Consider the following 72089-nt stretch of genomic DNA (forward strand, 5'->3'; position numbering starts at 1 on the left):
AAATGCTAAACCTAAAACCCAATGTGCATGTGTATTCAAGGGATGAATATACTCATGTGACTGACAAGTGGTTAGAATAGCAACTGACTTATTAAAAACTTCATATTTTTTGTGTTGGGTCAAAGCTTCATATTTTCCATACCATTTCTGTAAGTAGTCCAGTGCCTCCAAACGAGCACCAATCTCAAAAGTGATTCCAGGGCGATTTGGGGGCTTTTTACTCATCTTGAGATCCTATTCTTCAGTATTTTCTTTCCACTACCTCAAGAGGAAAAGAGAAAATTAGATTCTAATGAATGAAATACACAGGGAATATGGTTGAAAGGAAAAGACAGTATTTAAGTAACTTTCAAAATAAAACAAGGGAAGTTACAACACTTGCCAGTTTTTTAATTGAATAATTAATAATAGCTTCGGCAGCATTCAACATGAAGGCAATGTTGGTAAGGCATTAATAAAAGCAATATAGAAAGGAAAACTAGCTAAAAAGAAGAGACAAGCCATTAAGACTTACTAATGACTAAAATGCCTCAAAAAATGCCCAAGAAATTTCCACCCAAAGGCGGCTATAAATATTGTAAGTTTTAAAAATTAAGACAAATCAATCTGTTTACTGAAATCCTTGAAGGGACCAGCTTAATCAATTTTACCTTAATTACCAGAAAATCATTTAGTATGTCAAGATGTACAATTCTATGTAAAATGATGAAGACATAGAAGCAGCAGACAAGCACTATGTCAGGAATGATTCCAACCAACCTTCCTGTAAGATCAGGAGGGTTATGCCATACTATCTCAGCAGTACACCACTCAATAATTTTAACATAAAGAGTTGCAAAGGATTTTTCTTAAATTCCACATTTAATAATCAATAGTGCCAGAGTTTCACTCTGAGTATGGTTTCTATCACTAACCCAATACAGTGCCTACAATAACAATAAAAAGATGTTTCTTATTAAAAACACAAAAATACTGCAAAGAAGTCCTCTGTTCTCTGCAGCTCATTCAAATGTGAAGTATTAACTGTTCTTTAGGCCATACTGGCCATTTAGCACACTTGAGAACTTTTTTCACTAGTGAGTATTTGAGGAAAATGAATACATTCTCAAAATATCAATAAAGAAATGAAAATATAATTGGTGTACTCTGTCTCATCAAAATACAGCTGATTGATAATCAGGAATCTAAAGCTACTATTGTTGGAGAAAGATGCTTAAAAAATGTTTTACATTACTACTGACTAGGATCCCTCCAACTTAAAGAAAAATAAACCCCACATAAATGAAAAATTAATGGTTTGGCCACTGCTTAAAATAGGTAAAACATAACAGCAAACAGAATTCCAAATGTCTCTTCCTGTTTTTTTTTTTTTTTTTTTTTTTATCTGAAAAGGGAAGAAATAGCATAGATGCTTGATACAAAAATATGGGGGATCAAGTTTACAAGCTTGTGGCTAAGGGGCTATAGAATATGCTGGCATGGCATCAGTGAGGTTAAGATTCATAGGCAGGGTGCACTGAATGTAATGGGAACAAACATAAATATTTTAAAAAGAAACCTTGTAAGTGTACAACAAACAAGGCTGTTACTTAAATGTGCAGAAATAGAATCCAAAGAGGCAACTGGCCAGCTACTATAACATTTCCTAAGATCAAACTTCCAACCTCTAAATCTAATCCCCCAGTGACTCTCAGGAATGAGGTACCTCAAAAGGCACGGATGATTTCCATTTTCTTGTGGAGAGGTGGGAGAATGACAGAGGCATCCGAATTAAGAACTTTTACAAAAGACAATCTACTGGACAGATCCTTAAAGTGAAACTGTAACAAGGAGAGAGCCAGAGGATAGAGGAAACAAAAAGAAAAGAGAAGGGAAAGCGGTAAAAAGAACTGAAATGAAAAGAGAAGGGAAAGCAGTAAAAAGAACTGCGACGTTAAGGACGGTGGAAGTTAGTTGAGATGACAGTGAGAGGAAAGAGACAGAAAGCAGAGCAAGTGAGTGGTGAAAGACCACGAAGCTAAGCAGAGGTGGGGGACGAGGCAGGCCGGCAGGGTGGCAAGGGGAGCCAGGAAAGACCGTGGCTCCGCTGGCCCGGAGCCCGGGAGCTGCAGGTTGACAGCCGCGGGCCCGGCAGGGGAAGGAAGGCGGGGGAGCACGGCGGCGCGCAGACAATAGGGCCGGCGGGTGGCAGGGAGCCGGGCGCCGGTCGAGAGCGAAGCGGGCGAGAGTGCGGCCCGGGACCCGGCAGCCTCCACAGGCCCCGCCGCCGCCTCTTACCGACTCGGCCTCGTCTCCGCACAGCAGCCGGGCCGTCAGGGGCCGAGCCGGGGCGCGTCAGGGCGGCCAGCGCGGGCCTCGTCTGCGTCTGCTCGGGCGGCGGCCGGGGAGGGAGCAGAAGCCCAGAAAGCCGAGCCCGCGGCGCCGCGTCGGCCCCGAGGAGGCGCGGGAGGGAGCGGGGTCGGAGCCCTCAAGCCCGCTCGGGGGCCGCCACCATCACCGCTGCCGTAGCCACTGCCGCCGTCGCCGGCCAGCCCTGACGCGACGCCGGCCTGGGACGTCAGCTGCCCGCGACGCGCCGGAAGCGGGCTGGGCTACGTCACGTGACACGCGAGGGCTGGGCTCGCGCGGCACAGCCGATTGGAAGATGGTTCTGGGGCGGGGCTTCGGCCCGGGCTGGGCTGCTGGCGAGAGCCTTGGTGCAATGTTGGTTTTTAACAAATCCCTTTACTTGACACATTGTGCAATCTTTTAAACACACCGCACACTTTTCTCGCTATCTGTCCCAGCCCACATTAAGGACAGACACAAAGATCACTATTACAAACTCAGGAAAGTGTCTCTTGAATGAATGATACTTTATCTTGGACACTGTACCACATGACAACCACAACTGCACACTTACACTACTCTCCAATTTCAAAAGTCCTTAAAAAATAAGTAACAGAAATTCCTAAGAAGTGGAGGGTAGCTATAGAACAAGTCTACACAACTACTAGGACTACCTTTACTGAACTGCCTACCATGCCTCATAGTCTGTATTAAGGATGAGAATCCCTGTCCCAGCTTTGAAAGGATCTACAAGAGATCACACAGTCAAAGTATTACTGAAAGGAAACGTCTATTTTTTTTCTCTCCACTCTATCATCCTGCCTCCCGCATTTTGAAAGTGCATCATTGAATACAAATGGCATTTATATTTAACTTGCTTCTTCATGCAAAGTGAAAATAGCAAAGTAACTCTAAATTCCAGTGATAGTGAGATTTGGTAAGGAGCAAACATATTCGTGTTGGTCTCTTTTATTCAAGACATTCATTCAAAGATATGTTTCTAATAGATGCAAAATTACACTCAGCCTGGTGATACTACAAAGGATTTAAATAAGTCAGTCATTAGATGATGTTTGCCTTCATGTTCCTCTTTTCAATAACAGAGAAATTTCCTTCGTGGTTTTTATTAGTCCAGTGCACTAAATATTTTTGGAATCTTTCTTTTGCCACAGGCAGAATTATACTTTCTACTTTTCTTTAATATTAGGTATAGTCTTTTTAATTTGCTATGAAATTAAAATACAAGTAAGATTTATTACAAGGAACGGCAATGTATGAAGCCAGTGCAACAGTTTTTATGTGCCTAGCACTATACTTTTCAATCAATGTTTCCAGTAATTACTGTTTTAGTAGCACATGTCCTTGATAGAATAGTATGAGCTCGGGAATTAATTATCATTTACCACAAGCATGCAACTAAAAACAATATTTAAACAATGAAATGTATAATATTGACAACTAAATGGTATGTATATATGTATAAATCAGGATCATTTGTGACAAAGTCTCTGTCCTAAAACCTAAGGAATCATGAAGGAAGAGTCAACGTCTCACTAAACAGGTTGATGATACTAGAATCTAATGAGCTTTGTCTCCTTTGTGGCTAAAGGACTGGCTTTAAATACCAATCAAACAATATTGCCTTAAGTATTTGTATGCAAAGATGCTGGCAATGTTCAAAATGAGAAAAAAATTCCAAACCACATCAGTGACAATACTACTAATCAGGTTTCTGACTTTCAACCTACACCTAAATCTTCCTTAAACCTGGACTACAAGTCAGTAAATAAATAAATGTATATATTTATATAAATATATGTATATAAACATGTATGTGTATACATAATATGTAGCACACATTTCCTCAATATGTATATATATTTTACTATGTTGAGCATCTACCAACCCTTTCCATAAAATGATGACTCTTCTATTTAAACTAGAATAAACAGAGTCCCTCAAATAATAAAGTAAAGAATAAAAATGAGAACGACCTTCCATCTACATTCAGGCAAGTTATCACCAGCAAACTCAGTGAGCAACACATAAAATGGAGACATGAAAGTTGAACAGAGACTTGGTTAGAAGAAGAGTTCCAGTGAGAGAGGAGATTAAGAGGAGTGTGAATTATGATACACACACGTGTGTATATGTATGTATATGGACATATATAACTGTCAAAATAAAAAATGTATTTTTTATAAATGGGAATGATGTCTTATGTACATTAATGGCTTCAATGATTAGTGGCTCAGTGGGATGCATGTTAAAAATGGGGAGTCCTATTTAGTTGTCACTAAATTGCAATGATAAATCTCTACTATTTAACAAGGAGATACCAGGTCTGCTTGAGATGCACAATGCAGCTCTTTAGCTTGATCAATTACATTGAGCCATGCATGACTTTTGAATGTTCATCCAGATACTCATTTGAATGAAAGAGACTCATTTAAAATTGTGAGTGCCTAAAACCAAGTCTTGTGTAAAATATTTATTTGGGGATATCATATAGTTCAGAAATTTAGTTCACTACTGTCATGGTGGGAAGCATGACAGCACACAGGCAGACATGGTGTTTAAGAGGTAGCTGAGAGTTCTACATCTGTATCTGAAGGCAGCAGGAAGAGAGAGTGCCAATGTCCCAAAGGAGTTGGCTTGTGCTTCTGAAATCCCAAAGCCCACCCCCAGTGACACACATCCTATTCTCCAACAAGACTGCACCTCCCAATAGTGCTACTCCCCGACTACCTAGCCTATGGGGGCCATTTTCACCCGAAACACCTCAGTCATGTTGACAGTTGGAGGGTGTTCTGGGTATTACTTTATTTCAGGAGAGAGTGATACATAATCTACTTTAAAATGGGGGAGTTAGACATAATAAAACTAATAAAAATTTCACCTAGGTCTAGAAACATGGCTCAGTGGGTAAAGAACTTTGCATGGAAGTATAAGGACTAGGGTTTATATATCCAGAACCTATGAAAATTCTGAGTGGCATACAGACATGGTGGCACTCAGAAAGCAGAGACAGAGGATCCCTGGAGCAAGCTAGATTAGCTGTATTGTCAAACTTGGTCCAATTGAGAGACCATGCCTCGCTGAATGGTCTTACCATCAACATCAATCTTGGGTCTCTACAAGCACACACATACATGCATCCACATGCTTGCAAACATCACACACACACACATCATACAGATAGAGAAAGAAAGAAAACACACACACACTGCACTCCCTCATTGGCATGTAGAGTCTGAATTTAAGATCAGGACATTGTTAAAGGGTAGCGAAGACTCTAATGTTGTTTCTCCAGCCATGTAACTGAGGCATGCATAGCTATCTCCTCTATCTTCTCTCCCACACAGCACATCACTTCCAGATGGTGGATGTAAGCCATCAGTCACTCCAACTCCAAATATAGAAAAAAAAGACCTTACAGCTGTGTTTGGGCAGAACCAAACAAGCAGTGGGAAAATTATCTTGAAACGACACTTGTTAGGCAGAAATCATTGATCTAAATTCCTCCAACACTAGAAATATGAGTGTGGAACCATAATACTTGCTGGAATATTTAACAACTGAGTATGTAGCTTACAGAAAGAAAATACAGGCCATTCTCAGAAACACAAGACAGGCATTACATTTATTTAAGGTTTGTAGTTAGCTTCAGTTAAGACAAAATAATCAAAAGAATTCAAGTTTTTTGTTGCTATTGTTCTTAGACTAGTTTAATGGAGAACTGTGGCTGCAATAGTAAGTGCTAGCAAATCTCCCAATTCTAAGGTAGTTGAAAGTGGCACTAATGTAACTTACTTCAGCTGAATAAAAGCTCATTTGTGTTGTATCTGTTGCTATATCCAGTTACCAAGTTGTTCAGAATGTATCCATTACAAACAGACCTCCAAGCTAGTAGCAAATTTACAGACATCATCTTTCCAGATGTTATCATATGTTTCTGTTGACATAGAGAATAATTATGGATCCCTCAGGTCTCATTGTGTGTAGCATGTCAGATGATATAATACAGATGTATATGTAATGAATATGTGTGTAAGTATGTATTTACTGAATGTGCTTGTATTACTCAGAAACCAGTAGTATTTCTGTATTTTTAAAGACTTTTTGACTTGTTAGAAATAATTTCAAGATGTCACAGTTCCTGCTACTAAAAGTATATATACACATATGTGAGCATGAGCACCTGAACATGCGAGTGTATGCATGCCTCAAGAGAAACAAAGAGTCCTAGTATCCCAAGTGTTCTGAAGCAGGAATGGCCATAAAATTTATCATCCAACCTCAGACAGTTTTGAGAGTGGAAGAAAGTGCTATTTATTAATGATAATTCTAGAACAACAGATGTACCCCTGGGCAATCTCAGAAAAAGATACAGGGTCATGTCGTATACAACAGGGAAAAGTGTTAATTAGAATGTACAGATTCCTTATTCAGAATAGCATTTGACTTGGGAATCCCTCTTGCTGCCTCAAAACATGTTTCCTTTTGTCATTCCAAGAAAGAAGTTGTCTCTTTACTTTCAACTTCCATGGTGACAGATGGTGCCTCCTCAGATTTTTCTTATTCACTGGTATCACTTTAATTCAGCAGTTCAATATCTCTTACTCCCCCACTCATCTGAATTAGGCTTTCCTGGGTTGCTCACTAAAACGTAAATTCTTAGGTTTTAATTCCTCTTTTGGATATGGGGGCAATGCCACACTAAATGAGACGTATGTGCACAAACATATCAGATCTAAAGGATGTGAGGAATTGTTTGCTTGCTTATGATTAATCACAACACTGGAGAGTTTGGTTCATGAGGGCTTACTGAGCAAACATTGGGGCCTGAGGTCTAACCCCAATCACCTGTATACAAAACAATAACAAAAAGCATGCCTGTAACTCCAGGGGTGTGTGACAGATACAGCAGAATAGCTGGTGGTTCTAGCTGTTAGACTCAGTGAGATTCTACACCAATGAAATAAGGCAAAAATTCATAATACAGAACATCCAACATCTTCCTACGACCTCCAAGGGCTACACACACATGTATATGTGTACCACACATCTAACACACATACACACACACACACACACACACAGAGAGAGAGAGAGAGAGAGAGAGAGAGAGAGAGAGATTTAATAGAAATGTCCTAAGGGTAAAGAGAAAGTATTAGACACAAGAATTAATATGAGATAAGGTGATGCCATTTTTTTAAATTAGTTTGATTTAAGATCAAATCATAACATCTTTCGTTCTGCTTCTTTGAGCTGACTTGAGTCTTAGCATCTATATTTTAGTTCCCAGCAGCTTCATCCTTATCATTAAAATACTCTGGAACACAAAAATGAGTTTTAGAAGTCATCTTTCACTGACCTAAATTAAGTACAACTCTGAATTAAGAGTGGTAGCCATGAGGCTGATCTGAAAGAAACTCAACTCTCTTTTGTGTAGGTAAAAGTAGAAACTGTCCAAAACCCGCAAGTTGAGAAAGGGGCGTATCTGGGAACTTTAGAGCAAAATTGGGATGCTTCTTCTAAAAGGAAAATGAAAGCTGGCAACAAAAATGACAAATATTCAGCTCAAATGGTTTGACTGATTGTAACTCCAAATTACAGTTTACAGCCATCCTCCACAGCTGAGCATAAGCTTTCTGGTCTGCAAAATTAGAAAAGCAAGCCCAACGAAGGACAAATTCACAGAGAGACTGTTCTGAGCTAGTCCCAGGGTCTTTGGGTGTTTGTTTTTCCAGCCAGTCTCTGCAACTTAGTGATACATTGTTGGGGAGTGTTGCAACTTCAGGGAGGAGACATGAGTTGCAGAACATAGCAGCCATGCAAATTAACAACCACCAACACCCACACTTTCAACAAATGTAGTCTTTTATTTAAATTTACTGAAAATTTAACTTGGGATTTAAAGATCTGCCAGGTATAAAAATTCCTTAAGATGATGTTTTAGTCATTCAATAAAGATAATTTTGAATATCCAAAAAGAATACAAAATTGTCAGACTGAGGAAGTATCTCAGTGGCGGAAATTGAAGAGCACTTGATTAGCCTGGGTTCCACCCCTCAGACCATCAAAAATAAATAAGTAAATAAATTTGGGACAGGAAAGTGATAAGGCAGGATCTCTTGGTCATAGCTGTTGTCCTTGAAACAGGAAGGTTCTCAGGCTGGTGTTGTCTTCAAATGCAATAGACAGCCTTGATGTTTGCATTTCCTTCTTCATCATTCATTTACTAAATCACTTACAAGTTTCAGTTCATCCAGGTTGCTGTTGCAAAACTAGCATAAAGGAGGCAGATTAACATCCAAAGTGTATGTCCATGCTAGAGACTCAGGAGCTCAAGATGTAAATGCTGATGGATTTGGGTTTTGGAACTCTCTTTGCTCTGCAGTTGGCCATATTCTCATTGTTTCCTCACAGGGTAGAAAGAGATCATTTCTGGTTCTTCTTCTAAAAACACTAATCTCATTCATAAAGGCCCTATTTTCATGACCAAGAAATCCTCAATGGTCCCACCTCTAGATACCATCACATTGATTAGTGGCACTTCAATATGGGAATTTAGGCAGTATATATTTACCCCATAGCAGTCTTCAGGGGTTTTGTTTTTTTACTTGCACTTCCCCTACTTAAGGCTAAGATATGAGGGACGTAAAGTAAGAGGATAGAAAGTAAAGTAAAAGAAGGTTCCTACACTAAAGTAACTTTTTTTTTGTGATAGAAGATGGCTATGGAAACAAACTCAACGTGAAGCTATATATGAAATAGCCTGAAGTAGAGGCATTCTGCGAATCCATACATTCTTCCCAGGCAGACCAGGAAAGACTGCATGGAGAGAAGGGATGAAATTTCTAACTAGGATTTGAAGGATAAGTAACCTTCACATAACAGCTCTATGCAAACTGCACTATTTTAAAATCATTTTTAATTTCTTTTATGTATATGAGTATTTTGCCTATATGTATGTCTGGTCACCATGTGCAAGCCTAGTACCATCAAAGATCAGAAGGTGTAGGGTACCCTGGAATTGTTATTACAGACAGTTGGGAACTGTTGTGTGGGTGCTGGGACTAAAATCCAGGTCCTCTGAAAAAAAGCAAAAAGTGCTGTTGAACCATCTCTCCAGTTCAATAAACTGTAATTATTAACAATTTATAGCTCTTTACAGGTTTCAGTCAGTGGCAACAAAATTTCCATTTCTTTTGCACAGTATTCCTGAATACCTGAAATGTTCTAAGAAGAGTGCTAAGCTTAAGTGTGTGTTGAGGTAAATTCACATGACTTTGCCAGTACATGGACCTAAGCACCTTCATGTAAAGGTGAGAGCCAGAAATACTGCCCTCTACTTTCCTAACTTGAGACGGCATTACATTGAACTCAAAGCTTATTGGTTTGGCTTGGCTGGCTAGCTAGTGAGGGTTGGGAGTTCACTTGTACCCATCTTCCAGTTCTAACACCCACATCACCAGCAAGACCAAACTCGGGTCCTTATACTTGCAGATCAAGTCCTGCAGCTCATTAAGCCAGATCTCCAGCCCCAAATTCTTGGCCTTAAGGCACTTAATAGTGAAGTTAAGTAGACCAGTGAAGAGGTCATCTGCATTGAATCCAAGTGTTAGCGTGGAGGAACATACAGGATTATGTAAACCACTTGTAATTTGCTTCACTGTTTGCCCTCTTGTCCACTCTAAGACAACAATACCTACACCCACAAGGTAACTGATGGGCTTTGAGATAGAGGAGGTTCCTCTCTGTGGGCAGGGGTGGGGAGGAGGTTTGTCCATAGGGTCTTCAGCATCAACATTGCCACCCTCCTAGTTGCTAGCTTCCTCTTGTAAGATTCTGAGGCAACATCTCCTGTGGTCAGCTATTAGGACTTCCTCTCCTATGACTTAGCAAAGCAATCTACAGAAACAATTTTACCCCAATAAGGGCAAGCATCCTTTGTTCTTTCTTTTTCTGTTATTGTTTTAGGACTAACTAACCATATCTTTTTTTTCATTTTTTTCTTAATTAATTACACTTTATTCACTTTGTATCTCCCCCCATGGATCCCTCCCTCCTCCCGTCCCAATCTCTCCCTTCCATAACCCTCTACATGCATGCCCCTCCCCAAGTCCACTGATAGGGAAAGACTTCTTTTCCTTCCTTCTGATCCTAGTGAATTAGGTCTCATCACTTGTCTTCTTCTGTGGCCTGGTAATGCTGCTTCCCCCTCAGGGGAAGGTAATTAAAGAGCAGGCCAATCAGTTCATGTCAGAGACAGTTCCTGTTCCTATTACAATGGAACCCACTTGGATACTGAACTGCCATGGGCTACATCTGTTCAGGGTTCTTAGGTTATCTCCATGCATAGTCCTTGGTTGGAATAGCAGTCTCAGGAAAGATCCCTGTGCTCAGTTTTTTTGGTTCTGTTGCTCTCCTTTTGGAGTTCCTGTCCTCTCCAGAACTTACTGTTTCCCACTTCTTTCCTAAGATTCCCTGCACTCTGCCCAAAGGTTTCCCATAAGTCTCAGCATCTACATTGATAGTCTGCAGGGCAGAGCTTTTCAGAGGTCCTCTGTGTCACGCTCCTGACTTGTTCCCTCTTTTCTCCTTCTTCTGAAGTCCAGCCTCTTTGCCTTTCTGGATAGGAATTGAGCATTTTAGCAAGAGTCCTCTCTCTTGATTAGTTTCTTTCGGTGTACAGATTTTAGTAGGTTTATCCTGTATTATATGTCTGTATGAGTGAGCATATACCGTGTGCATCTTTCTGCTTCTGGGATAGCTCACTCAGGATGATCTTTTCCAGATCCCACCATTTATCTGCAAATTTCATGATTTCCTTGTTTTTTTATTGCTGAGTAATATTCCATTGTGTAGAACTACCACAATTTGTGCATCCATTCCTCCACTGAGGGGCATCTGAGCTGTTTCCAGCTTCTGGCTATTACAAATAAGGCTGCTACAAACATGGTTGAGCAAATGTCCTTATTGTGTACTTGAGACTCTTTTGGATATATGCTTAGGAGTGGTATAGCTGGATCTTGAGGAAACACTATTCCTAGTTGTCTGAGAAAGTGCCAGATTGCTTTCCAGAGTGGTTGTACAAGTTTACATTCCCACCAGCAGTGGAGGAGGGTTCCCCTTTCTCCACAACCTCTCCAGCATGTGTTGTCTCTTGAATTTTTGATCTTAGCCATTCTGATGAGTGTAAGGTGAAATCTTAGGATCGTTTTAATTTGCATTTCCCTGATGGCTAATGAGGTTGAGCATTTCTTTAAGTGTTTCTCTGCCATTCGATATTCCCCTACAGAGAATTCTATCTTAAAGATCATAGAAAACCATAACGTTAAAGGAAATAAGCCTACTGGCTTGCTCCTTGCTGTTGCTTGATTCAGTAATAACCTCAGCTGGTAAAGTGTATCAGAAGCAGGTATTTGGAATAAAATCAAAATTATATTAGACTTGACATATTGTCAGTAGTTTGAGGAACAGGTACTTCTCAGGTTGACTCTTCATGGAAACGGGTATTGCAAACCTACTTCATGGAGCCATAGTGAGAATTTAATTGGAGAGAACAAGACTCACATATCTCATAAACTGTCAGCAATGTCCATATGTAGGATGCTTCCCATTGGTCCTTTTACCTTTTTCAGTGGCCCATTTACCCGAGGGTAGCCTTTCCTGCACTCACTGTGTGTCTGCGAAAACACGCATTTTTGGAGAAATATTTAGATATTTTACATACATCCTTGTGCTTTCTGCTGAGGATTATGGGAAAAAATCAGAAACTATTACTGCATCATCGACCTAGGTGTTTACAAGGATTTATACTGGGGTTTTGCAGCTAGCTGACTGGTCTCTCTTAGAAATTCCTCATTTGTTCTCATCTATCTACCTACTTACCTATCTATTTACCTGTCTACATCTATCATCTAGCTATCTCCCTCTCTCTTCTTAAAACAAGGATACTATTCAAATATGAATCTTGAAAAAAAAAAGTCCATTTCAGGAAATAGATAAATCCCAAAAGACTCACTAGGAACAAAAGAAGCATGAGACTATCAAATACAGACAAAATCTAAAGGTACTAAATTGAGTTTAACCATGTAGAAATAGGTGGCAAACCTCAGAAGACTCCATTAGAGAAGTCTTATCATGTCACTGTCTGGACAAGAGAGCTGTTACTTTTATACAGGGTTTAAAGTTTAAATACAGTTTGAGTGTCTAACAGTCTATGCAGGTTCAATATTTCTCTGATCTATCTTTTCTTCCTATGTAGCTCACAGCTATATCACTCTCACATCTTCCCTGTACTGATGTCCATAGACCACATCCTTACTCCCATAATCCTCACAAGGCTAGATGACCTTAGGTGGTAATCAGATCCTAGAATATGGTCATAGCTTAGATAGTCACTGTGATCTAGTTTTCATAAAACTGCAAAATTTGAAATTTCTTCAAGGGTAGTGTGATGGTTTGAATAGGGATGACCCCCCACTGCCACCTCCCAGCTCATATATTTGAATGCTTAGTTGCCAAGGAATGACACTATTTGAGAGGATTTGAAGGATTAGAAGTTGTGGTCTTGTTGGAGGAAGTGTGCCACTGGAGGTGGGCTTTGGCGTTTAAAAAGCCCAAGCCAGGGCCAGTGCTATTCTCTCAGCCTGAGGACAAGGATGTAGCTCTCAACTACTTTTCCAGCACAATGTCCAAGAAGATAATGGACTAAGCCTCTGAAACTGTAAGCAAGCTTCCAATTAAATGCTTCTTTCATAAGAGTTGCCTTGGCCATGGCGTCTCTTTATAGCAAAAGAACAGTGACTAAGACAGTATCCATGAATGAGTCATGTGACACTTGGTAGAAATCGCAAAAGCAGTGATCCAGTAAGTTCAGCATTCCAGCAATTAAAACAAAGACAGAACACATCTGAAAATGAAAGATAGGTAGTGACCCAAACATAGAGAACTTGATGGAATAAAACAGAAGAAATATGCCAAGTGTATTTTTTATGTAATACATAACCAGAGAGGTACTGACATACAAGAGAACTGTGAGAAGCCAAGGACTGAGAGCCTTATTTTTATTTCCCAACTTCTGCAAGTAGCAAGTCTATTGGGGAATTTTGCAGCCCCCATGGAAAGCTCATTCTCTTAACTTTTGGGTGTAGGTAATGAATACAGTGGAAAATAAAAGCTTTTAGTTTTCAGAGCTAAAGTCAAAACCAGTGGCCTGAGTTACTGGTTGCAGGATCAGAACCATCCCTACACTGAGTGCATAGCCCACTTGCAGGTTCCAGACTCTTGCAGCCTCTGAGCCTTGGACCTTCCAGTCTCAGAGTTCCATGGTCTCACCTGGACCATCCCATGACTCCCCTTTCAAGAGTTTTGGTGGAGGTTACTCTGCCTGTTCTTTTTGGATAGAGAAGACAAGATGGTTACAAGACCTCCATATCAAGACAGAACACTGAAGAAGAGGTTAATGTGAGATCCTGGACTTGAATTCTGCTGCCATGCCTAATTTGGATCTTGAATGTCCTCTGGGGAAAAGTGAATGTACAATATTTGAAAGTCAAAGGTGGAAAATAAACTATCTCTAACCAAAATGGAAGACTATAATAAATTAGACATTATTTAAGTAATTCCTCCTCCCACAGCTATCAGCTTTTTGTCTTGTCCATTTCTCTGATTTGTGATGCTTCCCACTTGTGAAAAGAATTTTTGTACTGTGTAGACATTGAGCTTGGCCATTCAGGCTCTTTCAACTTATGCATGGAAACTTCAAGTGCGAGTTGTACAAAAGAGCTTGATAAGTCATTTGTGTGTTTCTGTAATCTCTTTTTTTTTCTCTGCATTAAAATGGGGGTATCTGAGCTAGAGAGATAGAACATCAGTTAAGAACTCTTGCTCCGCTTTCAGAAAACCTGTGTTATATTCCCAGAACCCGCATAACAGCTCACAACCATCTGTAATTCCAGTTCCAGGGGATGCAGTGTTTTCTTCTGCCCTAATTGGTCACTCCATGCACTTGATGCACTTTCATAATGCAGGCAAAACACTCACATGCGTAAAATAAAAGTAAAGAAATCTCTACAATTAGAAATTTTTTAAACTTTTTTTAATTTTTTTATAATTACAGTTTATTCATTTTGTATCCCCCCATAAGCCCCTCTCTCCTCCCCTCCCGATCCCACCCTCCCTCCCGTTTCTGCATGCATGCCCCTCCCCAAGTCCACTGATAGGGGAGGTTGTCCTCTCCTTTCTGATCTTAGTCTATCAGCTCTCGTCAAAAGTGGCTGCATTGTCCTCTTCTGTGGCCTGGTAAAGCTGCTCCCCCCTCAGGGGGAGATGATCAAAGAGCAGGCCAATCAGATTATGTCAGAGACAGTCCCTCTTCCCATTACTAGGTAGCCCACTTGGACACTGACCTGCCATGGGCTACATCTGTGCAGGGGTTCTAGAAATTTTTGAATAAAGGAAGGGTGTCTATCATGAGGCTGATTCTCTAGCCTTGATACTGAAACAATAGCGGCCTAGGGCTAGGGCTTTAGCTATAGGTAAGGTACTTGCCTAACATGCATAAGTGCTTAATTTCAACACCTGGTTACATTAAAATACAATACAGTAATGGTCTAAAGCACATTGGACTATAGCCAATGTACAACTAACCCCGTATAGGACATGTTTATTGACTTGAAGCAGAGAAGGAGAATAACTAAGAATGATGTGGGACATGAAACTGTAAAAAGATTAAACCTCACAAAAATATTCATGTTGGTTAGAGAGTCAAGTTTGGTGTTCTTATAAGTGACATAGAATGGAAACTCAAAGGACAGTTGGTCCGCTTCAGAATATGGGCATAGAGGGGAGCAGAGCAATAAAACTTGAATGCATATGAATCAGTTAGAATCAGATCTATTAGTGACAGACAAGTTGGGCAGTTCCCACCTGAGAGTCCCTATCCTTTTACCTAAGATGTTTTGACGAGAATCCTGTGGTTGTTCTCCACAGCCATACGTACTTCTGGACTAGGCTTTGCGAAGCTAATGAAGAGGACTCAGTATGGACTGAATCTTTGAGCTTAGTCCACAGAGAGATCCACATGTCCTGTGTGGATTATGCATTAATGAGATAAAAACAGACCTACACACATTGTTGTGACAAATACCTTGCCAAAAAAAGCAACATAGGGGAGGAAAGAGTTTGTGTGGATTTCAAAGCCAGGATGCAGTACATCATTTTGGGGATATCAAGGCAGGAACTGAAGCAGCTAGTCATACCACACCCACAGTTAAAAGCAATGACAAAATAGATACATTCTTGCTTGCTTGCTCGCTCTCAGGTAGCTTTCTCTACTCTTATATAGTCTGTGAAATGGTATTGTCCACAATGAGCTGGACCTTCCTACATAATACTCGTGCCCCCCCCCCCAGATATGGCCACAGGACGATCAGACCTAGGCAATTTCTCAATTATCACTACTCTCTCAGTTAATTCCTGATTGTGCCAAGCTGAGCATTGAAACTAACCAGAATATGGACCTTCTTTCTCATAAGCAGCCCAGGCTCCTGCTCCATTACCACACTTAACATTCTGCACAGGTTGCTGGGTAGAAAATGAAATAGAGTTCTGAAGAAAAGTTCAGCTTCGACATCAAAAAAAAGTTCAGCAAAGCCACCACCTGGGAAAAGCAAAGCTTATCTTTACAAACAACTAAGATCTGGATATTTGTTTTTACTGTGGAGTAATTGCTTTGATAAAATGATGGCCTTGCAACTCTTTCCAGATTATTAACTTTTCCAGGCTTTAGTCAGAAGAGCCCTGATAAAATTCTGTATTACGTGTGGCAAAAAGCCCAGACTGACTTATATGGTAGCCATGCATCTCATATATTTTTGAGTTTCTAGTATGCACTAGACCTGATACTAAACATAGAAACAATGATAGATAACATGAAAAGTGTGGGCCTTGAGATCCCAACACTCACAGTAAAGCAGCAGACAGAACATCAAGAGCCTCTTGGTTCATTAACTGTATCTACCATGCACACTCCAAAAGAAGAGTAACTTTATCTAAGAGGGTCAGGGAGAGTTAAAGAGTTATAGGAACAAGATGGAGAAACAAAGGCAGCATTTCCAAAGGCTCTCAGGTGAAAGCAAAACTGAACTCAGTGGAATGCTGAAGGTCAGCATGGTTGACTTTTAGAACAGAGAATGCATGCAGTCTGAGGCTGAAACAAAGCAATACTGGACCTCCCGGGCTTCATAGGCTGCAGCAAGGATTTTGATAAAACTTATTATGTGAATTTTATCACATCTCATCTCAAAGACATCTCATTGAAGGTTTTAATTTAAGGAATGACATAAACAGATTTTCATGATGAGATGATTCTGTATGTGGTGTGCATAATATATTGGAAAAAGGCCAAGTAGACAGTTGGAATGTTAGCATAAAATTCAGGCAGAATGAGGTGATAGCTAGAACCCCAGGGGGAGACAATGAGAGCAGAGAGAATGTTGGATTCTGTGTAGGAAATAATACTGATGTCTCCCAACATCAACAAAACCTCAGTATTGAAGGGATCCCCAAGATCTGATGATACCAACTTCTTTACCGCACAGACCAAACAGACTCTCCAAAAAGAACTCAGCTCACAAAATCCAATAAGGAATACATCTTGCACATTTTCTCAAGTACCCAACTATTTCTTTCTTCTTTCATCTCATTTAATTCTCCAAGACAACTTTGGGAGTATAGATTATTACATTTACATTTGAGGAAACTTCAACCTAAAGAGGCTAAGTCACAAGTCTAAGGTCCCAAAGTTAGCATGGTAGGCCATTTTAATCTTAGCCTGCGAGACTGTGAAACCTGTGCTCTTTCCACTTCCCAGTGTTATGTTAGTGTTCCTGGGTTAACTAGTTCTTTTATTGCTTAGAAAGCATAGATGTGTACAGACGCACAAAGTGATTTGAACTGTAATAAAATATAAATGCATAATGCTATTCATTGAGCATTTGTAAATATCAAACTTTTTTGATTCAACATACTAATACTATAAAAACTCTCGTGAAATCGCATGATCATATTCTTTTTTAGCATCCAGAACTTAATAGCATTGATACATTATCTTCCACATATTGAGGTTAATTGGACCAAGAACATAATTATATACTACTCATAATTGAATGTGATCAGAAATGACAAACAGGAAGAGTTGCTCCGTTAGAAGTTCTTCTCATGTTCATACAGAAGTTCTCATGATGTGACACAGTAGCCCTGAGAAGCACCCCTCATTGATCACAGTGTCTTCAGCTGACATGACTCTGTGTTGCCCGTGTCCTCCTGCCGGTCAAGGAGATCGGCTATCTTCACTATGTGAACACCACTGATGCAATCGGGACAGGAAGTATGACCTCATTCTGCTGCCCTGCCTCTGGTTAGGAAGGCTGATTTTGAAAGTAAACAAGGGCTGTGAGGCTGCCTCTCCCAAGAATGGCAAGCTGTTCTATTCTAGGAAACAGCTGAAAGATCCAGAGGCCCCTGAAGCATAAACTGCGCGGTGGATGCCTACTCAAGAAAAAGATGGGGGCAGCGTCCACCAGAAAGGAAGATGGGATTCCCTTTGTGAATTGACTTCGGCACCTGTTGACATTCTGACGGGACATTTCAGCTGAAGAACTGCTAGGTCCAGATTTCTGCACTGCCAGTCAAAGGGAAGCTTCGTATTTCAGTAATCATCCTGTCATTTATCAGTTGGAAGAGCCTGGGGACTCCCTGTGGAGAAATATGTATGAGCAAGTTGTATTTCAGAACAGATGCGTTGCTGGTACGAACTGGTAGACAGAGTCTGTTTCTTGAAAAGTTCTTGAGCTGTTAACGCAAGTTGTTTTCACAGTTACTAATTGACTAACTGGCGTTATACTCGCTGTACACAGCTACTTGCTTTTGTAAGATCAAACAGTGAGACCATGCTTTCTGCTGCAGAATGTCTTGGCTTAAAAGTAAGCTTACTGCTTGAGTAAAACTGGCATGCAGTCATTTGGGCTGCACATATTTTTATTGTATTGGTCAATGCTGAAGTGACAGGGGACATGGTCAGGTGTTTGCTTGTATGCAATATCATATTTTTCAAATCAGTGGTTTTCTATTAAAAATGTGTGTTTTTATTTAGAAATCTTCCACTGAATGCTAGAAATGTCTCCAGTATTCTGTAAAGTGATCATGGGCAGAGCTACTGGATCATAAAAGGCTCTAGTCTCACCTTACAAAACTACCAGGGTAATGAGATAATCATATTTATATACGTACACACTTATGTATAACTATATGATTTCAAAAATTAGAACTATGTGAAAAGACGTAACTGATCAAAGTTTACAAAAATCGCATAGTTTGATTATATGCTTAGTTTGAAAATGAAAAGTAAATTGTATGTTTTCAGGAATGGAGCTTTGCAATCTGGGTGTTGGTGTGCTATTTGTAGCTCAATGTAGCTCACACTATTTGGGAATGTTTAAATTGATAGCCATCACAAAAAGCACTGACCTTCTACATGACCACTTGTCAATGGCTCATGTTGTTGAGCAAAAAAGGCAGGCAACATTCTCCAAGCACTTACTGCAACTGGATAGTGAAGCTACCGTCTGCAAACATGAGCTTATTTCAAGGACTCTAGAACCAGTCACCTTTTTCATATTTCTAATTAAATAAGTCAAATTATTTAATCTGGGTGACAAATCAAACTTTCTTAGCATTGCTTTCCTCCAAAAATGGTGTCCTTTTTTTTACAGAATATTCACAGAATATTATGCCATGAGACAATGAAAACTAGAATTTGAAGTCTTTAAATCAGGCATCACCTCACTAAAGCCCAACAATCTGGTCTGCTGTCTCCAATCCTACATCTCTGTACTATTTCAGCAAACAAATCTGACTAGTGCAATTAGTAGACACCATCTGTTTTGGCATCATTTGTCTATTTTTAATATATAGTCCATTTTTTAAACATCTTTTGCAGAAAAAAAAATCTGTGAAGTTTGAACAAGCAGCCTTCTCAAGATGTACCGAGTCTCTCAACTGATGGCGACACCAGTAGCAAGTAAATGTGAAACTGCTCTGTGCAATTATCTTTGAACGATTAGAGTCCTCTTAGCAATTTCCTTGCTTTGATTTTGCTGATACTCAGACCATTAGCCATCTGTCAGTAGCTCGTGTTTCTTAAATGCCAGTGTGTGCTTTGGCAATGATTTCTACTTCATTTCTTTCCTTGAGAGGAATGTGACATTTTTTTTTTTTCCTTTTAGGATTAAAAAAAAAAAATCACCGTTTTTTTTTTAGATGCCTATGCATAAATGTGAAAGGAGGCTCTTTATTGGCTACTATTAAAATGCAAAGCTGTCTACAAAAAAAAAAAAGGCTGAAAATTGATAGCTACTTGCAGAAAACAAGGGCGTTGTTAAAACGGTAGTGGCTTTGAGTTTCTTCCTTCCTCTTATTTTTCTCCCCCAACCCCCTTTCTAACCTTCTTTTATACGCCCACAGGTTTTCTTTTCTTATATAAAAAAACAAAACAAAACAAAACAAAAAAAAAAAAAAACAGCCTAAGCTGAAAGTCTAAATTACCTTATTTGTTTTAAGTGGTAATTGGCAGTAAGGAAATCAAGTTTCACTGAGCTGAGCTGTTAGAAATCTTGATGTCATCATTGCCTTCTACCAAATTCTGTGATACAGTTTAGACTATTAATCATCTGCAACCCTCCTTCAAGTGAAGGCCATTGTCATGCCTTTGGTTAACCCAGATGGCATAGTTAAGTCTTCTTTAATTAAGGCTCTACAGGCTTCATACTGATAAGGATGATATCTTTAAAAGAAATACAAATCAAACCCAGAGCTGGGGAGATGGCACCCCATGTAAAGTGTTCACCATGCAAGCATGAGGACCTGAACTCATATCCACCCAGCCCGCATAAACAGCTGGGTGTGACGGGACCTATAGCCCTGGCACTGGAGAGACACTCTAGTACAATGGATGATATCCGGGTTCAGTGAGAGGCCTTGTCTCAAACACAGTGGAGAGCAACAGAGGAGAACATATGCACACACACTTGCTCAAACAAAATCAAAACTTTATACTCTGCTCCAACAATGCCTTCTGTTTGCTCTAGTAGAAGCACCTTACAAAGCCCTAACTAATAACAAAGCTCTTGGCAGTGACTGGATTCCTCACATGATGGAATAAGCTACAATAATCAACATACTAAGCAATTGAGTTATTTTTTTTTTTTTTACAACTTCACACAGATGCTTTCTCTCTTCCATTCATAAGCTCAGTTTGGCGATCATGATTTATCACCCTGCACTAACGAAAATGTTTGAGAGCTATGGAGTCTGGGGAAGGACCACAGATACATAGATTCTAGATTATTTTATGCTTCTCATAGGGGATTGGTGAAAAGTTGGCAAATTCCCTGAAACTATCTGTTCACATGATTCTACTGCATTGCTGTCTTCCTGCCAAGTCTGGAACACCAGCTAGGCATCCCTGCCAACATGTCACCCTTGTGGCCAATCACAATCATGCTCGTTGGTGAGATGTTGAAAATTCTCTCTCATTTTCTTATGCAGATTCCTCCAGGTTGGACAAAGAACTTTCTGGAGAGCTGTCCCCTACGTGCATTTTCCCAAGGTATGGCAAGGGGCTTTTCTCTGTCAAATCAAACTCCTTTTCTGCCCATTTTATTTTGTCTTCCTTTAAAAGCACTATCTTAGATATCATACAGGTTTTGAATGTTCATATGTTTTCAATGTTATGCATTAACAACTGAAAACTTGTCTACTCTAAGGATGGATTGTGTGTGTGTGTGTGAAAGAGAGAGAGAGTGGGAGAGAGAATTTGTAAGCCAAAGTAGCCATTTTTTTATTGAATGGAAAACTACTTTGTATATTTATATATGGTTGGGTTTTTCTTATTTTCTTAACTAGGTATTTTAGTCTCTTTCTAGTACTGTGACAAAACACCACTAGCAAGACAACTTACGGAAGAAATCATTTATGGAAGCTTACAATTCTAGAGGGTTACTGTCTATGACTGTCACAGAGGAAAACATGGCAGCAAGCAGTCAGGCATGGCACTAGAGCAGCAGCTGAGTGCTTACATATAATCTGGAGCACACAGCAGATAAAAAAAGAAAGAACTAACTGGGACAGGCATGGACTTTTTAAACCTCAAAGCCCATACTCAATGACATGCTTTCTCCAACAAGGCCACACCTCCTAACCCTTCCCAAACAGTTTGATCAATATCAGGAAGCAAAACTCTTCCAGAACTTGATTAGTCATCACTCAACGAAAGAAAAGACTGGCAATTGGACAGTTGAGCAACTTTAGGTTTCTGAAGCCCATTGAAAATAGCCTATTGAAAGATACTGAGCTGCTGGAATTCCTCCAGTATAATTCAAGTGAGAGGCAAGACCCAGAAGTAGTTTTAGTAACAAGCAAAAAATATTTTGATACCACTGAGAACACACTTTTGCTAGCCTGTTTATGTTGAAAGAATATTTACATTTATGTACAGTCAAGAAATGAGAGAGAAAATGTTAAGGACATTTGAAAGGAAAGGTGCCCAGGCTTAGAGCAACTGAGCTTTATAATAATTGCTAAAGATGAAACCTCAGAAAGCAACTAGAAATACAGGTCCAGAAATCTGTGGTTTCCAAGTGTCCAGTGAATAATAATGGATAATCGCCCTCCTGATTCTTGAGAAGGCAAATAGTATGGAGAGAAAAGCATAGGGCAGAAGGCCAGAGAGAGAGAGAGAGAGAGAGAGAGAGAGAGAGAAAGCATATATATATATATATATATATATAGTAATTTATTTATAACTCCCCTCATCTTGATGCTCCCCTTTAGAGCATCAAGATCTTGGGCAATTATTATCTTACTGATTTCTTCCCTTTCTTGTCTTCAAAAGGAGGAAGTAATAAGCAAAATGATCTAAGATGAAGTAGTTTAGGCCTCTCTGGAGTGAGCTCCACCCTGGCATTTCCAAAGTCTCTGTCTTTGTACCTGTGTCATTAAGTATTTTCACCAATGATTTAAAGTAAGGACTAACGATATCAGTAAGAACAGTCTAAACATATTTTAAATTAGCATAAATAGTACTAGAAATCACTGTGACATGTTTTGAACAAAGTATGTTTTAGTGATTCTCCTCGCTCTCATATCGCCCATCCTCTTGTTTCCCTTGGATTTCCCTTTCCATTCGTTAACTTCACCACTCCCCTTTCCTCTTTCATGATCTATGTGTCCTTTCTTCTATCTTGCATCCTTCCTCATCATTCATTTTTATCTTCTCCCAGCGTCTTTTCTAGATTATTAGCTTTTACCTACATTTACACTTTAATTAACTTATACAAAGACATTAAAAGTGTCATGTTGATATAAATAGTGCCATAGCTAGCTTCAGCTGTTAACTTGATACAACTTAAGTCACCTGGAAAGAAGGAACCTCAACTGAAGAATTGCCTCAATTCAATTAGCCTCTGAGCATGCCTTTAACATTTTCTTAGTTGCTACTCGATGTAGGAGGGCCCAGCTGTCTGTGAGTTGGGCGATCGATCCCTAGGCAGGTAGACCTGGGCTGTGTAAGGAAAGAAGCTTAGAAAGCTAGATGAAGTAAGCCAAGAAGCAATATTCCTTCAAGTTTCTGCTTCAGGCTCCAGCCTAGAGTCCCTGCCTTGTCAATCCGTAAGGATGAACTGTAAGATGAAATGAACTATTTCTGCCCCAAGTTGACTTTAGTCAGAATGTTTCATTACAGCAACAAAAGAACAAATTGGAACAGGTAGAATTCTCCCAAGCTTAAAACATAAATATATGTAAATAGTAGCCAATGCGTTAAGTTTAGATTCTTTAAAATATGAACAACAGCAGTATTAAGAAACATCTATAAAATTATAACATCTTTATGTAAATGTTACAAGATTTCAGGAACCTTCAATGTACAGATATTTTATTACAGGAAACTAGCTTTTAAGGAGAAAAAAGAACATTTTGAAGGATTATGATTAAAACCCAGCATAGAACCTAGCTCTTATTAGTTGTAAATCTTCTTCGCATTAGTCTATATAAATTGATATTCTCAGCCTGAATGAAGGGAACAATGAAAGTTTCCAACATTCCAGAAAGGCTCTTTGGTGACAGCCTTTGGTGACACAGACATCTGCCCAAATGGTATGATGAAATGTATGGGGAAAATACTAGAAACTGACAATTGTTTCAATACTAAGACAGTATTTTTGTGATGGAGGTAGATGAACAAAAAACACAACATCTTGGGCTTTGGAATTTAAGAAAGAAATTCTATAATGAGGGAGGTGACAGTGACAATGTCCTCTGCATGGATACATCTTAGTGCCCCTTGCTTGTCACAAGGAAAAGAAAAGTTACTTTAACTAGGAAACAGAAAAAAGGAGTCACAATAAAACAGTAAATGGCTCAAAGCACTTTATACCATAGAAAAATGAATTATGTGAATGGGGAAAACTTTTAGCACAGAAAAATAAAAAAGATGGGTACGATAGAGAAGCTTCTGTCAAACAGCTGACTATTTCCCAAGTGGGAGGTGGAAAAGAAAGGAAATTATAATTTATCTACCACAGTGGCAAGAGCAATGATGTGGCATACAGCACTTAAGCTGCATTGGGTAAAGGGAACAATTTGTTTCCAACATCTCAGAAAGACTGTTGGGTGATATTCCCATAAGAAAACGAACTAGCATAAAAAATGTAGGTCTACATTCTTGATATTAGTTCATTTTCTTGTGGTGAAGATTGACCAGAATGTTGTCACTGAGTTCAAAACAAAAAACAAAAACCCTAAATGCTGTGTGATTCAAGGCCTAAGCCCTGAAGGTCAAGAGCACCATTGCTAAGGGCTGTGGAAGTAGTTGGCAGTCATGAATGTAAATGATGGAATTTCCTTCACATTGACAAGATAGTCATATGGGTTCTGTATGATTGTTAGTGCTTGATAGAGACTTAAAGGACCTTTTTTTTTTTTTTTTTTTTTTTTCACTCTTTAGCTTTGCCTCTGATTTCCTTGATGGAGATAGTTCTTTTGAATGCTGTTCCATAGACCCCGTGACAGGCTCTCACTATGTCTGCCGCAGAAGCCCCCGACTCCTCACCAATGGCTACTACATTTGGACTGAGGACAGTGTCCTCTGTGACCCAGATGGCAACATCACTTTGAACCCCTCTCATACCAGTGTTATGTACAAGGAAAACTTAGTTAGGTAAGTAGAGGATATTGTGTAATGCGTCTCCTGGCCATTCTGCCCACCATTCATTTATCTACACTTTTATAAGCAGCTCAAGAGAATAGAAATAAAACAGGAATTAAAATCAGAGAAAGCCAACATGAAAGCAAATAAAAGTAAAAGCATGTTGGGGTAGAGATTGGGTTCATAGATGGTAGAGGGAAAGGCAAAGATGCCCATTTCCTTTGGGTATCAGGTAACATACGTGTCTTAGCAATGGTGATGGCAAAGGCATAGGGTGCCTGTTAAAACAAAGCACAAAATGGAATTTCATAGAGAAAGGTATAGGCAAAACACTCTGAGAAACCCTGATACAGTTAAGAGAATGCAAGTATCTTGGTAGGAATACATCTTAAGAAAAGGGCTACCTGCAAGAAAGAAGGCTAAAATTCTACTAATTGAGGGTCATGAATACCTAGTAGGGCTCAGAATTTGGGAAATGGGTCAGTGGGTCAAATGCCTCATGTGCAAGCATGAAGACATGAACTCAGATCTCTTGTACTCACACAAAAGCCAGTAATCCCCAAGCTGGAGAGGCAGAGACATGTGTAATCTGTGAGCTAATTTGCCAACCAATCTAGATCAATCAGAAAGCTCCAGCTTCATTTTGTCTCCAATAATAAGATAGAGAGTGATAAAGACACTCAAGGTTGACCTTTGGCTTCCCTGAATACACATGTCTGAGCATGTACCCCCCACACACCAAGCAAATTAAATAAAGATAACCAAAGGCTTGTTCTATTCTACCTTTATATTTGGGAAAAGCCACCTCGAAATGCATCATCTGAAAGTAATTCTAGATGTCACACAGAAGAGTAAAGTGCTGTCATGATAAAAGTAAAACATTCCCTCTTCATGTTACTTGGTTCTGGTTCAGCCCGTTAGCATTTCTCACTAATATAATGTGCCCATAACAGGGCTTGGTACATTCAGAGAGATGCCCATACACTTTCACTATTCCCCTGCCCACAATCCCGCCCTGCAGGCCATCCTGTATGGCTTCATTACCCCTCCCTTCCCTAAGACACACTCCTGTGTTTTGTTTTGTTTTTTTTTACACTGATATTAAACCTCGTGTTCCTTTAGAAAACATGCAGGGCTCTTTTTTATCTGCACCTTTGTATCTTTCCAGCTTTGCATGACCCAATATGAAACATACTTATTTTTCAATAATCATCTCATACAGTTTATGTCCCACTCATCCCGGAAAGCTTCATTAATTTTCAATTAGCCTGACCCTTCCACTTCTCTGTGGGTTCTTTCTACATAATTCTTCTGAGCACACATCTCCAACTTAATATGATAGTCATGACTAGTCCCTGTGGAGTCAGATTGATTATATTTGCTTCTACGTTGTGTCATTTACTAGTTGGATGATCTTAGCCAAATAATAGAACCTCTCATTTTCTCTGTCTCAGAAATTGTATAATAATAGTACCTACTTTATAGGGCTGTTCTGGGGATCATGTGGGTTTATCTGTGCAGAGCACCAAGAAGGCTACCCAGCACAGAGTGAGCTCCATGGAAGAGTCAGCAGTATTTGCAGTGCCTTGTCAGTTTTCTAAGAGCATAGACAGTGGACACTATCTATACATAGTTCAGTCTTTATCTCAGTATCGTTGACATGGATACAAGGATCTGTTCATGTAATAAACACAGAATTCATCTCAAAAGGGATAAGGGTTAGTTTATTATAGAGCCACATATAAGTGACCATGTCACAGAAATACAGCCTTAAGTCCCAAATTTCATATTCCTGAGCCATGATTATTTATATTTGGCTTCAGAATAAACCATCCCTTATTCCCTTTGAGGAGAAAGCTGTGATTTTACATCAGCAATTATGCCCAAAATTAGGACTCCTAAATTGATCTGCTTTTCACCAGAGCTATCACCTGGATCAGGGCTAGTAATGAGTATGAGTCCTTTGTGCCCAATGGTTGAGAGCTGCCTCCTCAGGTGGATGTTGGTGAGCTGTTTCTAGGATTCAGCTCTTCCTTGGCTTGGTTAATGGTCCATTTGTTTATTCCGAGGTTTTCAAGATCTTTTCAGTTGTATATTTTTAACTGTTGAAATAAAAAAATATAACTCTCATCTTAATGAGGATAAGAAACCATTTATTCTAGAGACAAATATAGTGACCATGGGCCAGGAGCACAAATGTTATTTCTTCAAATTACATGTTCTAATGTGCCAACAGCTTCATGAAGTTTGTATAGTAACAGAAAAGAGAAAATAATAGATGTTCTAGATGAAGTTACTATTGCTGTGATGAAACACCATGACTAAAAAGTAACTTGGGGAAGAAAGGATTTATTTCACTCACACTTCCACATTACAGTTCATCATCAAAAGCAGTAATGGCAGAAAGTCAAGCACAGCAAGAACATGAAATCAATGGCTGATGGAAAAAGCCATGAGAGGGGTGCTTACTGTCTTGCTCCTCCAGGCCTGTTCAGCTCGATTTTCTAATTAAACCCAGGATCAGAAGTCTGCAATGGGCTTGGCCTTTTACATCAATAACTTAGTAAGAAAATGTCCTACAGGTTTGCTTACTGCCCAGTCTTATGAAGATATTTTCTCAATTGACTTTCCTTCCGCTTTGATGACTCTAGTTTATGTCAAGTTCACATGAAACTATTCAGCACAATAAATCAACATAGTTTTCAAATACATTGGTAGGAAAATCAGGTAAATGGGTTAAAACAAATCAAGAAAATATAGGTTGGTCTCAGATGCTATCAGATAACATTCTTAGCTTTTAGGTCAATGGAATTAGTGGTCTCCTAAATTAATGGATCCCAATGGGTTTCCAATGACAGTCACAAACAGACATGGGCCATGAATATAAATGGGGCTAAAGAAAGCCAAGGATAAGTTGCATTTGTGCTTTGGCTCTTTGACATTTCCGCCTCTCTATGGATACATGGTATAAGTTGTTCTTTGCTTTGAGGGAACTTTAAGTTACAATTCTCAGTAGAACACTGAAAAACATTTTTGAGGAATTAATTGAAGATACAGATACGAGTTGTAGACCTATTCTGTGCATTAAGTCATTTCCACTGGATTATTTTCATCCTGAGGTGACTGCTACTCATCACTCACCATACTGCTTTTATTTCTTCCCAGAATATTTAGAAAGAAAAAGAGAACCCACCGTCATCTTTCCTCTCTGTTGGACCCCAGAGCCTCTAAATCTTGGTTGCATGGAAGTATCTTTGAAGATATTGACTTGCCCCCAAGTGAGGATATCTGGCTGGAGGGCATCAGGAGCCTAAGTATGTATCACAGCAATGAAAATAGTAGCTTTTCCATTCCATGATGAGATGCTATTTCTGGATGACAGTGATATAGTCCTGGCCCGAGGCATAGTGCAGAGGTGATTATCATTTTGATGCAGAGGATAAAGCCAAAAATTAAAATGTCATTGACACATTTCTGCATTTCCTGTGACTGAAAGAAAAAAAAATGTCTTCGTGTAATGCAAAGATCAGAGTTTAAATATAAGCAAGGGAATGTTGATAATACTCAAAAAATATCGGCTCATTTCCAATATGGCTTTTCATGTATGGGATAAAAGTAGACGTAAAAATGGAGGCAAAGTTAGAAGATGTATATCAGAGACAGTGTTCTGAAATCAGGATTCAAATCTCAGTTTGAGCATACTGGGATAGTAACTTTGTTAAGTTTCAATTGCTTCAATGTGCATATACGTTTGTGTTCTATTGAAATAGATGAAACATACATATATACATCATATATCTAATATAAATATGTGCTTATGTATTTATGCATTCAAATGTATGTATATAAATGCAATAACAAGAAAGCCCATTCTTTTTGTACTCACTCATTAAATCCTTGACTACATGCTCTGTGAAAACAACTATACTAAGCACTTGATCTAAGCTGAATAAGACACAATTCTAACGTTGGAAAACTCCTTTCTCAGATGGAGAGAAACATGTGTTTTTCCAAACAGCTGCAGTATAATGCCTTCAGTGCTGTAGCAGAGTTAGGAACATGGAGACAATGGTGGAGAGAAAGCTAATACATAAGCCAGGAAGTTGATATGAGCTCAACCTTGATAAGGCCAGCAGGGTTTCAGGTATAATAACTTCCAAGAGGGTCTTCAGAAATGAATGGCTTACAAAAAAGATGGGAGCTTGAATGACATTCCTGCCATTTCTAGTGTACCTTGCAATTGCTGGGTTTCTGGAATTTCCAAAGTATATATTGTGGCTATTCATTTCTTCCTAACACAAATAAATTTGTTTGACTTTTTTTTCTGCTTCTTAGTCATGACTAGCTTAATTTTTTTTTACCAACTAAAACCTAAATTATTTACTGAGTAAATATATATATATATATATATATATGTATATACATAAATATAACCATATATTTATGTAGGCTAAAACTGCTTATGCCTTATTATGGAACCAAACAAAGCCAATGAAGCTGCTTGTTCTTGTGGAAGTTTTATTTTGTTGGAAGAATTAGGCAAAACATATTATTTATCATGTTAAAAACTGTGACTTGCACAGAGAAAAATTAAGAGGAAAGGGATAAAATTGCAAAATTTTACCATCCATCCAGTTTTCCCCATTGGTAAAATTTTATAGTGTTTCAGAATATTACCAAAACCAGGAATTAACATTGGCACGATATAAAGATTTGTGTGTATGTGTGAACATGTGTATAACACTAGACTCATTTAAAAAGAGTAAGAACATATCAGATGAAGAATCAGTCCCATAATATGAAAAAATGATTAATGAAACCAAGTGAATTCTAGTTCCTGCCAATAACAAGGAAATCTAAGCAGGATACAGACATGAAGCAGGACATTGGGGTTGGACCAGGAGAGACATATGGTGGAAGGCTGAAGAACCTTCTGTGCCTTATTGAGGAGACAGAGTTTATCTAATGATTCACGGGCGTTTTGAAGCATCTTAGGATGAAGACATATCAGATTTGGGTTTTCAAAGTTAGTTTTCCAGCAATATGCAAAGGAAGATTGAATGGAGAGTATCTGGTGTGAGCTCAGAAGCAAAGAAAAGTAGCAAGCTTTCCAAGAAAGTATAAAGCAAATAGAAGGAATATAACCTTTTTATATAGAATTACAGGTTTGTGATATATTGAGTGAGGTTGTGAGCAAGTGGGAGAAGTTTAACAAATGAATATGTTTCATTTGGGGGACTTTGTGAAGAAACCTACCAGGGCCAGCTCTGGAAGATAGGAATGCAGAATGATAAGACGGCCTATCTTTTGGGCTAAGTGCCCCTGAGTTCAAGTCCTGGAGCCACCTCTTCCTACTTACGTGTTCTTGGGCACATTAAGTTTTCTGAACTTTCACTTCTTTATCAATAAGGACAAGAATAATAGCATGTAGAATTGCTGTGAAGAGAAAATGCAGTAATTCATTGAAAGTACCAATGCTGAAATAATGGGTTGAGGTTCTACTTAATACATTCACTCTACAAAAATTTCTTTTCATTATTTTTAATTATGTGTAGAGGTACCCTTCAAGGCCAGAGGGATTCAGCCCCTAGAGCTGGCATTAAAAATGGTTGTGCCCTGCCCAGTTTGCCAATGAACATGCTCAATATTTGTCAGTCTTTATTCTATTGTTTTTGCATTTACTTTCTCATTGTGATTATAATCAAGACAGAGTTTTCTTTGAAATAAAAGCTTACAAGAAACACCCTGAGGGAAATTTTAAGTGATAAAGAGAAGCCAGTTTTCATAAGATGTCAAAGAACATGAAAACGGTGCCTAGTAACTAAGACTGGTGTCTGAAATACACCAAGATTCCAGATAAAAAGCAACTTAGAGGAGGAAGGGTTTATTTTGGCTCACAGTTTTTTTTTTTTTTCCTAACAGTTACATTTTATTAACTCTGTATCCCAGCCGTGTCCCGATCCCTCATTCCCTCCCAGTCCCTCCCTCCCTCCCTCATCTCCACCGTGCCCCTTGCCAAGTCCATTGATAGGGGGGACCTCCTCCCCATTCATCTGATCCTGTTTTATCAGGTATCTTCAGGACTGGCTGCAAAGCTCTCCTCTGTGTCCTAACAGGACTGCTCCTCCCTTGGGGGGTGGGGAGGCCAAAGAGCCAGTCATTGAGTTCCTGTTAAAAATAGTCCTTGTTCCCCTCACTATGGGAATCCAATTGGTTACTGAGCTACCACAGGCTACATCTGTGCAGAGGTTCTAGGTTATATCCATACATGGTCCTTGGTTGAATGTCAGTCTCAGAAAAGACCCTGTGCCCAGATATATTCCGGTCCTTGTGGAGCTCCTATCCTTTCCCCATCAGACTAACTCCTCTTCTTTCTTATGATTCCCTGTACCCTGCCAAAGGTTTGGTCATGAGTCTTTGCTTTGAAAACACTGCTAGTTAGAGTCTTTCAAATGCGCTCAGTAGACTCCTGTCATACGTTCAATGTATAGTCCAACTGAGGGCGGGAGTTAGTTGTATCTGTAGGTCTGGAAGCACAGAGGAATCAGGAAGTGAAGCTGTGATGTAAATCCCCAAGGCCTACTTTCAATGACCTTCTTCTGCCAGTAAAGATCTACCTTCTAAGGACTCTATGACCTTTCCACACATGAGCTCATGGAAGACATTTCACGCTTAAACTACAATGCTAGGGAATGGTTTTTACAAAGTCCATTTTCACGTATTTGGAATTTGGCGCCTGGCTTCTATAGTTGCTACTTCAAAATGTGCACAAACAACTTGAAAACAGTCAGACCACAGTAGTGCTGCACATTCATAAGTTATCTTATTAAAATTCTCATGGGTGTCAAATACCTTCTAAATATAACAGATTAAACCACCCCTTCCAAAAATCAGTAATTAGTCAACCTGGGTACAGACAAGAGTTGGAAAGCTCTCATTTCTGCTGTCAGCTGTAATCAAATTTCCTCAGACGTCTAGTTTTCTGGTTTTACCCAAGGCCTCTTGATTTATCAGCAATTATTTTTCTCTGGAAATATGGCCTAGTTAGAAGACTCCTGAAGAATTCAAAATTAAATTGTTTTGCTATTTTCTCTCTGTGCAGTGGCTGTAATCAAACACTATTTCCCCTGATTTTCTCATGCTTCATTTTTCAGATGAGAAGATATTTTGCCTACTTGGTTTGTCCTCATCTAACCTCTTCTCCAGCTGCATGGAGACACCTTTTCTCATTAGTTGCAATTCATTCTTTAGTCCTGGCATTTTGCAGTTCCCCGAGGACCCCACCACTACCACCACCAAAAATAAACAAACAAACAAACACACAAAAAACTGCAATTTAGAATGTGTTCCAGGAGCTGTGATTCACCCTGAAAGAGAATAGAGATTTTTTTTTTCCACCGGAAGAATTGAATGGAACGGGATCTTCCATTATTCCTGATAACTGGTGAAATGGCATAAAATTAAGTTTCAGGTATAACACAACTAAAAATATTTGCTGAAGTGTCTGTTGTGTTAAGGGCCACTCACTTATTTTTAAACTTAGCAAAAGGTGAAAGTCAATCAAAGAAAAGTATGAGATGGGACAAATCATGTCTTTTTAAAGATATATATTCCCCTGGTCATTTTGAGTGTTAAGATTCTCATGGTTTCTGTGTTTAAACCATCATTTAAAAGTTCTGTGTAGGATTTCCAACATGACACAAAAGAGCCCTTTGTTTTAGTTCATTCGATTACCAATGCTAATTCTCTAAGTGAGACCAGGTAGTCCTGGGACCAGCATAGGTATATTTTTCCTGTTGCCACAGAGCCTGCTTCATGTCCTGAGATCCTAGAATAGCCTTTCAGGAATGTGGGATCAGCCAGCAATATCCTGGATCTCTTTTCACTTCCACATTAATTTGGACATCTAGCCTTCTTTTTCTGTTTTTAACAGCTTTAATGAGGTATAATTGAAATACTAAAAATGTACACATTTAATGTGTACAACTTAATGAGTTAGATATATGCAAGCACCTGTTATTTATCACCATACCAAACAGCTCCTCAGGGCATCTTCTATCCTTCTGTGTGTTTGCGTGTGTGTTTTAAGAATATGTAACATGATCTATCTTTTAAAAAAAATACCATATTGTTAAATACAGGTACCAGGCTGTGCCACACATAACCTTAAAACTCATCCACTTAATGTAATGAAAATCCTATGCTCCCAATTTTCTCCACCTCCTAACTCTTGAAGCCCTGGTAACCATTACTGCACTTTCTGCCTCTGTAAGTTTATCTGTTTAGGTCCTTCCTGCTCCATGTCTGCTTCTCCTTATCAGGAAACCCCTCTTGTTGTGCATCAGACTAGGCTGGAGAAAGAGAAGCTTGGCTGGGGCCTCTGGGTGTAATGCAGAACCTTGATCGGCAGTGAGTGCTTGGTCAAAGAATATATACACCTAGGAACAGCTTCAGAGAACTGATTCAGTTTATTGGTGAGGGAGAGGGGCTTCCCTGGGGTGTCACTGTAGCCTGCTTTGCTTCAGTTCTTTCTCTCATCTGGCATCTTTCCTCAGTCACCTTAAGTGCTGGGCATCACCTGACAGCAATAGCAACAGAGAAAGCCTTTTCCATTGCTAACTAGGACTGATCAGATTCAGATTGCTTCCCTTAAGGTAACCCAATGCATGGAAACAACAGTGTTCCTGACTGCTTCTTTCTTCTCCTCTGCTCTTCAGTTCTTACTGTCTCTAAAATTATTCTGGGGTCATAGCTATTCCTCACCACACTTCACTTGTGTCCTTTCCGGGGATCTTCTCACTACACATGTTCAGCTCTATAAGGCAGCAGATGATACACTTTTTTTCCACAGTGAATTCACGGCTTTTTGAGTATGTGATAAATATTGAGCCTAGAAAATTCTAGAGAAAGATCAAGAAATTCTTTCATGGAGGGACAATTTCCTAGATGTCCAATTCAAAATAAAAAGAAAAATCTTTCTTTTTCCCAAGGCTAGATAATAAATTCATAATATAGAGAATCCTTTCCATCTGGTGTCCTTATTTAATGACTAGCCAGTATCCTCCTGTCTCCTTCCCCAAAGTGACTATTCCAGATATAACTACAAATCCTGCAAATTATAACACATATTAATATTGAAAGCTTCAGGTTCTTCATATATCCCATTTTTTGCGATGGTTACATTTCTCCTACTACTACTCAGTCACTGCATCATTGTGGAAGCTAGAAACTGTCTATCTCATAGATGTGGAAAATAGGGATTATAAAGTTAAAATAAAATGACCTGTTTCCCTTTTATTATAACTCTTATTCCAGATTTCCTGCAGCCTATGTCCTCGTGGTTTCCATTTTAATAAGTCATATCTGGTGGCATGTATTTCTATGCATTCTACAATTCCTTCCTTCCTGTGTCCCACTGGTTGGGCTCCCCCTAACCTTAGATGTACTAGAATTTTCACCTACTTTGATTTAGTGTCTGTCTCTGCCCTCCCATATATCTGAGTGACCTGAGATGCATGGACTCAGTAAACATTTTGCTGAGCCTTTGATCTGGGTATTCCACCATGAGTCATGCAACCAAGACTCCTATTAACCCTAGAAATTATTACAATTGATACTGCAAATGAGAAGAAAAACAAATATTTATCTTCCTTTCATCATTTCACACAAAGTAAGTTAGTTAGGAAAACTTTCCCAAATACCAGACAAGCTGGTCAAAGCTGAAACCCAAGCATCTTTTACCTAGGGTTCTCCACATTTCACAGCCGTGTTTATTTTCCTTCCCCATGTGTATTTTGTGATGTAGAGTTGTGAAGGAAACCATGTAGTACATACCGAGTAATGCTACACCTAGCCTTTTTACTGGCTCCTAGCAGATATTAAGGGCCAGGACTGGTAAATATTAACTATTTGGATTAGTAGAAATTTCAACCTGAAACCCACTTTTAAAACATCAAAGAGAGTTTCGTCCTATTCACTGACTGGACCAGAGCTACTGATTTTTTTTTTCCCTGATCTTTTCATGAGGGAAATAGACTATTGTGGCCCTGCAGGGACTTGGTTCTAATTTTCTGCCTCTTTTAAGGATAAAGAGCCATTCCCCCATGCCATTTAGCGCCCTTTAAACATCAGCCCTTTAATTATAACTTTTAAACTTCACCTTTCCACCACCACCCCTATCCCTGTCAGCTGCAGCCATGGCTCATGTTTAGGGTTGTGAGTGGCCTCAGCTTGCCTGCTGGGAATGACCTTTTCTTTTGAGCTTAAGCATGCAGATTGAAAAGAATTTGCGTTGTATATGTGCCATCTTTTAAATCAGCCCAGGAAACACCAACATTCCATGCAGGACTTCTGCCTGCTCTTTGTGAATGTTTTTGTCTCCAAGCCGGTATAATCTGCATTGCCTCAAGTTCTCATCAAAGTTCATGGGAGTAAGACTAAACTGTGAGTAGATATCACACTGACAAACCAAGACCAACCACGACAGACCCTGGAGAATTCCTTGAACATTCAAGCCAGATGAATCAAAGCAGTGGCTTCTGTTGAGTCAAGGTGTGGCACTTCCTATGTAATTGAAAGTCATTCTTATTTATTGCATTTATCCTTACCAGCTAAGTTCTACCTTGGGAAATCTGGGGCCTTTTAACCTTAGATTCAGCTCAAAATTCAGCAACCAAAAATCTTCCCACAGTGACTTCATATTAAAGACATAAGATGTTTCTAGGAGTTATTTTAGCATCTTTCAAATGTTATGTTGCATGGATTTGAGATTAAACTTGACTGTTATTTTAGAAGCATCAGTTGGCTAATTTCAATGTTAGTAAAATGTATTTATGAGTTAACCATTATAAGGGAATGCATTAGAAACTATTTGCACCAAGTTGTCTGTTTGAATGACAAAACAAAGCATGTATTTTCATTCAATATTTAGTTTAGCGTTTCCCTGTGTTTTATAGAAGGTGGATTTCTATTGTGACACCTATCACAATATATTCTGCCATTCTGCTTCTACCGGAATATATACCTCACAAAACAAATGGTGATATCTGTCTAATCCGCTATTGCTTCTCAACAATGAGGCCTGATACGCATCAACATTCAACAAATGCCAAATGAGTGAATGGGGAAATTAGAAGTAGGAGTTTTCTTTGCTATGAAGTTTAATTTTGTGAATATGTGAGGCTCATATGCTCACACATATGAATATATATTCTTCAAACAAATCCACTCAACACCAACATCACTTTGAGACTGACAGTGAAACAACCAATGTCCTTGCGTACATGGATGTTAGAATCCCATTTCAGGATTTCTTCCAAAGCTAACAGGATTTTACTATATATCAAACTGTACTTTGTTTTTACAGAGATGAAACGCCACATAGATATGTACATGGTGACACTCTTACTAAGGAACATCACTCTCACTGTCTATAAATGGATCTCCTGCTCTTAAGATGGGAAGTAAATGCTTTTTATGGTCTGTCCTCCATCTTGTTGTAAAACTGTATCTTCCCTGGATCCTGCTGGGTCACCTTATTGTAACTACACTGTAGTTGGCTTCCTTCACCAAATTCTCATTCCTCTCATCTTTTGTGGTCTGAAGATATGTCTTTTATACCTCAAAGGATGGGGACAGATTAAAATACCGTCTCATCCAGGAAGGCTCCTCTTATCCCCTCCACTAGTGCAGTAGGCAGTGATGCCATTGTTCTGATTATTGGGGACTGTAAACAGGGCAGCACTGCTGGTTAGTTCCTATTGTCAATTTGACACAACCTAGAGTCACTTGGGGAGAGAGGATCTCAGTGAGGCATTGTCTAGATCAGAGTGGGCATGTCTGTGGCAATTATTTTGCTTGCTAATTGATTCAGCCCACTATGAGATGCATCAGTTCCTCAGCTGAGCCCCCTGAACAGCATCAGCATAAAAGAAGCTGGCTGAGCAGCAGCAGGCTGTCTATAGAGGTGCACTGAGTTCTTCCTAATCTTGACTAGTGATGTACTGTGACTAGCTGCTTGAGTTATTACCTTGACCTACCCAAAATGATGCACTGTAACCTGGGAATATGAGCCAAATAAACCTTTTCTTGCTCTAAATTGCTTTTGGTCAGAGTGTTTCATCATAGAAATAGATATAAAAAAGTATAACAATATCATTGGATATATATATATATATCCATATTCGTATGTATGTATGTATGTATACACAGACAGATAGATAACTAAATAGATAGATAAATGGACAAAATATATGGACACGCACAGACAAACACACATACACACAGAGGGGAGAAGAGAGAGAGAGAAAGAGAGACAGAGAGAAAGATTAAACTCTTGCCTTTTCAGAAAGTGATCTGGACTGTTCTCTGAGTGATGGCTGGGAGTCTCAGAAGCCAATCACAGACACTTCAGAAGCCTCCTCTTCTAGTCACATCCTGTCTCAGCCTCTCAGGGAAAGCTCCCAGAATTCCTGTGTTCAGCCTCAGATGAAAGTAGCAGAGCATTTCCAAAAGAACATCTTGGTGCATTCAAGTAAGTCCTTTTAATATTTGCCATACCCAAATAATTCTTCCTTCTTACCTCTTAAGGATGATGTAACAATGACTTATGTGCACTTATGAACTGGTATCAACCTGCTTAAGGGAGGACCTGGGCTCTTTGTAGTGTCCAGATGGCACAGAGTAGATTACTGCCTTTGAGTGTAGTCACAAAGTCCTCAGCAGCCCTGAGTTTACACTGTCCTATTTTTCAAGAACCTTGATGTCTGATAAGCATTAGGTTTGGATAAACCTGAGGAGAATGATTAAAGGTCTCTATTATTTACATCTTCATCTTTAGCTGTGTGTCTGGCATACTCTAAAAGGAGGGAGAAAAAGGAAGAAAAAAGAAGATGAAAAACATGTCTTTTAGTGCTATACCCCAGGAAGGAAAATGATATTCACCTCTTGGTGTTTCCTAGCATGAGTGATGGAAGAAACTCTCCAGTGTGCTTCTGACTGTTTTCCAGCAGAAGATTGATGACATTTTCATGCATTCTCACATCTGGGGAGGAGAGCTGAGCTGGCTCTGTTGAGCTTGCAGAGATTTCAAGGTTCAGACCCCACCTATAATCCACTCCTCTAAGAGCCATTATGGGAAACAGTGTCCAAGGCTGTACAGCAGTTAACCAAACTCTAAAATTTAACCTTGCATCTGTGCAGAGAGATGATCCTACTTCTTACTTTGCAATGAAAATGGCCCAAAGGATTTAGTATACTATGTCCTGTCTACATGAATACTCAATAGATTTGAGGTTATCACTGCAGGAGGCAGAGCCTGAGTGAAAACGATCCTGTTTTCACTAGGCCCTATAAACTGAGAATAAATAATGTTCCACTGAGTATCCTTCCAAAGACACACTCATATGCCCTGCACAATATATTCTCACTGCAGCTGTTCAGGAAGTGCTAAAGGATCTTTAAGTACCCTATACATGCATTTCAATGACAGAAAAGCTAGCCATGACTGTATAGAAAACTGCCGGGCTATCAATACCTACTAAAATTCAGCAGTTACCTCTTCCAGAGAGCCTAGCCTTCATTATTCAGGTTCCTATAACTCTTTTTTTTTCTTTCCCTTGAGCTGTACCACTGTTGCATGCTTGCCTGTGTTTCTCATCATTCTCTGTTCCTAAGGTCATAGTCATCCCTGTATCCCAAACTGACCATACAGTAGTTGGGGAGAACAAGTACCTCATGACTGAGGTGAATCAATTCATAACTGTGTAGTTTTATTTTACATAAAAGAATGTGAAAATTCTACAGATGAGTTAAGTCTTGTACACTCATTACAAAGAATGTGACCATGACAAATGCTTGTTTTTTGTTTTTTGTTTTTTTTTTTTTTTTAAATCTGGGATGTCTGTCCTATCTGCTGTACCTGGATGACCCTTACTTTTCTTCAAGGCCCAATGGAAACGAGACTACATTTGATGAGCCTTCTTTGACCCATCCTGATTGGTGGCTAGAGTAAATTATTCTCCCATGATTCCAGAGTACTCTCCATGTATCACTACACTGAAAATATTTATTTTCCTGTATTACTGGGTTCTCATATGCTTGGCCACTCCCATTGTTTATTTTCTCCATGTATAGGACTTGAGTGAGAATTCTGTTGCAGGTGACACAGCAGATGCTAATAACACTGGCTTGCTTGCCATGTTTTGTATCAGTCATGGCTTTTGAGTGCTATGCCTGAGTTATAGTGATAAAATTCACTGGTGTCTGCAAACAATGATTCCAAACAGAGAACTTAACTTTTTTCTAGTCTTTACTTCCTTGACATCTCTTCTGTGTTGTCACTGTTCCTCACAGCCCATCTTCCCGTGGTGGCTCCTGGAGTTTCTGTAAACACACACTTTTCAGATTTCCAATCTGTCAGAAGAGATGTTGTTCATTTAGAGTTATGATATGAAATCTAGAACTGTTATATCAGTTCTGGGTAGATTCAGTTTTCATGGCATAAACAATCACTTTGTTGATAGGTATTTGAGGCTCCAAAAGGCTTTGAATTAGTCAAATGCTGAGAAGAAAAATAGAAGAAACCAGCTGCTTCACCCTTTAGCAGGAAAAATGATTCCCCACCAAGAATATATAGCATTGCTTTCCAAACCGTCACATAGATGTTCACTGTTCTCAGTGCTGTGTAGGGGCATTTTGGGGGGTGAGAAATAGAGAAATAAAACTGAATACTTAAATGTGGAAAAATGTTAAAGAAAATAGAAGGTGGTAAAATTGAGAGGAAGGTAGAGAGCATCTGAAGTTTGAGAGGAAGAATCAAGGCCAAATTCCTAATGAGGTGCCAAGTCAGTGACCACTGAAGGACCAATGAACAACAGGTCCAAAGCCATACAACTCATCTCTTTGTCGAATTCAAAGGCACATCCACTCATAATCATAGCCAGTGATCTTTGCTGTGTCTCAGTCTGGATTTCTTGTCCTAATTGTACATGAAATCAGGAGATATGGAGAATGCAAACACCCTCTAGATAGATGGATGACATTCCAGTGAACCCACAATACTTTATTTAATTCACAGTACACATAAATCATCCACACTTTGAGTGACATAATTTATTATTGCTCCAGTTTGGCTTGCCAGACTTCAGGATTCTACCCGCTATAGGAGCTCAGTAAGATTTATAGCTAACTCCATCTTCATTTCCTGCATAAATCACAACAATAAAAACATTCACAGTATAAAGTCTTTCTGAGTCCTAAACAACTATCGCAAAATTAAGCTTCGGGGGAAGTTAAATTGAGATATATTTTCTTAAGTCCCCATGTGTTAATCTTTAAATTAGCGCTGATTTCTTAATGGTGATGAGTCTGAGAGTCAAGGTCATGATTCTCGTGATCCTCATGGATGTGACTGTTGGAAGTTTTGCACTTATTTCCACCATTGACACCATTCAAAGAGTTCACTAATTGCAGAATTTTGAAAGGGTAAATATTTCATAATACATATTTTTTCTTCTTTGTCTTTAGAAATCTCTAGTATGCAAAGTTGCAATTGACTTTCCATGCCTCATTTCAGACAAACAGTATGCAGTGTCTAGATGTAGTTTTAAAATCTTGGTACTGGCACCTCATAGCTGTGTTGTCTTGACCTATTGCATCATGTCTCTCAGTCTTGGTCCACTCATTTGAAAAATAGAGATAATGCTCCCTACCTTGCACGGTTTGGAGTTGATGAAAGAAGCTAATGTATGAAAAACATTTGTGGAGCAGGGCACAGTGTTGCATTCGTGTAATCCCAGCATTCAGGGACCAGAGGCAGGCAGACCTCTGTGTGTTCAAGGCCAGCCTGGTCTCTAAAGAGTCCAGGACAGCCAAGGTTACACAGAGAAACCCTGCCTCAAAAAAGAAAAAAAAAAGTATTTGTGAATTATAAAGTGCTCTGCAAATTGTAAGCATTCTTATTGTTGTTGTGGTCAGAACAGTCATAACCATCACCACATTTTTAGAGTTCTGACTTCAGCACAAACTGTACAAGGGCTTCTTCCAATATCAAAGCAGACAAGCAGTATGAAACATTTTGAGTTGCATAGTTTCTTTTTTTGCTCTGAGAGAGGACATTATATTCATTTACTTTGGAACTTTCTAGCCAATGAACCTATATAATGTGACATGATTTTTCAAAAAATATTTTTAAAATTTATGCACATGTGTACGTGTCTGCGTGAGTTGATATGTACCATGTGTGTTCAGGAGCCCATGGAGACTGGAAAAGGGCATCAGATAACCTGGAACTAACATTGTGAGCTACCATGTAGTTACTAGGCATGCCCTAAACCATTGACCATTGTCCCAGCTATACTTGACATGCTTTTATCTTGTTATTGATGAGTGATTGTTTAAACTGATGTGCATTTGAAAACTATGAGGCAGCTTTAACAGGAATTTTTCCCCAGGGTTATTTAATCAGCAATGATCTATGATTGATTTCTCCTTCCTGCAGGATCTGGTTTGATGCACAAGGTTTCTTTTCAGGCAATCCTGCTAGCAGTGTGCTTAATCATTTCTGCATGTGCAAGGTAATTCTAGTTTTCATGTTTTGCAATAATGTTTCGTAATCAATGGAGAGCTGTGACTAATGAATGATTTTCTTGCTCCTTCCACAAAACATTTTAGGTAGCTCTATAGCTAAGATTTGTTCATTTGTTTGTTTATTTGTTATGATATTGTCTTTTATTCTTCAAATACCTCCTCTATCCTCTACAATACATACAGAAGGCAGTGTGTGTTTAGAAATTGATTTTACCATGCGCTATCTTCTGTTTAGGCAGTGACAGAAAGGGTAGCTGTAATCTAAGTTTCCCTTCCAGTGCATTCCAGAGCACTTGAAGTCCGCACTGAGACTTCTATTGAAGTTTGTACCCTAAAATACAAAAGTATCAAAAAGATATTCTCTAAATTTAAGAGTCTAAAGGATAACAATACTTATTTGGAACAAGCAGAGTTCTGCATAGGAACACATAGGCAGCTATGAGTTGATTAGCATGTTGAGAGAAGGGAAGATTTATAAAGGGAAAAATAAAAATAATTATAGTGAGTATTTTGAAACAATGTGATTGACACTAAGAATGACGTTCTATTGAGGTTGAAAGGTAGTTGTTGGGCAGGTGTCCTCATAGAAGTACTTTGATTTTTAAATTTGTTTCTTTTTATTGATTTATTATTTATTACAATTTATTCACTTTGTATCCTGGCTGTAACCCCCTCCCTCATCTCCTCCCAGTCCTCCCTCCCACTTCTCCCTTTATACCCCTGCCCTAGTCCACTGATAAGGGAGGTCTTTTTCCCCTACTATCTGACCCTTTTATATAAGGTTGTAGTGAGCTGATGGCAACATGTGGTCCTGGGTAGAGTCCTTTGAAATAGTTACTGTCAGGGAATCATGTGTTAAGACCCTTTGTTTATGCTGTCCTGGATTTATCTTTTGCTGGAATTGGCACAATGACTTTTTCTTACCATGCCAACTTTCACATAAAAACTGTCAACTCCAGAAGAGCCAGCTTAGCACGGGAGGATACACAGTACTTAGTCCTGACTAGAGGTGTGCCAACATCTACCTCCTACCCTACACATTCGTGCCATGCCTTCTTGGTCTGTCTTTTCCCAAAAATTCTAAGAAAATGTTCAAGTCCCATCATTACTAAGCCTGTTCATGTCTCAGAGTCTTTGTTCCCTCTGCCTGGTACAAGTCTGTTCCACTAAGATAATAATATGTGACCTTACTTCTTTCTGGAATATTTTCAAATTCTATATTTGAGAGAACTTCCCTGGCATGTATGTGTTGACACTACTGCACTGTTCATCACACATATATCATACTTTCCTTTACTTCAGAGCACTTTCTACCCCTGACCCATTACTATATGTTCAGTTATCCAAATATTAATCATCTAGCTCTCACTATAAGAATGTGAGCAAAGCCGGCTGCGGTGGCGCACCCATGTCATCCCAGTAGTCAGGGTTTTAGAGACAGGTAGATCTCTGTGAATTCAGGCCAGTCTGATCTACAAAATGAGTCCATGATAGCCAAGGCTACACAGAGAAACCCTGTCTCAAAAAGCAAACCAACCAAGCAAACAAAGAATGTGAACAATCTAATAGTAATGGCATGCCTTGGCAAGTAAAAGTGTTTTCAGTACAAGCTTGATATCTTGAGTTCAATACTTAGAGTCCACACTGAAAAGAGAAAACCAACTCCTGAAAGCTGTCCTGTCACATGTGTGTGTGCTCTCTCTCTCTCTCTCTCTCTCTCTCTCTCTCTCACACACACACACACACACACACACACATACACACACACACGTAGATAAAATTTAAAGTATTTCTTTTTTTGCACAAATTTTTTTTATTTTTTTATTTAATTTTTATTAATTAAACTTTATTCATTTTGTATCCCCGCATAAGCCCCTCCCTCCTCCACTCCCGGTCCCACCCTCCTCCCCCCCTTTCTGCATGCATGCCCCTCCCTATGTCCACTGATTGGGGAGGTCCTCCTCTCCTTCTTTCTGATCTTAGTCTATCAGTTCTCATCAGAAGTGGCTGCATTGTCAGGGTTCTAGGTTATCTCCATGAATAGTCCTTGGTTGGAGTATGAGTCTCTGGGTATGGGCAATCTGGGACTGACATCAATGTGTTGCCCTAAATTCTGTATCCTTAATTATAAGAGTTGGTTGATTTTTTGAGTGGATGGATGAAATGAAAGTGAACAGTAAAGCCTTATAAGCTCCACAGTCTTTGGACTCTGGTGAGAAATGCTACTCACTTTCAATTCCTGTATCCTGAGGGCCAAATGTCTCCATATTGCTTGGGAAGGTTGATTTTTCCAATGCCAATTCTTAGATTCTCTCACTGAAGTATGAATTTAGGCCTAGTGAGAGTTAGTATTTTAAAATAAGCCTCCCACTTAATTATGAGGTCTGAGAAACATTTTAAATCACAATGAGACCAAAAGAACAAAAGGAGGAGGCTCTATGGCTAAAAATAGATGGTAACATTTTTCATTACATACCCCAAATTGGGAACTGATAATGTGCATTGGTACAATAATGGCTGGAAGAAATTATGCAGAGCAATCATAGTCAGCATTCTTTTAACTTAGTGTGTTCCAAAGTTCCAAGTTGGCCAGGAAACCCCATCTCATATTTGACAGGGCTTTCAGTGAGACCTCTTGGGTTAATGTATGTAGATGCATCCAGCCTTGAGAAGTAGAGCTTAACTCCATATCACTTTTGTGTGAGCTGTGGTTAGAAACTGGTTTCCAAAGAGCAGATCAAGGAAGTGAATAGAAATGATGCCTGTTGAGTGGAAAGAGGTGCTTGGTACCCTCTCTGATGAGCAAGGTCAAAGTCAATTAGATGAGCCTGACTGTTGAGGGTGCCCTTGACAAAAAGCAGGGAGATTGGCATTTTACATGTATGGTCTTCCAAATGCCAGGCTAGCCATGAAAAAAAAAAGAGAAAATTCAAATGAAGGCATTCAGAACATCAGAAGTCATTCTCAAAGCCAGTAAGGTCACCAAGGGCTATGCTATCCTATTCCAAAGGAGTCTAAGGAAACCTGATGGCTAACTAAGCATAATGTGCTTCCTGGATGGGATCCTGGAACAGAAAAGGGCATTAAGGTAAAACTAAAAAAATCCAAATTTAAGCATTTACTCATATTCATGTGTAACTGAAGGATTTTAAAAATGAGCTTTAATGTATTTATTCTGTGACATTTTCATATATATATATATATATATATATATAAATAACACATTCTGATCATATTCATCCCTTAACCCTCTTTTTTCCTCTCCCTACCTCACAGAATTTTAATTTGTACTCTGAGATTATAATTCAGCACTGTGGTTTGTGTTTTGTCTTTTTTTTTCTTACTCAATACTTCTCATTTCACTACCACGATTTCTTACAATCTTGAAGATTGGCTGCGATGGCCCTTTTATATATTATAATATAGACTTACTTTGATATGTGTGTGTCTATGCGTGTGCTTGTGCGCGTGTGCGTGTTTTCCATTACCCAGGCTGCTCTCTAATTCTTCATGTAACTGAGACTAACTGTGTACTCCTACTCCTCTGACTCTATCTCCCAAGTGATTGACACACGTACTCCCACACGTGACTTTTGCTTTTCTTAGGAAAAAAACCATTTAATACTAACTAAAATCAAACATCATATATAATGCCAACAATACACACAGTTCCCATGAAATCATGAAAGTATGGCAGCTAGGAATAAACATATGAAGGCATAGTCACGTGAGAATGCCCCATCTTGAAACCGACAGCAAAAATAAGTTGCCATCATTTGTAAATTGTCTCCTGATTTGAAAGAATGTTCATGTCCCTTTGAATTCAGGAAATAAGATTTGTTTGCAGGGCTGGCATTCACTTGGCCAGCTCAATCAAAACCTTTTAGTCACTTTAGGTTTGTTTCTCTCACGCTGTTATCCTAATTCCCTGATCAGTAAATCTTATTTCTTCCACAAAATATATTCTGAATCATAGTTCCTTAGTATTTCCATTGTTCTTTATAAAACAATTAAATAACAAATGACTCAGACTCATCTTGTATTTTTCCTGCCCTAGATTTAGTCATTTCTCTGAAATTCCCAAAATTCTTTTATTGTAGAACATTATGAGATCTGGCTGACAAATGTACTCATTGGCATTGGGATGCGTGGCTTCCAGGCTATCTGTAGACAGAAATGAGGAATGTTTTTGCATATGTAATAACCTTGGCACACACATGTGGAAATTATGTATCTACACACACATAAAGTAACACAAATGCATTTATATTAATATATCTAACCCTATCCCAGTACCACATGACTCATTCCAGGCTTCCCTGTCACTTTTGTTATTCACAGGCTTCTACTCTGGCATTTGGGAACCTGATTTTCATTACTTTCCACTGAACTGATTCATTCCTGCTGTACGTGTGCAGAAGTTGTAGAATTAATAACTCATACCCCATGATAGGCAACCTTACTGATACAAGCACAATGGTTTTGTTTAATTCCTTCCATCTCTGGTCTTAGATTTCTAGTTTAGGCTCCATTTCTTGAGGTTACATCATTCATCTGTAATACATACAGTATTTGCCTGCATCTTATATTGATGCAGGTTTCCAACATCCTGATTAAGTTGTTTGTTTTTTTGGTTTTTTTTGTACCTAACATAGTAATAATGGATAACCTCAATATCTGATTCTCCCCAATAAACAGACCATCCAGACAAAAACTAAACAAAGTAATGTGAATTAGATGACGTCATAAGCCAAATGGACTTAAATTCTACAGAGCATTTCTCCCGAACTCTAAGGAACATATCTTGTTCTCAGCAGCTCATGGAACTTTCCCCAAATTGACAACATGTTATTACACAAAAAAGTCTTACATGGTATTCAAAAAAATTGAAATAAAGCTCTGTATTCTATCTGACCAACATTGATTAATGCTATTAACACAACAATAGAATCAGCAAAGTGTACAAACTAATGGGAGCTCACTACATTTGAGTCTTTGAAAATTGGGTCAAGACAGACATCTAGAGTGAAATTAAAAACTTTTAATAAGTAAATGATAATAAAGAGACAACATATGCAAACATATATGATACAATGAAGGCTATTTTAAGAGGCAAGTTCACAATTCTAAGTGCCTACATGAAAAATAGTAGTGACCTCATATTAATAACTTAATGACGGACCTGGAAGCTAGGAGCAATAATACTCCAAAAAAGTACATGAGGATAAATAACACAGGGCTGAAATCAATGAAGTAGAAGCAACAACAAAAATACAAATAGTAAAGAAAAAGTTTGGTTCTTTGAAAAAAATCTACAAGACTGATAAATATTTAACCAGATTAACTGAAAGATGAAGAGAGAAGACCTAAGTTAACAAAATTAGAGATTAAAAGAGGAGACATTACAACAGATACTGAGGAAATTCAGAGAACCATAAGGGCAAATTATGAAATGGAATTGCAGAATAGGTCTACCTTTAATTTTGAAGAAAGTGCCAAACTGTATTCCAGAGTATTTTCTTCCCATCAGCAATGGTAGCCATGTATCTTCTCTGTTACTTGTTATGGCCATTTAGGTGCTCAGTGGTTCTGATAAATATATAAACATTGCTCAGCATGATAGTTTGAGTCATTCTGATAAGTGTGTAGCCATTGCTCAGTATGTTGGTTTGCATTGTCTAATGACAAATGATGTTTTACATTGCTTTAAATACTTATCTTCATATGTATATTTTCTTAGTTGAGATGTGGTGTGTGTTCACATTTTTCACCCATTTCCAAGGTTACTTATTTTCTGGCTGTTAGGGTTTATTTTTTTAGTTATTATATAAAATAACAAATGTCCTTATGGCATTTTCATACCTATATGCCATTATACTTTGTTATTTTTTAGCCCCCTTATTACTAAGGTTCTGTTGTTTTTATATAATCTAGACATGACTCCTTTAGTAGATCAGTCATCTGCAGATATTTTTTCCTGAATTTCCACTGTCTTTTCATCATCTTAACAGTGTTATTCCCAGAGAAAACCTTTTTTCCCCTTACATCTTCAGAAAGTTTAATTTTTCATTTTTCTTTTGTAGACTCTGCACTTCATACTGTATTCATTGACAAATACAAGGTCATGCAGTTTTCCTCTACGACTTTTTCTGGAAGTCTTGCATGTCATGGTTTATCACGTAGTCTCTGACTTTTCAACTTCCCTTGTGTGTGAGATAAGACATGCATGAAAGTTCATCCTTCTTTCAAATGTACACTTGTTTCAAGATCATTGGTTGAAAGAACTATCTTTCCATTGAGTGGAACTACACTCCTGTCAAAAATCAATTTATAAGGCTAAAGAGAACTCTCAGCAGTTAAGAATAAATGCTCTCACAGAGGTCCCAAGTTCAGATCCCAGAACTCACATTAAGTGGTTCATGACAGCCTTTAGCTACAGAGGGATCTAATACCTCTGGCCTCCATCTCCTTGGGTGCTCCACTCACATGCGTATCCTGCCCTTCCTACACACATAGATATACACATAATTTAAAGAAAAATAACTCTGTGTCCTTTTTTAAAAGACATCTGTTTAATATCCATGTGTTTCTAGCTCAGGGTTCCCTGGTCTCTTTTGTTGCCCTACCTGCCTATACTTGTGCTGATACATACTGCTTTGATTTTGCAGCTATATAGTAAATCTTTACATTCGGAGTCTATTCTTAGTCTAAAGTCATGCCGTATGTGCTGGAAGTGCAGGGTTAATGTGCTAAAACTACACAATCTTGTTGTTTCAGATGGTGTATGGGAGGAGAATTAGCAAACATCTTTACATGTGCATCGATGATCACAATCGCTTGTGAGTAACTTTTTCCAGATTGTTGCTCTATTTTTTTTTTGGAAGTTACCCAAATTATTGTCATTTAAATAAAATAAATATGTATTTCTCTTTTCTACCCAAGATGTTGTAAAATCACTGTTTCTGAACCTTGCCAGCTATTTCAAAGCTACCGCCTATGCTAGGTAAGTGCTACCTCAGCTATCATCACTGTCTGGTCAAAGATGTCAGAATCTGGTATTTATAGGTTTCTGCTAAGTAAGAGATGATAAAGGCTGCATAGAGGTACTTTCCCTATCATCATATGAAGAATATGTTCTTTTACTGCTAAAATCTAGTAGCAGTCTTAGAATTATGCTTTATTCTCATAATACATAGAATTAGGGAAATATAACTGGAAATAATAGGAAATTCAGCATCTTAAAACATTATTTTTTAGAAGTGCCATTATAGATTCATAGCATTGCACTTTCAAAATATCTCATATTAAGATGTCTTTGTGGTACGGCTTCCCAAATGCATGGCAAAATGCCTGAGAAATGACCTGTTATGAACAATAATTTCTCTCTCCTCTCTACCTCTCCTAATGAGGTTCCAGAGGGGTCCTGGGGTCTAAGAGATGCTCACAGAATTTAAAGCAGGCTTTGGAGTGCCCTCTCATGCAAGACAGTCTGTGTTGATAATCTTCACTTTACTGTGGTGATTGAGGCCAGCTTCAACAGCTTAGAGATAGAGCAGGGTCTGCAAGTCAAATCACTTTGTTGACCTTTGCATATGACTCTGCCACCATGTTTATGAAATCCTGGTCCTGATTCTGAAAGCAGTAGAGTGGGTGGAGATGTACTTTGTTTACAACTCTAGGTAACATGGATTTGCTGACATTTTGAATGACATTTCCTATAATTTCTAGCCATTCAGGTTTCTGAAGACAGCCATTAATATAACTGAGATTTGCTGAATTTAATGGGTAATTGAGTGTTACAGTTACCCCCTAAATTCCTGCTCTTTAACCCTTGTTAGCTACATTTGTTTAAAATTCTTCTAAAATAACTACTTACTTCCTAGCTACAGTTTAAATCATTTTAGATCTAAGTGGAGGCTCACAGGCTTACATTTTCCCAGCCCTTTCTACAGTTTTTCAGGAAGGATCAATTTTTAAATTAATACTTATTTTTGACAGTTATATATATACATATATATATATATATGAATTATATATAGTTTATAATAATTGAATTTTAGTCACTTTTACCTCATCCTACCCTATTTCAGTTCCTCTTCACCTCCTGCTAAACCCTACATTTTACCAACTCCCTTTTTTATTTTCATGTATTTTTCGTATCTATGACTCACTGAGTTTTAAAGGCATAGGTAGGAAGTTACTTACTAGAGCACAAACAATTTCAGAGCTAAGCCACTGAAGAAAGTGACACCTTTCCTCTAACCACTACTTATTGTCAATAGTTCCTTAGGGAAGAGTGTGGCCTCATGAGCCCTTGTCCCTCCTATGATGGAATGTTGAGGAGCCCAGTCTCATACAGATCTTGTGTAGGCAGCCACAACGGCAGTGAGTTTAAGTGCACATCAAGTGTGGTGTTATCATGTCGGTAAGATCCTGATTCTCAGTGCCATTCCTTTAGGTATTATATGCTTTCCACCCTTGTCATCTTGTGATGTTCAATGGTGGCTTAGTTTTGAATGCCGAGATAACAACAGACAGCTCTAGGCTAAAGGAAAGGATTCCAGCATTTCCTAGCATACTTGACCATCAGAGCCAACAAAATAAAAGGGAACAAGAAGGTGGCTTGGAGTGTGTCCTAGTTGTATAGAGCTTACTTACTATGCACAGGTCTTCATTTGAGCTCCACAATAAAAAAACAAAACAAAACAAAACATTTTTCACCCAAAGATATATTTTAAAACCCAAATTTCAGAAGTGATAACACTGTTAAGTTTGTTCAACAGTGAGGCATACATAAATCATTCAAAATTAAAAATTAAATGTACAGTTAATTGGAAAAAATGAGTTGTCATCATGTATAGAAGTTCTGTGGTTAAGGCAGAATTATTCAAAGTGGGGATGAGTATAGGGCCTCTAAGCTCTAAAGTCCTAAAGGAGCTATCTTCTGCTTCCAACTTTAGGCCTTCTGAATCCTGTTCCTGATAGTCTTTAGTCATTATAATATCTCTGGGTAATTCTTTACACATTTACTATGATAATCTTAGAAAAATGATTCCTGTAACTTTTACCCCTTGATCTGTGGCATCAGTTACCCTACCAAAACTTTACTGGTAACTATGCTCTGTACCAAGTATAGTTCATCTGAACAGTCATAAAATAAATTTCTTTCATGGATACCAAGGTCACAAAACCAAGGTATATGGCCAGTCTTAATACTTCGGAGCATGCAATAGGCAGGGTAGAATTTTTTTCTTTATGGTAAATACAAATACGGATCTTATAATTAGACCAAGTAAACACCAGAAAGGAAGTTTCCCCAGCTGGGGAGAGGTATAGGATGTGGACAAGCAGGTCTTCCTGGAAAAGGCACTATGTGATTTGACCTGTTACTGTAAATCTCCCAAGTTGAATTTCAGGCACCTCCCCACTGCTCTGAGGACCTCCTTTGTTCTTTGCTAAAAACAAATAATCCTCCTTGTCTCCTTCCCCTCTTCTCTTATTGTCTCTCCATTTGTTTCTATTTCCTATTTACCAGTTTTCATATACATGCTCACTTATATTGAAGATCTGTATCCACCCCAAAAACCTTTAAAATAGAAGATGCTGTATACATATTCATCAACCCAAAGATGGTTTCTTTATCATTGCTTGAAGGACTTTATACAGCAGAGTCCCATGCCTGTTATTAAAGATGTTGCAACTCTCTTCTTCTTACACAATGTATCTAAAAGATAATGAAACATATATGTGGTTATTAAGATCAAGAGTCAAGAATGACTCATATGTCTCCTCACACAATCAGTGATGAAGGTCTAGGGAACTGGGTGGAGGGTCACTGAGTTTAGTTCAACAGACATCCACACTGCAGCCCTCCCACACTCACCTTGTACTGTGCAAAGATAGATTTGATTAGATGCCTTCTCCTTGACATTCCAGTGTTCTCAAGTCATATCTCCTTTTACATCATACATCAGTATCTGTCACCTGCCTTTCTCCTTGATTTTAAAGTCTACAATTGTGAGGGTTGCTCATAACTCAACATTGCTGGAGCAGCCCTTGTTCATGAAGGTCACAGGTATCCTATGCCTCCAACGAATTATTTAGCCTCAGTGTAAATATTCTGCATACCCATGACAGACATCCTAGTACCGGGACAGGTAGCATGTTGTACTAATTTTATTTATGTTGCTATGATAAAATCTCCTGACCAAGAAAGGCAATATAAGAGAGGAAAGGGTTTATTTAGCCTAAAGTCTTAAGTTACAGTTTATCACTAAAGGAAAATCAAGGCAGGAATTCAAGCAACTAGCCACATTGCACCCACAGTGTAGTGCAGAGAACAAATGCATTCTTCCTTCTTTTAGCTAGCTTTCCCCCACTCTTTATACAGTCAGGGCTTCCCTGACTAGGGAATGGTGCTGTCCTCAATGCACTGGGTATTCTCACCTGAGTTAACAGTTATGACAATGGGAGTAGGGGGGCAGTGGGAGAAGGGCAGGGTGCGACTTTAATCCCAGCACTCACAGAGGCAGAGGCAGGCCGATCTCTGTGAGTTTGAAGCCAGCCTAGTCTACAAAGTGAGTCTGGGACAGCCCAAGCCTACACAGAGAAACCCTGTGTGGGGAAAAAAGAAACACTTATGGCAATTCTCTGCAGACACACTGATTCTAGGTAATTCCTCAAATGAACCTCTCTTTTCAAGTGAGTAAATTGTGTCAAGATAAGAATTAAAAGTAACCAGAATGCAAGTTTGTTCTCTTCTGTTAGATGGAAACTTTTCATTCCTGTTAATGGTACATGAATTAAACAACTTTAGAGACCGAAGACATTGAAACTACAACCATGTTAACCCTGTAGGCCAATGGTTCTCAACCTGTAAGTTGTGATTCTTTTAGGGAGTCAAATGACCCTTTCACAAAGGTTGCATATATCGTACAGATCAGATATTTACATTATGATTCATAACTGTAACAAAATTGATGTTAGGAAGTAGCAACAAAATTAATTTTATGGTTGGGTTTACCACAACATGAGGAACTGTATTAAAGGGTCACAGCATTAGGAAGGTTGAGAACCACTGCTCTAGGCTGTATTCCTCGCTTGATGCAGATGAAAAAAATATTATAAAGTGGTAATTTGCCAATTTCCATGGTGAGCTTTAAAAGTGAAACCTGCCTGGTTTTAGAGAAAAGGGCACAGAAAACTGCCAGAAATTGATAATAGCATGAATCTAAGTGGAGGCTCCACTCTTTGTAGTGGTGATTGTTCAAGCTAGTTTGCGTATGGTTAGATAATGCAAGTTTGTGTGTGTGTGTGAATTATTCATTTATTTTCTCCTTCCTCTAATCTAGGTTTGACAGCCTTAGCCTTTGAAGAATACACGTGATGAACGTCTTCAATCTGAATATCTGGAAACAGTAATTTGTAGTCTTCTTAAAATCAACCACTTTTTTTTTGGAAGGGAGTAAGCAAATGGATAACAGAAAAAAGTTCAATTTGACAATGTAATTTCTTTCTAAAAAAAAAATCTCAGTTTCCATATGTAATGGTAATTGGTTCATGACAATAATATTAATTTTCCTTTGTTTCACAAACATTGTCAGTTGAAAGGGAAGGGACAGCGGGAAGAAACAAGGCAGAACACCTGGAATAATGCTCCCCTGAAATTTCAAGTGTAGCCTGAAGTGGACCACAAACATTAATTTTAATTAGAGAATTCTGTGAGAAGCTTGAACTATAAATATCTCTTGTCTGCTAGCACGCAGCTATGCCTTGCTGACCTACTTTAACTAAACAATGCAAACAAGCTTATATATTTAACACAAGCTGCATAGGAAATAGATACACTTTGTACATACAATACAATAAATATATGCTTTTGAAAATGTGAATTGATGTTAGATGGTGAAAATAGGTTCTATGATTTGTCTACAAATGGCTGTGTGCTGAAACCTTGATTGTCAGTGTGGCCATGTTAAGAGATGGTAGGACCCTTAAGAAACAGGGCCAGTGGAATACCTTTAGATAACTGGGGGACTTCCCTCGGAATGTATAAATCACCAGTTCCTCAGTCTGTCTCTGGCTTTCTGTTCAGTTATATGATCTTCTCCTCCTACATCCACTGTGTGATGTGATGCCATCGACCTTGAAACCATCATTGGAAGGAAGCAGATGCTGGTATCATGCACTTGAACCTCCAGAGCAGTGAGCCCTTTTTCATTGCTTAATATCCTGCCCAGAGTATTTTATTACAGTCATGGTAAACAGGCTAAGAAAGTAAGGAGCTGATTATTGAAGGAAAATAAGCAGGGGAGAGCCTTTCCTTGGAATGTGAATTCTTCTCTTGAACTATTTACTATGCTTTTTTTTTTTTAAATTTCTTGGGAATAATGATCATATATCATTCAAGTTGTGATGAAAATATGATATTTAAAAATTCTTTAAGTACCAAATAAAGGAAAAAATAGTGTTCTAAAACGTACAAAAGTGGTAAAAACTGTATAACTGGCTGAAAAGTTATAGAAGACTCTCAATATTCTCACCTCTCACCGGAAAATTTCAGATGTAGCCTGCTGAGGATGTTCTATGGTGAAAAGCATCTGTTTATAGAAACTATATACTTTACAATAGTTATAGCAAATTAATCCTTTTTATATCTCTGACGGTTAATAGTCAACTTGACTGTATTTAGCATCATCCGTGAAACACACCTTTAGTATGTCTCTGTGGTTGTTTCTAAAGAGGTTTAACTGAAGAGAAAATATCTAACCTGAACTTGGGTACCACTATCCCATGGGCTGGTGTTCTAGACTTAATAAAAAGGAAGGAGGGAGAAAGGGAACTAAGCACCAGCATTCATCTCTCTCTCTTTCTTGACTATGGACACAATGTGACTAATCACTCAGGCTTCGGTTCCTTGCCATCCTATCATGATGGACTGTATCCCCTTAAACTTTGAGTCAAATAAACTGTTCTTACTTAAGTTACTTTTGTCAGTTGTTTTGTCAAAACAATAAGAAAAGTAACTATTATAATATATTATTTGGTTTCTGTACCTTTTTGGCTGGGTGGAATTATACTAATAAGTAGGCAGACTCACCATCAAATTACATATATAGTACATGTATCATATAGTTTATATTTACCTATATCCATGTACTCTTCACACATCTATTGACCTTGATTATTTGGATTTCTTATTCATTTGTTTTTACTCCTTTATTTGTGTTGTATGTATGTATGTATGTATGTATGTATGTATGTATGTATGTATTTAGTATTTGGATTCAGAGACAGGATCTCTCATTCTGTAGCCCAAAGATGGCCTACAATTCATATGTAACTCAGGCTAGCCTTGAATTCACAATAATCCTCTTATCCCAGCCCTTCTGAGTGCTGTGATGACAGTCATGAATCTCCAAGACTGGCTGTGTATTTTTACTTTAAATTGTATGACTGTCCTATGTATTTTATGAGATGCATGGTATACAAATATTTTTTCTAAACCCATTGCTTTTGCTTTTTCATTTTGTTGAATTTTTTGCTGTGCATATGTTTTTAATTTAATATAATCCCACATGTTTATTTTTGTTCTTGTTGCCTGAGATTTGATGTGGTAGTAAAAAAAAAAAAAAAATCATTACCAAAGCCAGTATCAACAAGCTTTTTTTTCTCCTGTTTGTCATGCTTTCAGGGCTTACATTTAGGACTTCAATACATCTTGACTATTGTATGTGGTATGTTGTAGTTTGAATCTCAAATGTCCTCGCAGGCTCACATGTTGGAGGTTTGGTCCACCCCTGGTGATAGAGTTGAGAAGTGGTAGGAACTTTAGAAAGTAGACCTAGGAATTTGTCACTGGAAACATACCCTTAAAAGGCATAGTGTGACTTGGCCCTCTCCTCTCCTAGCTGACGTGGGTTAAGCACGTGTCAGCATTTTCTATTATGATGTTTGCCTTTAAATAGCCATAATCTGAAACCCTTAAATCCATAAGCTCAACTAATTCCTTCTCTTTGTAGTTATTTATGAAAGGCATTTTTATCACATGGTATTAGATAAGGATTTGATTTCATTCTTTTGCTTGTGGACATACAGTTCTCTCAATAGTATATCTTAATGGGACTATTCTATCCCCAAAGGGCTTCAAAAGTAGTTATAAAAGAGGTATTATAATTATTGTTGTTGTTGTTGTTAATTTTACATCACAAGCTGTCAATCACAGCTTCCCCTGCCTCCTCCCCTCCCAGTCCAGCCCTCTTACCTCCTGTCCCTCCCATTCCCCCACCTCACTTTCTCCTCAGAAAAGGGGAGGCCTCCCATGGATATAAACCTGCCTTGGCATATTAAGTTGCAGTAGAACTTGAAGCATCTTCCCCTACTGAAACTAGACAAGGCACCCCAGTTAGGGAGATGGCATCCAAAGGCAGGTAACAGAGATAGAGACAGCCCCTGCTCCTGCTATTAGAGGTCCCACATGAAGACCAAGCTGCACAACTGTTATGTATATGCTGAGGACCTAGATTCATTCCATGCACGCTCTCTGGTTGGTGGTTTGGTCTCTGTGGGCTCCTATGATTCTGTACGTTTCCTTGTGGGGTCTGACCTCTCTGGCTCCTTCAGTCATTCTTCCCTCCCTGCTTTGCACCCTCTTTCTCAAGATTCCTCACGCTCTGCCGAATGTTTGGCTGTGGGTCTCCGCATTTGTTTCGTTCAGTTGCTGAGTACATCCTCTCAGTTATGCTAGGCTCCTGATTTCAAGTACAGGAAGAATATCATTAATAGTGCCAGGGGTAAGCTCTCTCTCTTTTTCTTGGTATGGGTCTCAAGCTGGGCCAGTCATTGGTTGGCCATTCCTTCAGTTTCTCCTCCACATCTTGTAGGCAGGACAAATTGTGGGTCGAAGATTTTGTGGCTCGGTTGGTGTCCCAATCCCTCCATTGGAAGTCTTTTTGGTTACAGGAGATGCTCATATGAACGAGGTTTTAATATAATGTAGTCATCAGAGCTTTAGGCAGTTCTGTCTCCGTGGTTTCTTTTCTCCCACTATCATCAAGGACATAGAAAGTCTAAGCACATGTTCTCCAGAGAAAAGACCCTGAACTTTGAGGTAAGGTTCCATGTCACTTACCTGTTGGTATAATGTTCTTTTGAAATGTATGCGCATTACCCTTGTTCATTCAAATGCTGATTCCCCCTACCCCATTCTCTGGTTTCAATCCGGATATTGCATTGTGATACTTATTCTAAGCATCCTGTCTCAACTTTGTATAAACAGGCCAAAATAAAACAACTAGCCACAATGTTGTACAATGGGAGGAGCCAGAGGACAGGAAAGAGGGGAGGAGCCAGAGGGCAGGAAATGAGTGGGAGGAGAAAGGGCAAGAGGAGAGCTAGGAGAACAGAGCTGGAGGAGAGATGGGGGAACAATGTGGAGAGATGGACTGGACCTAAGATTTCACTAAAAGCAAGAATAATGTGGGAAATCTAAAATGTTAGGAACTATGAGGGCATGGAGGTTTAGGAGGGAATAACTATTGCCCAGCATTATGTTCTAGGTTAATTAAATAAACCCAGTCTCTGTGCGGTGATTTGGTTATAGAGCTATTTAGGACTAACATCAGCATTACTAAAAGATATATCAATAGCAAATAGTAATTGTCACTTACAACACTTACCCATGACTCCTGCTCTTCTGCATGCTGGAAGATATTGGAATGTGATCCTGTGTTGATTTTTCCAACTATCTCAATGAACCCTAGTAATTTCCTGGGTAACAGGGATGATGGGATTATTTTACACAGAACCGCTGAACTCATTGGGATTTCCTGGAAAGCAGGTGCATCTTCTACTCTAATGAAGGCACTCTTGATGAACTCCTGAGCAGCCTCAGGAAGAGGAATGGACACTAGAAAGAGCAAAACATGACTGGAAGCCTGGTATTTTAAGCCCCTCCATGTACTAGAGAGAAAAATAGAGACAGAGATTGAGCTAACTGTAGACCACACCCACGTGATGGAGCATTCACAAAAATATGGCAAGTGTGGCATTTGAAGCCCTTTTTATCTATTATCCCCATGCCGGGAATGTTGGGAGATGCATTCACACTCCAAAGCGACAGACTCCATCTAGCCCTTCATTCACTTTGCTCTGTGCATATTGATTCATCCGTCCATGCATTATATTCTTATGATATGTTTTAGTTATGCTAAGCATAACTAAAGTAATTCTCCGAGTTCTTCCTTCAGTTACTAAAAACTTTAACATGACCAGGTAGCAATGGTGAATCCCTATGTGTAACCAAGTTATATAGAAACCTACAAAGGGATCCACTTCCTGTGATTGACATCTTAAGCAGAGGCACAGATAAAAATTATTTTTCTTTAATAGTTTGTTGGAAGACCATGATGTTAAAGTTGAAGTCCACCATGTTTGGATAGCTCTCTGAGCTCAGTGCAAAATGTAGGACTCCCTTTCTCAGCAAGCTTTCCTCTCCTCTGCCTTTATCTGGAAAGCATCTCTAGGCACAGATGCCTGACCTTGCTTGGTGGATAACCCTGTACAGAGCTTTCTGCAAGGGCTATGTGACTTAGCCTAGAGTCCCACTCCTTCCCCCTGTCTGTATGATAATTAGGTACTATATTATGACCAATCAGTATTTTTCCACCCATAACCCTAAGAACCTTTATATACCTTACCCCTAAAACAATGAAATGAATGAAATTACCTCCCTCTGAGGGGGAAACAGCATTACCAGGCCACAGAAGAAGACAATGCAGCCACTCCTGATGAGACCTAATTGACTAGGATCAGTAGGAAGGAAAAGAAGTCCTCCCCTATCAGTGGACTTGGGGAGGGGCATCATGCAGAGGGTGGAGGAAGGGAGGGATTGGGACAGGAGGGGGAGGAGGGAGAGAACCACAGGGGGGATACAAAGTGAATAAAGTGTAATTAATAAAGAAAAAATATTAAAAAAAACAATGAAATGAGCTGTCTCTCTGAAGTTGACTCATAGAAGTCTTGTTTGTTGTACTCATAGACATCCAAACTCCATTCATTGCTTCTGCTCCCTTTGTCCTTATGGGCCAGTGGGCAATGACCCTTGGGGGAAGGGAGGAACACAATAATTTATTCACTTATAATTTTTTGTAAAGAGAAATAACTTAAAGCAAAAAATAAAAATTAAAAAAGGATATAGGTTTTGGAGAAACCTGGAAGTTGCATTGAGTGATCCTCCCCTGCTCTTTATTAGCGCCAATGTGCTCTTTGTGGTGCTCTTTATTAGCCAATGTGGTGCTGAGGTCCTGGAGGACCCTTGGTGTTCTCTCCAGCTTCAGCCTATGCAGGAACCAGATGATACTGGAGTCTGGTGGCAGCAAAGAATGGCAGCAGGAGGGAACAACAGTGGTATAGATACACTTACTGGGAAGAAATGAAGCAGGCAGGCAAGCATCACTGCTTTTTTTCTTGTTAGACTTGACCTCTATATCTGGGCTACCACTGGAAGATGCTATTCCCCTCTTGGGGAGGGTTTTATGCTCTCATTAATCCTCCCTGAAAGTGCTCTCACAGATCTACCCAGAGGCAAGTCTCTTAGTTGATTATCAGTCAGAACAAGTTGCCAATCAAGATTATCCATCACACATAGCAGAATCCCAACAACCTGTAGTCTGTTTCCTGAGTATTTGCAACTTTGATGAAGTTTGCATCAAAGGATGACCTTTGTGTATATTGATTCTAGAGTTTCATTTATTCAGTTAGTATCTGCGTAACATGACCATAGGTCAAGGGCCAACCTCCTGGCAATGTGGCACTAAGGCAGACAAATCAAGTTGCTACTATTGTGAGACATCATATTCATATAGTTTCTTCTCATCCACTGAAATAATAGTCAGAAAGCCATTATTTTAAAGTATTTCATTGTTAAAATACTAGAAATTTAAAAAATGGGCTAAAATATATAAATTTGTTTATTCTCTTTATTATAACTAGAATCACACACTTCATTGATAAGAATTATTTTTGTAGAAAAAAAAACTTGACACATCCTTCTCCTGCTAGGGCACATATGAAATCCAGTGTCCTGAGGGCAAAGGTTGTCATCATGAGGCAGGACAGAGCAGCTGAAGCAGAGGAGCACCCATGATAATAACCATTAGTGAAGTAGGGAGAAGGGAGGCCAAATAAGTTTTTGAAAAATGAATAGTCTTGACCCCAGGGGCCTTTTATTCACATCCATACTTTGTCAGGCTTTATCCTGAGATAGAGAAGAGTTGTTGGGAAATGTAGAATCATGTCCTGTTGGTGGCTAGTATCAGAAAATAGACAAGTGCTCAACCTTTAAGTACCAGTCATTTCTGTCCCTTAGGCTTGAGGCATCACTGTCTTTAAACTGTCCTTCATGAAGGGGAGTGAAGAGTGTCTAAAGATGGGAGTCATAGAGAGAAGTAGTGGCTGATTGCTATTGTCTCCACCTCATCAGATTCAGATTGAATGTAATTGTCCTTGAGGAAGCTGTCATCATCTACATCTTCGCCCACCAAAGGTGGTTCCTACCCCGTTTCCAAACAATGCCAATAACTGGCACAGTTTTGATGGTAGATGTGACATTTGTCAACAAGCATGATGAGTATGGAGAGAACCTCTCCTCTAACACAACCTGAACCAGCACAAGTCAAGTCTGGTTCTGATGCTCAGTGGGATGCTCAGTAATGGATGATGTGGTGGAGAGCTTGAAGTATTCAACCTGGTTTGTTTTTTTTTTAAACTCATGTAGAGGCCTGATGACACTAGTGAGCCTTAGCTTCTGCCAGAAAAAAACCAAACCAAAACAAAACAAAAAACGAAACCAGGTTTCAGGCAGCCCTAGGGTAAGAATCCTGGAGAGGTGGGTGAGGCAGAAGTAATACATTTGTAAATTCTTTTTTTAAATTTTTTTAATTTTTATTAATTACAGTTTATTCACTTTGTATCCCCCCTATACCTCCCTTCCTCTGCCCCTCCCAGTCCCACCCTCCCTCTTCCCCACCCGTGTCCCTCTCCCAGTCCACTAGAAAGTGAGGTCCTCCTCCCCTTCCCTCTGATCCTAGTCTATCAGGTCTCATCAGGAGTGGCTGCATTATCTTCTTCTGTGGCCTGGTAAGGCTTCTCCCCCCTCAAAGGGAGGTGATCACAGAGCAGGCCAATCAGTTCATGTCAGAGACAGTCCCTGTCTCCATTACTATGAAACCCATTTGGTTACTGAACTGCCATAGGCTACCTCTGTGCAAGAGTTCCAGGCCATCTCCATGAGTGGTCCATGGCTGGAGTATCAGTTTCAGAAAAGATCCCTGTGCCCAGACTTTTAGGATCTGGAGCTGTCCTTGTAGAGCTCCTGTCCTCTCAGGTCATACTATCTCCCACTTCTTTCTTAAGATTCCCTGTACTCTGTCCAAAGTTTGGCTATGAGTCTCAACATCTGCCTCGATACCCTGCTCTACGCCTTTCAGACGCCCTCTGTGGTAGACTCCTGTCCTGTTCTTTTTTTTTTCTTTATTAATTACACTTTACTCACTTTGTATCCCCCCCATGGTTCCCTACGTCCTCCCATCCCAATCCCTCCCTTCCTCCACCCTCTGCCTGCATGCCCCTCCCCAAGTCCACTGATAGGGGAGGACTTCTTTTCCTTCCTTCTGATCCTAGTCAATTAAGTCTCATCAGGAGTGGCTGCATCATCTTCTTCTGTGGCCTGGTAATGCTGCTTCTTCCTCAGGGGGAGGTAATTAAAGATCAGGCCAATCAGTTCATGTCAGAGACAGTCCCTGTTCCTATTACAATGGAACCCACTTGGATACTGAACTGCCATGTGCTACATCTGTGCAGGGGTCTTAGGTTATCTTCATGCATAGTCCTTGGTTGGAATATCAGTCTCAGGAAAGACCCCTGTGCTCAGATTTTTTGGTTCTGTTGCTCTCCTTATGGAGTTCCTGTCCTCTCCAGATCTTACTGTTTCCCACTTCTTTCCTAAGATTCCCTGCATTCTACCCAAAGGTTGCTCATAAGTCTCAGTACCTATATTGATAGTCTGCAGGGGCAGAGCTTTTCAGAGGTCCTCTGTGTCAGGCTCCTGACTTGTTCCCCCTTTTCTCCTTCTTCTGATGTCCAGCCTCTTTGCCTTTCTGGATAGGAATTGAGCATTTAACACCTTCAGCAAAGTGGCTGGATACAAAATTAACTCAAAAAAATCAGTAGCCTTCCTGTCCTGTTCTTAAATACCCTGTAGGTATCAAACATGAAAAAAAGGTAAGACCTCTCACTAGGAGTTGGTGTTAGGGTTGGGCCTGTCTTTGGTTGGACATTCTCTCAATCTCTGTTCTGTCTTTGTCCCTGCAGGTCTTATAGGTAGGGTAAAGTTTGGATTGAGGTTTTTGTGGGTGGGTTGGTGATCTTCTCCATGCACTAGGAGTCTTGTCTAGATAGGTGTCTTCTTCAGTCTCCCTGGCCCCTGCTGCTCTTAGATAGAGTATTAGCTAGACTTAGCTAAGTTAGACTTAGCTAGCTAAGTAGCTTAGCTTAGTTAGACTCTTAGCTAGAGTCCCTCTCATATCCTCTCAGAGGCCTATTCTGATTTAGGTCTAGAGCTGTCTCACAGATAGCCCCACCAACCATGTAGGAAAGCCAACCCCTCAAGATCCAGCTATACCACTCCTAGGCATATATCCAAAAGATGCTCAAGTATACAACAAAGACATTTGTTCAACCATGTTTGTAGCAGCTTTATTTGTGATATCCAGAAGCTGGAAACAACCCAGATGTCCCTCAATGGAGGAATAGATACAGAAATTGTGGTACATTTACACAATGGAATATCACTCAGCAATTAAAGACAAGGAAATCGTGAAATTTGTAGGCAAATGATGAGAACTAGAAAAGATCACCCTGGGCGAGATATCTCAGAAGCAGAAAGACACACACTCACTTATAAGTGGATATTAGGCATATATTATATAGGATAGACATACTAAAATATATATACCTAAAGAAGCTAAACAAGAAGAAGGACCCTGGGTAAGATCATCAATCCTCACAGCCAAATATTAGGCAAAGCATAGGGAATCTATTGAAAAAGAACTAGAGGTGACAAAAGTTACACAAGAAGATCATCAGAACCAATCAACCAGGGCCCAGAGGGGCCTATGGAGTCGGAAGCACCAACCAAGGACAATGCATGGTCTGGACCTAGGTCCTCTACTTATAAATTGGCGACAAGCATTTTAGGCTTCATGTGGGCAGGGGAGTGGGGGGATGTCTCTGGCATGAGCTATGTTGCCTGCTTTTTTTTTTTTTATCACTTCCCCCTGATGGGATAGACCTACCAGGCCACAGGGGAGGAAGATGAACTCAGTCCTCATATGAATAGATGTGTTGGGGTGTCTGGGTAAAGGGGCTCCCCTATTCTGGGGAATAGGAGAGGGGGATGTAAAAAAGAGGGTGGGACTTGGAGGAGAGGAGGAAGTGGCCTATGACCAATATGTAAATTAAATTAATTAATTTAAAAATTAAAAAATATCTTACTAACCATATCAGCATAACTCCAGCCACCCTCAACCACACCCTTGCCAGTGTCCTGACTTTTTAAAATCATCCAGTGCCTTGCTTTTTACTTTTATAGCTAATGTACTTCTAACTACTATCCTGAACATGTCACAGTTTTGTTTCTTACTTAATACCTCTTTGGGCTCTCTACTGAACCATACTTCCTTCAGCTTCCACCACTTGCAAACCATGAAGTTTGTTCATGGAGAAAGTAGATCATCTGTCTTGCTTGCGGAGATTCCCCCATTTCAGTTTTCTGCATTCCTGCTAATAGACAGTTGATTGTTGAGGCTTCATTGTTTTAAAACTTGAGGTTTGTGGGCACAACCACTTCAAGGTTTTCTAAGTTCATCACTGAGAATAGCACAATAAATGTTTTTATGCCAAGAGCCATTTCTACTCACTGCTAAAACCTTAAGTTTATTAGAGGATGTAAATGATATTCCAGTTCAGTTGTGCTTTCATTTGTTTGTTCAGATATACCATGTGACACACCTGCTCTCTGGTAACAGACTATGCATTGTGGTTCTGCTTTTTATTGGATAGAAGAATGAATGCTTCATTTTCCTTGCTGATTTTCAAAACAAATAGTTCTCTTCATCTTTCAAAAGTGATGCCATGAAGAATTTGTTTCATATACAGATTTTTCTCAGAAAGCCTCCAATCTTTGTGCAGTTTAAATATTATGAAGATACCAAAAGCAAAAGGGAAAAGTACAAAAATATGTGCAGAGGGAGTAACTCAATTTCTAAAATTCAGCCAGCACTTATTGGATTTTTTTTTTTTTTTTGAGAACATGCTACTTCAAGAACTGAGCTAGGCAAGAAAATAATTGAAGACTTGGCATCTACCTTCAAGAACTTTGTCTAGTAGGAAAAGAAAGTATTATGTGAAACAAGAAGAACGTAATATAGCTATTGGTGATGGGATGCACTGAATACTGCTCATGGGAGGTCTTAGTTCTGGATGCTAGATAAAATGATATATGTCATGGTTTAAACAAAAGCATTTATTTCTCAAATTTGAAGTTGGAGAAGTCTGAGTCCTAGTCAGTGTCTGGGGAGGACACCCTTCTTAGTTTGCAGATAGCTATCTTCTCATTGTATCCTCCCATAGAGGAGAAAGACATTCCATCCCTTCCTTTTTTGATAAATCCACTGAGCCCATTCACAAGAGGACACCTTCATGATCTAACCACTCCTGCAAATCTCCACCTATTAATACCATCACACTGGGCATGAGGGCTTCAGCATAGGAATTTGGATATGAAAAAGACAACAAAAGCTATGATGCTCACGTTGATTAGGTTTAATTGTCAACACAACCTAAAATTAGCTGGGAAGAGTCTCAGTGAGGGTTTATCTACATTGTGTTGGCCTATGGGTATATCTATGTGGGATTATCATAATTAAATTAATGGATGTGGAGAGAACCAGCCCACTGTTGGTGATACCATTCCCTTAGCAAGGCACCTTGAAGTGTATTAGAGTGGTGAACTGATGTGGTCACAAACAAGAAATCATGTGAGCATGCCTGCATTCATTTCTTTTTGCTCTTGACTGGATATGCTATGACTAGCTGTTTAAGTCAAGTTCCTGCCTTGACTAACAATGATGGATTATAACCTAAGGTTTTAAGGTAAAATACATTCATTTCTCTCCTAACCTTCATTCTGTCAAGGCATTTCATTACAGTAACAGAAATGAAACTAGAACACACTCTTACAGAAAATGTGTGCCAGCACCAGTAGAGATTCAAATTTCGCCCAATAAAGAATACATTTGATTTACATGAGTCTACTAATGATCTTTACTATAGATACTATTTTGTTGCTCTAGAAACTACATATAATTTGTAGCCACCTATCTTACTCATCTATATACAAATTTAACCATTGTAATTATGTATCACAGATAATCACCCTATGCTTTCTGTAAGCCATTTGTTCAACTTTTTATTTTATTCACTTTACAGACTGATTGCAACCCTCTTCCTGCCACTCCTCCGAGTCCCACCTTCACACCCCTCCCCAATTCCTCCATTCCTTTATCCTCAGAGAATGAACCCCCCTCCCCACCATGGGTACCAAGCTACTCTAATACATCAAGTTACAGCAGAACTGGACACATTCTCTCTACATTCACAGTCAAGGCAGCCCAGGTAGGGGAAGAAGATCCAAAATCAGGCTGTTAGGGGACCCACATGAAGAACAAGCTGCACATCTGTTACTTATGTGTAGGGGGCCTAGGTCCAGCCCATGTGTGCTCTTTGGTTAGTGGTTCAGTCTCTGTGAGCCCCCAGGGGCCCAGGTTAGTTTACTCTGTAGGGCTTTATGTAGTGTCCTTGACTCCCTCAATCCTTCTCCCCACTCTTCCTCAATATTCCCCTATTGTTTGGCTGTGTGTCTCTGCATCTATTTCTATCAGTTGTTAGATGAAGCCTCTCAGAAGACAGTTATGCTAAACTTCTGTCTGCAAGTATAGCAGAGTATCATTAATAGTGTCAAGGGCTGGCTCTCTCCCATGGGGTGAGTCTCAAGTAGGGCCAGTCATTGGTTGGCCAATCCCTCAATCTCTGCTCTATCTTTATCCTTCTACTACTTGTTGGCAGGACAGATTTTGGGTCGAAGATTTTGTGGGTGTCCACATCCCTCCACTAGACTTCCTGCCTACCTACAGGAAGTGACCTTTTCAGCCTCTGTATCTCCCTGGCTGGTTGAAGTCTCAGCTAGGGTCACCTTCATAGACTCCCAGAAACCTCCCCTGTACCAGAGATGACCCTCACCACTGATTTCTGTTCTCTCTCCCAGCCTTCTCCACTCCTTCCTCCTGATCCCCATCCTTGTTCCCCTTCCCATTTTCTCCCACCCTGTTCTCTCCCTCCATCTACTTCAGATGTCTATTTTATTTCCCCTTCTGAGTGAGATTCAAGCATACTCCCTTGGGTCTTCCTTGTTACTTGGCATCTTTGGGTCTGTGGATTGTAGCCTGGTTAATCTATATTATAGGTCTAATATCCACTTATAAGTGAGTGCATATCATGTGTGTCTTTCTGGGTCTGGGTTATCTCACTCTGGATGATATTTTCTTGTTCTGTCCACTTGTCTGCAAATTTCATTATGTTCTCTTTTTAATAGCTGAGTAGTATTCAATTGTGTAAATGTACCATAATTTCTTTATCTCTTCTTCAGTTGAAAGACATTTAGATTGTTTCCAGTTTCTAACTATTATGAAGTTTCTTAACGAAGGAAAAACTATATCAAGGAACATGTGTCCAAAGACTGAAAACTGACCACATGTGTAATTTCAAGTGTCAAATGTGCTTCAGACACAAGATAATGCATACACAAATAAAAACATTTTTAAAAAGTATTTAGAAAGGCAGAATTTTCAGTAATTTATGTTAATTCTTCCTTGAGGATATTGAGTACAGCAGTAGTGAAAATTAGCAAGCAGTGAAAGGAGAGAACCATCCGGGGTCATACCTCTTGCCTGAACCTGTCCTTAGCAAGGGATGTTATTACCTAACCAAGTACCCTGAAAGCACCTCCAGCAGGCTAATGCTATGTGTCAACTTCATTCAGTTATTGTGCCCTGTGGTTTGGTCAATACTGGTCTCAACATTGCTGAGAAAAAAATTTTGAAAATGTAAATAACATTTACAATGGAGGACAATATCACCTTCCATGATGCAGGGGTGCCATGCACTTAGCTAAATGTCTTTGTGAATGAAGAGTGAGGCTTTTCAAAAAAGAGGAAATTCAGTCTGCAATATGGAATGTCAGCATCCTGTCTGATGCTCCAGCTTATAGACCCAATATAGCTGCAGAGTGTCTCACTTGAATCACTAGGCTACGAGCTACTCCCAGTGATTTTGTACTAGTCAGCACTAACAATATTATAAACTTAAAGTCATTGCTCCTTGTAGAGTTAAAGAGATGGCTCATCAGTTAAGAGAGCTTGATGCTTTCCAGAGAACATGAGTATGTATGTATATATGTATGTATGCATGTGTGTACACACACATACACACACACACACACATACACACAAACATTGGATACACTGTCAAAGCCCTTCAGAGAACAGAGCCAATAGGATTTATTTAGTTAATGCTTATAATACAGCTATATTAACATGCATAGTATAGTGAATACATTTTTATAGTCTCATATACTAATAGAATATATAATATAGTGTTCAATCTGTAATATATAATTTAAGATATAGTACAGCCAATGGGATGGGTAATATAGAAAATGTATGTATAGTTAATATATATTACATACCTTATTGGTTATATTTCTCTGGGGTAATTGGTTAATAAATACAGCAGGTATGACACTTTTTATTCTATACATTGAATAGCAAGAAAGCAAGTAGGAGCTCCAAATCTCAAGAGTCAGGCTTTTCTGATCCACTTAGTGTTCTTCTCACTGCTGATTGATACTGAGAAAGGGGTATGATTAGGGCTGTTACCTCAAAGATCAAATACTTCAAGGGCCATTCCCATCAAAATGCTAACTCGGAAATTTCTCCATGAGGTGCAATACTAAATAAAAGCACCCAAAAGAACTATGATTTTTCTTCCATTTCTATCTCAAGGGTCTCAACAAGAGTATCCCAAAGTTTTCATGAATGGGCTGCAGAAAAGGGAGAAATCTATTGTCTGGGCCATTTCAGGATGCCTGCTACATTCAGAGGCCTATGTGGTTTTCCTGGTGCATACGCCAGCTGCCTCCTTATTGGAGCCTAATACTTCCTCCACCTCATGTGCAGGCCTCGCCACAGTCCTGTATCATATTGCTGCCATGAAAAGCAAACCCAGAAACCGTCCTAGACAGTTCCCCTTCATCTTACAAAAATGCTACTCACAACATTTAGCCTTCAAGCTTGCCTTATTTCCTCAGGCTGGGAACATCTTGCAGGGTAGTGGGGAAGATCAGGAAACACTTGGGTCTGGTCTACTGCACTAAAGGAGAAGAGGTCACCTGTCAGAATGGATGCCTGGTTTGCTCCAAGCCACACAGCTCAGTGAAGGCAGAGGCTGGCTCTCATGCCCCTAAATCTCTCAGGCTCATTTGCTAGTTTCCCCTTCCGATTCCCAGAGCAAATCTGCTCCAATGCCTATCTACTGTGGTTACGGCAAACAACTGAGATGCAGGATGATAAGCTTGCACTGCGGAGGATGCCAGTCTCCACCACAACAGGAATCCCACTACTGCTCACACACAACAGCAGGCACAGGCACCTGCCAACTTGGCACACTTTGCCTCGTTGCCACATTTCCCTAGTAGGCCTGATGAAGGTCTGATCATCTATTATTTTTCTCAAAATCTATCCCACTGTGTGAGCTGCATCCCATCCATCTGCCCATGCTGGGTGAAGTCTGCTACAGCTGCTAGCTACACCTGCTAGAGGACCAGACAGGGTACCTTGGGATGGGGACAAATAAGCAGGTGGATGGTACAGGCTGGCAACCACTTTGAGTCTCATTCTTTTGTAGCTTTACAGGAAATAAAAACAAAGAAAATGAGAAGCTGGGGTGAGTGTGGGGGTGGAAACGAGGGCTGGTATTCTAAGACTCCAATGCAAAAGTCATTTTAAATTTGAATTTACATTTACAAAAGAGAGGACAGCCCAGCCCAACCAAAGTACTTACCTTTGTGTAAATGAAGCTCAAGTCCAGATTGTAAGTGATGGGCTTGTGGCAGTCAGGGGAAACTCGTTGGTAATTGTTCTGTTGGTCTCTTTTCTTTTTTCCTTTTTCTGTAAAAAGAAAAAAAAAAAAGAAAAGAAAAGAAAAAAAGAAGAAATCCAACATCGCATTCCAGGCTCTTTCTAGTTTCTTTTCCTCCCCCTTTTCTTCTTTTTCTACATTTTCCCCTATTCTCTTTCCCCTCTTTCTGTATGATGTGAGTGTGCATACAAGAGTATGTGTGTGCAGGCAAATGCAGGCCAAGACTGCCACCTTAATATTTCTCAAGAGAAACTGGTTTGCAAGGCTGATAGGCTATGGAAACAGGCCACCTAGAGCAACTTTGGATTGTAAAGCAGCTACCATCTGCAGTCAGTCATATGCCACTGCCCGGTTGGAAGCAGAGGGATCTACCAGATGATGGGCCCAGATCCTGCTGTGATGATTCTAGAGGCAGTGCCATCACTTACCATGTGGCACTGCTGTCAGCTCAGTCCCGCCTTCAGTATGGGGCATGGCGGACACATGGGAAATCAGCTTTAAACAATTCGTCAGAAGGGTAGAGGGTCATAATAAAACCTAGTGCATTCAGTGTTATTAGTTTGCCCGCCCCCAACCCCTCCCTCTGTGTTTTTCAGGCATGTGATCACTCTGTTCCAGGGGCCTTTCCAGTGCCAGCTGAGGAGGTGCACAGTGAATGTTGGCAAGGTGAATTTATTAAATGATGTCTGGCTGGGTGGTGTTAAGAGTAGACAGTTTTTGTCTTGGCGCTGATCCTGGTGCAGTGGTTGGAAGATACGTCTCCTACAGAACTCAAAAAATGTAATTTGTCAATGGTATAGCATCAGGGAATGGGATACTTAAGAGGGGATGAAGTCACCCTTGTGGGTGGCATTGGTGCTATTACGAAAGAGCACATTCTACCCACTCTCACTCTCTCTTGCCTCGCCTTTTCACTTCCCTTCCCAGGATTAGGTAGTAAGAATCTTCCATCCAGAAGCCAACATCTCTGGCCTAAACTTCCCAGCTTTTAGAACCAGAACCAATAAGCTGTTCCTTACCAAGTGTAAGACAGGATGCTAAAGTACAACAAAACCGATTAAGAGACCCAGTGTCTCCTTCCCCTTAATTGTGATTATTTATGTAAATACACACATGCGTATATACATGTGCATACATGCAAATATAATTTTACTTGTCACTTGAGAATTTCTCCCATGTTTTATCATATGCATTCCTCCCCCAATGTTGACTGTCAGATTCTCCAATGTGCCATCTCAGTGTCTACCTCATTTTAACATGGCTTTGGAAATTCCCTCATGTGGTATTTCATAGTACTGCAGAAATCGAAATATGACTCTATCGATTTGACTCAAATTTTTTGCCTCAGTATCAGCATGGAAAACTCTCTAGTGAGAGTTGTCCCTGAGGGGAAGCTTTGCAAGACAGAGGCAACACAGGAAGTGGTAGGTGTCGGAACAGAGCTCTGATTCTTCAGCATTCAATCTCCATGAAACTCAAATGTCTCATTAACAAAAGTAGGGAAGTAGGGGAGATGGCTTAGTCAATAAACTTTCAGAGCAACCATGAGAACCTGAGTTCACATCTCCTCGTTCCCATATTAAAACAAGCAAACAAAAAACCCTTCTGGTATACTGGCACATCCCTGTAAACCTAGCACTGTAGCTTACAAAGACAAGGGGCTCAATAGTTAGCTGGTCTATAGGAGTTGGTTAATTACATGTTTAATGACAGGACCTGTTTCAAAACATAAGATGGAGAACAATTGAGGGGGCCATCCGAGTTTGATTTCTGGACTGTATACATGTACACATGTACACTCACAATGAGGATAGACTGGCATGATGGCTCAGGGGATAAGAACACTTTGTTATCTTTTCAGAGGACTGGGATTTGGCTCCCAGCACCGATATTAGGTAGCTAACAACTCTATCTTCAACACATTAGAAGGCAGGAAGATTCTGAAGGCAAAGCTACAAGGAGTATACCCAGAGAACCATCCATATTTTATTGTAGATTCTGGGAAGCTTTCATCTTTTCATCTTTTTGATGGATTTACACTCTGTAGGAAAGGATATGGTTTTGTCATTGCGCTGCTTTTGTGTATGATTTATATCTAGCTTCAAACAACTTGGAAAGGGGAGATAACCACCATTGGGAAGGGACCACTTCCCAATTAGTGTTTGATGAGTTGAGTAGTAAATTAGCATACAGTTAATGATGGTATGAATAAAAAACAAAAGTAGTATGATTTGGTGATAGAAAACTTGAGGTTGGAGTCAAACAAAGCACAGTTAAGCTGAGGTCCTGAATTCTCTACTTATGGAAAAATCACTTATTGCCTGTGGTGGTCTGAATAAGAATGGGCCCCACAGGCCCATAGATTTGAATGCCTAGTCATCAGGCAGTGGCACTATTTAGGATTAGGAAGTGTGTCCTTGATAGGGTAGGTATGGCCTTCTAGGAAGTGTATCACTGAGGATGGGCTTTCAGAAGCCCAACCAAGAGCTAATGACTCTGTTTCTTCCTATTGCTGGCAGATCCAGATGTAGAACTTTCAGCTTCTCCAGTACCATGCCTGTCTGCCTGCTGCCATGTTTCCTGCCATGCTGATCAACCTCTGCTACTGTGAGCAAGCTCCAATTAAATGTGTCTCTTTATAAAAGTTCCCATACTTTTTTAGAGGCCATGGTGTCTCTTCACAGTAATAGAACACTGACTAAGTCATTTCCTAAGTTTCTACTTCATCAGCATCATCTGTGTCGGTAACACCAACTCCCTTATACAAGTGAAGATTCCTTAGCAGAATGTAGTAGAAGCTTCCAGATTCTAAAAAGGCTGTGAAGATGGGGCTTCCCTACTAACAACAGTAATGGTGACGACTGCTTGTCTACAGTGTTGAGATGAAGCAGTATTTGCTTTTGGGAAATAACAGTTACCCTGGACCTTATTGTTATATCTTGAAAAAAATAACTTTCTGGTTGGAATACAGTGTCACCACCTTTATGTTGAATACAAGCTTCTGTAAGGAGATCTTTTTGTCAGCATTGTTCGTTAGTTCACCAACATGCTTTGAATGGTGGCTCATATGTAGGAGCTGCTCCAAAAAATGCTTTTTGAATGATTGAGTAAATCATTTCTATTATAGTACTTGGTCACCAGTGTGATGATGTCACCTGGTGGTAAGGATGTATAGCCAATTTCTAATTGGAATGCCAATATATTATCCTTTGGGATTTCAGACAAACTTTCCCACTTTGATTTCTGGTTTACATTATCATTGAGCTGGACGTGGACTCCCAAACGTTCTTTTATTTCATCATTCATTCAGCAAACATTTCTTGGTTACTGAATGTCTTTGATGAACAAGGCTTTGTGGAAAATCCTATGGAAACAAAATTAGAAAATGAATGCTTTCTGTCTGCATGAAGTTCACAGCTCAGGAGACATACAGGCAGGGAAAGTTTTAAATCAAATTTGACTAGCTCTGTACCCAGAAATAGCAATGGGGAAGTTGACAGGAGGACAGAAATGGATATTGCAATCTTAACATATCCAAAATCTGGAATTGCCAGTTAAATTCATTCTTTCTCTGTTCTTTCCA

At 39.4% G+C, this 72089-nt stretch overlaps 2 protein-coding genes across 14 annotated transcripts in view; one reads left to right on the plus strand and one right to left on the minus strand.

Annotated features, from left to right (window-relative positions):
• Nucleotides 1–2532, minus strand: part of Phf20l1 (PHD finger protein 20 like 1) — a 76995-nt gene extending 74463 nt beyond the window's left edge. For 9 of the 10 annotated variants that reach the window (XR_008722342.1, XR_008722340.1, XR_008722341.1 and 6 more), the window contains exons 1-2: nucleotides 2278–2532; nucleotides 143–262 (exon numbers count right to left, since the gene is read on the minus strand). Coding sequence is in view for 7 of the 10 variants with exons in the window: in XM_055626304.1 (XP_055482279.1) it covers nucleotides 143–225 (83 nt within the window). In the remaining 3 variants the exon portion in view is untranslated. The remainder of the gene's footprint in view (nucleotides 1–142; nucleotides 263–2277) is intronic. The other variant, XM_055626298.1, reaches the window with a different exon arrangement.
• A 15263-nt stretch (nucleotides 2533–17795) lies between these two features.
• Tmem71 (transmembrane protein 71) lies at nucleotides 17796–53085 on the plus strand. 4 transcript variants are annotated; one of them, XM_055626467.1, is made up of 11 exons: nucleotides 17796–18151; nucleotides 18497–18603; nucleotides 19343–19423; nucleotides 20950–21010; nucleotides 24407–24619; nucleotides 27773–27921; nucleotides 36954–37139; nucleotides 41106–41181; nucleotides 47972–48033; nucleotides 48137–48197; nucleotides 52546–53085. In XM_055626467.1, the coding sequence occupies exons 3-11, from the start codon at nucleotides 19384–19386 to the stop codon at nucleotides 52565–52567; spliced, it is 870 nt and encodes a 289-aa protein (XP_055482442.1). In that variant the 5' UTR covers nucleotides 17796–18151; nucleotides 18497–18603; nucleotides 19343–19383; the 3' UTR covers nucleotides 52568–53085. The 4 variants fall into 4 exon arrangements, with proteins under 4 accessions (XP_055482442.1, XP_055482443.1, XP_055482444.1 ...); XM_055626468.1 differs by lacking the exon at nucleotides 18497–18603; XM_055626469.1 differs by lacking the exon at nucleotides 18497–18603 and having other exon boundaries at nucleotides 17796–18113.
• The last annotated feature ends 19004 nt before the right edge of the window (nucleotides 53086–72089 follow it).

This window comes from Psammomys obesus, unplaced genomic scaffold (genome assembly GCF_907164565.1).
Source record: "Psammomys obesus unplaced genomic scaffold, mPsaObe1.curated_primary_1811, whole genome shotgun sequence".
Lineage (NCBI taxonomy): Eukaryota > Metazoa > Chordata > Mammalia > Rodentia > Muridae > Psammomys > Psammomys obesus.

Excerpts from the sequence above, each read along its gene's own strand:
- Tmem71 (XM_055626467.1), top strand. The coding sequence starts at position 19,384 with ATGTACCGAGTCTCTCAACTGATGGCGACACCAGTAGCAA. Across the intron at positions 37,140-41,105 it reads GAACATCTTGGTGCATTCAA|GATCTGGTTTGATGCACAAG; the intron begins GTAAGTCCTTTT and ends TCCTTCCTGCAG. Across the intron at positions 48,198-52,545 it reads AAAGCTACCGCCTATGCTAG|GTTTGACAGCCTTAGCCTTT; the intron begins GTAAGTGCTACC and ends CCTCTAATCTAG.